This window comes from Rhinoderma darwinii, chromosome 11, assembly GCF_050947455.1.
Source record: "Rhinoderma darwinii isolate aRhiDar2 chromosome 11, aRhiDar2.hap1, whole genome shotgun sequence".
NCBI classification, from domain to species: Eukaryota; Metazoa; Chordata; class Amphibia; order Anura; family Rhinodermatidae; genus Rhinoderma; species Rhinoderma darwinii.
This window is the reverse complement of record NC_134697.1, coordinates 98,536,875-98,608,963: the sequence shown is the minus strand read 5'-3', so window position 1 is coordinate 98,608,963 and position 72,089 is coordinate 98,536,875. Positions and strand designations below refer to the sequence as shown.

The following is a 72,089-nucleotide window of genomic DNA, read 5'->3' as shown; positions in this document are numbered from 1 at the left end:
AGCTAACCCTTTCTGTTGTATGGCAAAGGTAGTAGGTAACCATGACGCACCTATCCTTAATGCAGTAGATGTGTCGTCTCCCACTGAGTTTCATTTGTTCATAACTGTTTCTACCTGTATACCATTCAATACTCCTAATCCCGTTCCTACCCCTCCTCATAGCGGGTCATACCATTCTCTTTTTTGTCTATGACAGCTGGGGGATTCAGGGAAGGAAATATTGAAGTGTACATTCTCTTTCTGCTGTTGGGTTACAGCGCTCTTACAAGTGTGTGGGATTCTTTCCAGACTTTGTACTGTTATATGTGGCTTAAAACTATCTCTTAAAATTGTTATCAAGAATACAAAATATCTTCTATTTCTTATTTGGCTATTATTCATACATAATATCATCCCATCAGTTTCTTTTATTACAATCGTAGAGTTGAGCCTCTCCTTGTTGCATCTTTCATAAGTCTTATTTATCATTTCGTTTCTATTTTTACTGGTTGTATATTTCTGTAGATGCTGTAAATCTGGTTCATAACAACAAAACAACAGCCGTCTCTTCTTGTATGCTAATGCTGGCTGTTTTGTCTATGTGAAGGTACACAGTCCCTCCATGTGGTCCTCTTTTCCAAGTCCCTTCGGTTGTAGTCACATTTGTAGCATAACACGGGTCATTGGCCTTACAGGTGTAGTTACCCTGCTTTCTATCCACTGTGGCATTCTCCCACCCTGTCCTGAACTGTTCCAGTGATTCTGTACTGATTACGTGTACAGGAGTAGCAGTTCTGCCTTTTTGTATAAGAGCACACGCAACAACCGCCGCAACAACCGCAAAGATCTTCATTCTTCTGGCTGAAGAACCTTTTTACAATGACTGGCGTGAATCCAGCTTGCCTTTCCTTCGAGCTTCACTGAGGTGCTTGTAACGAGTAGGACTTGAAAAGGTCCGTCAAATCTTGGGTCTAGACTTTTCCTCACGTGTCTTTTGACAACGACCCAATCTCCTGGTTCTAGCTTATGCGTCCCTTCAACTGAATCGGGATCTAGAATGGAAGCAAAGACTTGTGCATGCACCTTGGTCAATTGTTTGTTCAGCGTTTATACATAATCTGTTAGTCTACCATACTGCATTTGGAGCACCTGTGGAAAATAACATCCTAATCTGGGAGCCGACCCAAATAAGATCTCATATGGGCTGAGACCTGTTCTTTTTGTGGGCGTGTATCTTACTGAGAACAAGGCTAATGGTAGACACTCGGTCAATGGTTTCCCGGTTTCTACCATTACTTTTTGAATTTTCAATTTGAGAGTCCCATTTAGTCTCTCAACCTTCCCACTACTTTGTGGATGGTATGGTGTATGTAGGGCTTGACTTATGCCTAGAGCTGACAACACATAGTTCATGATTTCACCCGTAAAATGAGTTCCTCTGTCGCTCTTGATCACCTCTGGAACTCCATATCTGCACACCACCTCGTTGATCAGTTTCTTGGCTGTGGCTACGGCTGTAGCTTTGGTTACTGGAAAAGCTTCTGGCCATCCTGAAAAGAGATCAATACAAACAAGCACATACTCATAGGCACCAACTTTGGGTAGTTGAATATAGTCTATCTGCAGTCTCTGGAACGGATATATAGGTCTGGGTGTGTGCTTCTGTGGTACTTTTACAGTTCTTCCAATATTATGTGTTGCACAGATCATGCATCCTTGTGTAAAACTGCTGGCCATCACACTAAACCCTGGAGCATACCAGGTTTTGTTAACCAAGTCCATCATTGCCGTTTTTGACTGGTGTGTCTCTCCATGTGTTATCTGGGCCATCATTGGGAACATTGTCTTAGGCAGGCACAGTTTATTCTGGCACTGCCAGAGGCCATCTTTTCGTAGCGTTGCTCCTTGGGCCGTCCACTTGTCTTTTTCTTCTTCTGTTGCTTGTCCTTGAAGTTTTTGCAGTAGTTCCGGGCTTACAGCTGGTCTTGTTTCCTCTGGATCTTTTATCTGATATACTGCTGCTAACACGGGTAGCTTCTGTGCTGCTTGCTTTGCTGCTTCGTCTGCCAGGGCATTTCCCCTTTTGTCTCTGGTGAACTCACCTTAGTGTGAGCTTTAATTTTTACTACTGCTACTTCTGTGGGTAACATCAGGGTCTCCATCAAGTATTTTACAAAGTCTGCATTCTTTACAGGTGTACCTGCAGAGGTCAAAAACTGTCTAGCCTTCCATATGGGGCCATAATCGTGTGCAATCCCAAAAGCATATCGAGAGTCAGTGTATGTATTTGCTGTCTTTCCTTCTGCATGTTGGCATGCTGCTGCCAGGGCCTTAAGCTCCGCTTCTTGTGCTGAGCGGGACGCTGGTAAGGAGGCTGCTTCTAGGACTACATCTTCGGTGGTTACTGCATATCCTGTAAGAAAAGATCCTTCTACACAATACCTTGAACCATCCACAAAGAGTATTAGGTCTGGGTTTTGGAGTGGGGTATCTTTTACATGTGCGAACCCCACTGTTTCCTGGGCCATAAGGGCCATACAATCATGTTCATCAGTTTCAGACAAAAATTGTGACCATACTTTACCTACGTCTTCTCCCCCTTGCTCCAAAGGCAGTAAGGTAGCTGCGTTCAATGTAGCACAGCTATGGAGTGTGACCTGCTCAGGGAGAAGGAGTGCACAGGTTAATCTCAAATGTCTTGCAGTTGACAAATGCTTAGGTTGTACTTGAGTTAGAATAGCAGTAATATACAAGTTTTGTTTTGCCTTCTCCCTCATCTACATCCATAAAGACTCGTGTGAGTGACGTCACATCGCCTCCTGTGTAACTTTGCTGGAGGGGGATGGTCTCTTACACATAAACCAAAATTGTACCTAATCAGTTCCTTCACCCTTCCCCCCTTTGTGGACTCTGCGAGAGTGATGTAGCAGAGTTCACAACTACATCTCAACATAACACTAATTTAACCCCCTGTAATGTACAACAGCCTGAAACAAAAATGACTTTTCCCTGACAAACATTTGATCTTTACAATGACATAATTTCTATGTGAAATCAAAAATAGAACAATTGTAGTTAGTTATTCAATAAAACAGAAAATATTATCTCTGATCACATTAATTACTGCAAACCAATAAACAGTATAACGGTGGGGGCACATACATTTTCAAAACCCCGTGTCTCACAGTATCTGTAGTTTAATACATCTGAATTATCAAAACACATGAAATCTGATCACATCATAACACATAAATATCGTAACTTTTATAACCAACAGCGCTTGCGCAAAAGAGAAGAAATTTATTTCAGTTTGTACACATTACTGATATATATATATCAGCAGTGCATATTGAAATCCCTTGGTCTCATCAGCCCTGCAGACTGCACCCAGTCAGCCCCCCTCCTCCTCCTCCCAAACACAGCACACTTTAGGGGGGAGGGAGGGGGGTCACACACTCAAAGCTTCTCACAACTTCTTCTCTCAACTTCTCACAACTTCTCACAACTTCTCACAACTTAACACTTTCAATGCCGGCAAAACAACATACGTATCTGCAATGATTCATCACACCATTGTATAGGAATTATCTACGTTAATGTTTAACCGTACAATCTGACGGCCACCATCTCTATATTATGATGACGTGTTGCTTCATCAGTGAACTAGACTGGAACTTCTGTAAATAGAAAAAACACTACAAATGACAAAATTAACAAGGTGATTATTTCATACTGATTTGGTTGGGCCGGGCGTGGCCACATCAGGGGCAGGGGGGGCAGCCTCTCCCATTGGAAACACAGTACGCAGGGGGTTTCCCACCAACAATGAGGACACACTCAACATGAGGTACGGACGCCATTACCGGGCGTCGGCTGGTCCTGTTTTCTAATACATACAATATGACACAAAGTCATACAAAATATCTATTTCAGCATTTAATGTTGTGTCCATTCATTTCAAGAACAAGATTACATTTCTTATCTCACCAGCAGCTGTTCTCCACCTCCCCCTTCTCTTATCACACTAGTTGATTCTAAATTATACCATATGGGAATTTACTATAAGGTCATTTGCAACATTAAAACAACTACTTCTTCTATACCTCCCTTTGCTTTAAACTTTACTTTATAAAATATGAATTTCCTCTGACAACCTCCTGCACTTTTACTTCAGTGTATTAACATTACATACATTTGTAGGCTCTTTGTTGCTTTCTAAAAGATGCTACAATCCATCTACTCCAATCTGCTTTGTCATTTGACTCTGTGTGGTTCTGGACTATCCAACTGAGCCAAATTACAACCAACTAAACAATAATCCCACAAAGGATCTGCTCATTATATCATCTATATTTTTCCCGATCTAATCTTCCCGCTTTTCCCATTCCACATGCCTTCATTAACTGATTCGTTCCTTGCGTTGCCTTTTTACCTTCTCTTTCTGCTACTACCTGTTTGGCTGTCAGTCCTTGTGGGTGCTCATCTCGTAATAGGAACACCAAGTTCCCCATTGTTCACTAGTTATAAGTGGTCGCCTATGGGCAGACCCTAAGTTACGTAGGGGGTAATTTTCCTGATAGGTGAATTTCTTTCTCACCTATTTTAGACAGTTACTTATCCCCTCGAAACTTCTTAATAGGAACACCAAGTTCCTCATCTTGTGACTGTAAGTGGTGGCCTTTTTTGGCACACCCTAAGTAATTCAAGGGGTAAGTTTCCTGATAGGCAAATTTCTTTCTTGCCTATTTTCGACAGTTACTTATCCACTTGATACTTCTTATTTTGTTACAGATTTTAGCTACTGACAGATGAATTTCTTTCTCATCTATTTTAGACAGTTCTAGTTTCCGTACTTACTCTACTCTGGCCAGAGGATCTTTCCCTTTCACAGTCCTTTTATAACTATCTTACTTTCTTCGTCTGAGACACCACTCGAGTACGTGCCCTCCGCACCATGACAAATATTCCTAATCCAAATAACAAGGCAAACGTAAAATCAAGCTGTTCTTTTGACATGCCGGATTATCAGATTGCACAAAATTCTGGAATTTTGAGCTGAAAATCAGTGCATGATAATCTCCGCAAGTACCTCAATGCTGTACACACATTTTCGGCATTTTTCCGGATTATCAGATTGCACAAAATTTTCGATTTCCGGGCTTAAATTTAGCCTATCATAATCCCCGTAGTCACCTGAAGCATGTACACATGTTTCTGGTAATTTGCCGGATTATCGGAAGTTTTTTCCAAAAACATTTTCCTTATTCTAAAATGCATTTGTGACACAAAACTGGGTTTCTACAACATTCATAGAAATACTGCCATGGAGATCAGGCACTTTATCCTGAGGGTAGGATTACATATAGACTTGACCAGATTTTTACACTAAAAATACCCTCATGTGGCCCCTCTATTCCTCAGGAGTACTACCGGGAAGGTGACCTACCAGACAGGAAGGTGCAGAGCAGAGTTTGTAAGAATTAAGTCTTCTTACCTTGCTGCAGCAGTGGTCTGCACGTTCCTTCGTCCGGGTGGTCGCCATTCAAGTCCCGGGAGATCCCCTAGGTGGGGTGCCGTCCTTCTGGTCAAGTCCCTGTTCGGGCGCCAATTTCTGTGATCGCAATTTGAGTCACGTTACGCCTTGATCTCCATGCAGGTTCAAATCAGGTGGGGGGGGGCGAGCTCGGAGAAGCAACAGATACACTGAGACGTTTCTCAAAGTAAAAATCCTTCTGACTTTATTTAACTGTAGTGGTCGCTTTTATAGCGTCAGAACAAAGAACAAAGAAGTCATCTGTATATTCAATCCTTACATCCTTTTTTTCCCATAAAGCTCATTGGTGGAACTCAAGGTATTCCCTTAGGCTTCCTTTATGCTTAGGGGGGGGGTTGGTCAATTGATTGTCCACCATCTGTTCGCAATTTCAATGGACATCAAAGCAGCTGTAAACTATTTCCTCTCTTAACCTTTCTAACATACCCATTCTATTGTAACACATGTTCTCCTCTATAACATTTCACTCCTTGGGGCCCCAGATACATTATACATATATTTATACCATAACACTACCATGAAATCATGGATAATTGTCATATCTATTTGTCCAATTCATGGTTAAAAATTGAGGGAGGAAATTTCAATGTCTGCATAATTTACGGATGAATCAGATCAATCATGTGCAAACTCTATAAGGTTGTGGACCAAAGTACTGAAAGCATAGTCAACAAGGGTGAGCGGGCATCGGTAGAAGGGAGAGTGCCAACATGGAAGGAGCTGCGCAGTTTTAAAAAAAATGACAGGCTAGCCAATGGTTATACTGAACGGATGGTGACTCGAGCCAACCATGAACCTCCACATTGGTTAGGCCCCATGTACACGGCCGTGCCCATAATCACAGCCCACGTTTGCGGGCACGCCCGGCTGCTGATGGCCGCCCGCATTTTCGGGCCGTGCTCCCATACAAAGTATAGGAGCACGGCCTGTAAAATACAAAAACTAGGACATGCTCCATAATTCCCGGCACGGTTCTACGGCACGGACACCCATCTGTAGTGCTACGGAAATGTGTCCACAACCAATAGAACCGAATGGGTCCGTAAAACTGCATATCATAGTATGGTCCGCGGTTTTACGGTCGTGTGCATGGGGCCTTAAGGTCTGAAACACACGACCGAAACTGGGAAACAGAAGTTCTTCAGTAGATCTGTATTTTACCACCTATCTCATGAAATATTGCCGCATCATATGTAACTTAACCGTCACGGGCTAGAGATGAGCATGATGAAATGCTCGTGTATGCATCTGAAATTGACAAGCCAGAAGAGTAAGACCTCATGTGCATGGCCGTAGATTACGTGATTACAGCAGGGACAGCTGCAGTGTCAACAGCGGGCCGTCCGCAAATCATGGACCGTGCACACATTGATTTCAATGAGTCCGGAGTGCAAATTTGGCCCGTATAATGACTCGTCCTATTTTTTGCGGTTACAGGCTCCCGGCCTATGCACGGACCATAGAAACCATGGTCGTGTGCATGGGCCCATGGAATAGAATGGATCCACAATTCACCTGCATTTTTGAGCATGAGGCCTGAGTAGCTGCATTGAAAAGCTCAGGAAAAACTTCTACAATGAATATAAAGGATTTATTTAGATGATTCAACTTCTATTCGGAAATAGATTTAATATTGAGGGAAAAAAAATAAAGCTGCACTTGGGAATAACCCTTCAAGTCGGGGCTTCTCCGATCCACCAAAAATGAACGGAAAAAAAGAATCCAATTTGTGTGCGATGTCAACTCTGCGCGCGCGTGGAGAAGACTCAAAAATATCTGCAAGTCCTACTGTGGAGAAACATAAGGGGATGAGATATGTTACAGGATTGTGGGCTGCCCAGGATTCTGTCCTCAAAAAACATCACCGCACCGGTTCATGGCCTGTGTCTGGTATTAGTGAAAGGAGACGAGCTGCAATACTATACGTAACCCATACACAGGTGTGGCACTGTTTTTTGTTTTTTTTAAGAAAACAACCGAGATTTTCTGATCCTGAAAAATGCCTTTAATCAATCCTCCCCCAACACACCGGAAACTAAAGGAACAAAAATAAATATAAAAAATAGAGATAAGTGTAACGACCGACTCTCCTAACCTTCCGTAGCTCCCAAAACTACAACTCTCAGCATGTCCAGCCTGTTATTATGGGATATCAGAGGACAATACAGGAGGAGGTATAAGAGGAGAGAACTACAACTCTCAGCATGTCCAGGCTGTTATTATGGGATATCAGAGAACAATACAGGAGGAGGTATCAGAGGAGAGAACTACAACTCCCAGCATGTCCAGGCTGTTATTATGTGATATCAGAGGACATTACAGGAGGAGGTATAAGAGGAGAGAACTACAACTCCCAGCATGTCCAGGCTGTTATTATGGGATATCAGAGAGGACATTACAGGAGGAGGTATAAGAGGAGAGAACTACAACTCCCAGCATGTCCACGCTGTTATTATGGGATATCAGAGGACAATACAGGAGGGGTATAAGAAGAGAGAACTATAACTTCCAGCATGTCCGGACTGTTATTATGGGATATCAGAGGACATTACAGGAGGAGGTATAAGAGGAGAGAACTACAACTCCCAGCATGTCCTGGTTGTTATTATGGGATATGAGAAAGGACATTACAGGAGGAGGTAAAAGAGAGAACTACAACTCCCAGCATGTCCAGGCTGTTATGGGATATCAGGAGACATTACAGGAGGAGGTATCAGAGGAGAGAACTACAACTCCCAGCATGTCCAGGCTGTTATGGGATATCAGGAGACATAACAGGAGGAGGTATCAGAGGAGAGAACTACAACTCCCAACATGTCCTGGCTGTTATTATGGTATATCAGAGAGGACATTACAGGAGGAGGTATAAGAGAGAACTACAACTCCCAGCATGTCCAGGCTGTTATTATGGGATATCAGAGGACATTACAGGAGGAGGTATAAAAGGAGAGAACTACAACTCCCAGCATGTACAGGCTGTTATTATTGGATATCAGAGGACATTACAGAAGGAGGTATAAGAGGAGAGAACTACAACTCCCAGCATGTCCAGGCTGTTATGGGATATCAGGAGACATTACAGGAGGAGGTATAAGAGGAGAGAACTACAACTCCCAACATGTCCTGGCTGTTATTATGGTATATCAGAGAGGACATTACAGGAGGAGGTATAATAGAGAACTACAACTCCCAGCATGTCCAGGCTGTTATTATGGGATATCAGAGGACATTACAGGAGGAGGTATAAGAGGAGGGAACTACAACTCCCAGCATGTAAAGGCTGTTATTATGGGGTATCAGAGGACAATACAGGAGGGGTATAAGAAGAGAGAACTATAACTCCCAGCATGTCCGGACTGTTATTATGGGATATCAGAGGACATTACAGGAGGAGGTATAAGAGGAGAGAACTACAACTCCCAGCATGTCCTGGTTGTTATTATGGGATATGAGAAAGGACATTACAGGAGGAGGTAAAAGAGAGAACTACAACTCCCAGCATGTCCAGGCTGTTATGGGATATCAGGAGACATTACAGGAGGAGGTATCAGAGGAGAGAACTACAACTCCCAGCATGTCCAGGCTGTTATGGGATATCAGGAGACATAACAGGAGGAGGTATCAGAGGAGAGAACTACAACTCCCAACATGTCCTGGCTGTTATTATGGTATATCAGAGAGGACATTACAGGAGGAGGTATAAGAGAGAACTACAACTCCCAGCATGTCCAGGCTGTTATTATGGGATATCAGAGGACATTACAGGAGGAGGTATAAAAGGAGAGAACTACAACTCCCAGCATGTACAGGCTGTTATTATTGGATATCAGAGGACATTACAGAAGGAGGTATAAGAGGAGAGAACTACAACTCCCAGCATGTCCAGGCTGTTATGGGATATCAGGAGACATTACAGGAGGAGGTATAAGAGGAGAGAACTACAACTCCCAACATGTCCTGGCTGTTATTATGGTATATCAGAGAGGACATTACAGGAGGAGGTATAAGAGAGAACTACAACTCCCAGCATGTCCAGGCTGTTATTATGGGATATCAGAGGACATTACAGGAGGAGGTATAAGAGTAGGGAACTACAACTCCCAGCATGTAAAGGCTGTTATTATGGGATATCAGAGGACATTACAGGAGGAGGTATAAAAGGAGAGAACTACAACTCCCAGCATGTCCAGGTTATTATTATGGGATATCAGAGGACATTATAGGAGGAGATATTAGAAGAGAGAACTAAAACTCCCAGCATGTCCAGGCTGTTATTATGGGATATCAGAAGACATTACAGGAGGAGGTGTAAGAGGAGAGAACTACAACTCTCAGCATGTCTAGTTTGTTATTATGGGATATCAGAGGACCTTACAGGAGGAGGTATAAGAGGAGAGAACTACAACTCTCAGCATGTCCAGTTGGTTATTATGTGATATCAGAGGACATTACCTTAGGAGGTATAAGAGGAGAGAACTACAACTCCCAGCATGTCCAGGCTGTTATTATGGGATATCAGAGGACATTACAGGAGGAGGTATAAGAGGAGAGAACTACAACTCTCAGCATGTCTAGTTTGTTATTATGGGATATCAGAGGACCTTACAGGAGGAGGTATAAGAGGAGAGAACTACAACTCTCAGCATGTCCAGTTGGTTATTATGTGATATCAGAGGACATTACAGGAGGAGGTATAAGAGGAGAGAACTACAACTCTCAGCATGTCCAGGCTGTTATTATGGGATATCTGAGGACATTACAGGAGGAGGTATAAGAGGAGAGAACTACAACTCTCAGCATGTCTAGTTTGTTATTATGGGATATCAGAGGACCTTACAGGAGGAGGTATAAGAGGAGAGAACTACAACTCTCAGCATGTCCAGTTGGTTATTATGTGATATCAGAGGACATTACAGGAGGAGGTATAAGAGGAGAGAACTACAACTCTCAGCATGTCCAGCCGGTTATTATGTGATATTAGAGGACAATACAGGGGGAGATAAAAGAGCAGAGAACTACAACTCCCAGCATGTCCAGGCTGTTATTATGGGATATCAGAGGACATTACAGGAGGAGGTATAAGAGGAGAGAACTACAACTCCCAGCATGTTCAGGCTGTTATTATGGGATATCAGAGGACATTACAGGAGGAGGTATAAGAGGAGAGAACTAAAACTCCCAGCATGTCCAGGCTGTTATTATGGGATATCAGAAGACATTACAGGAGGAGGTGTAAGAGGAGAGAACTACAACTCCCAGCATGTCCAGGCCGTTATTATAAGCTATCAAAGGACATTACAGGAGGAGGTATAAGAGGAGAGAACTACAACTCCCAGCATGTCCAAGCTGTTATTATGGGATATGAGAGGACATTACAGGAGGAGGTATAAGAGGAGAGAACTACAACTCCCATCATGTCCAGGCTGTTATTATGGGATATCAGAGTGCATTACAGGAGGAGGTATAAGAGAGAACTACAACTCCCTGCATGTCCAGGCTGTTATTATGAGATATCAGAGGACATTACAGGAGGAGGTATAAGAGGAGAGAACCACAACACTAAGCATGTCCAGACTGTTATTATGGGATATCAGAGGACATTACCTTAGGAGGTATAAGAGGAGAGAACTACAACTCTCAGCATGTCCAGGCTGTTATTATGGGATATCTGAGGACATTACAGGAGGAGGTATAAGAGGAGAGAACTACAACTCTCAGCATGTCTAGTTTGTTATTATGGGATATCAGAGGACCTTACAGGAGGAGGTATAAGAGGAGAGAACTACAACTCTCAGCATGTCCAGTTGGTTATTATGTGATATCAGAGGACATTACAGGAGGAGGTATAAGAGGAGAGAACTACAACTCTCAGCATGTCCAGCCGGTTATTATGGGATATCAGAGGACATTACAGGAGGAGGTATAAGAGGAGAGGACTACAACTCTCAGAATATCCAGGCTGTTATTATGGGATATCAGAGGACATTATAGGAGGTGGGATAAGAGGAGAGAACTACAACTCCCATCATGTCCAGGCTGTTATTATGGGATATCAGAGGACATAACAGGAGGAGGTATAAGACGAGAGGACTACAACTCCCAGCATGTCCAGGCTGTTATTATGGGATATCAGAGGACATTACAGGAGGGAGTATAAGAGAAGAGAACTACAACTCCCAGCATGTCCGGGCTGATATTATGGGATATCAGAGGACATTACAGGAGGAGGTATGAGAGGAGAGAACTATAACTCCCAGCATGTCCAGGCTGTTATTATGGGATATCAGAGGACATTACAGGAGGAGGTATAAGACGAGAGAACTACTACTCCCAACATGTCCATGCTGTTATTATAGGATATCAGAGGACATTACAGGAGGAGGTATAAGAGGAGAGAACTACAACTCCCAGCATGTCCCGGCTGGTATTATGGGATATCAGAGGACATAACAGGAGGAGGTATAAAAGGAGAGAACTACAACTCTCAGCATGTCCAGGTTGTTATTATGGGATATCAGGGGACATAACAGGAGGAGGTATAAGAGGAGAGAACTACAACTCCCAGCATGTCCAGGCTGTTATTATGTGATATTAGAGGACAATACAGGGGGAGATAAAAGAGCAGAGAACTACAACTCCCAGCATGTCCAGGCTGTTATTATGGGATATCAGAGGACATTACAGGAGGAGGTATAAGAGGAGAGAACTACAACTCCCAGCATGTGCTGGCTGTTATTATGGGATATCAGAGGACAATACAGGAGGAGGTATAAGAGGAGAGAACTACAACTCTCAGCATGTCCAGGCTGTTATTATGGGATATCAGAGGACATTACAGGAGGAGGTATAAGAGGAGAGAACTACAACTCCCAGCATGTCCAGGCTGTTAGCATGTGATATCAGAGGACATTACAGGAGGAGGTATAAGAGGAGAGAACTACAACCCCCAGCATGTCCAGGCTGTTATTATGGGATATCAGAGGACATTACAGGAGGCGGTATAAGAGGAGAGAGCTACAACTCTCAGCATGTCCAGGCTGTTATTATGGAATATCAGAGGACATTACAGGAGGAGTTATAAGAGGAGAGAACTACAACTCCCAGCATGTCCAGGCTGTTATCATGGGATATCAGAGGACATTACAGTAGGAGGTATAAGAGGAGAGAACTACAACTCTCAGCATGTCCAGGCTGTTATTATGGGATATCAGAGGACATTACAGGAGGAGGTATAAGAGGAGGGAACTACAACTCCCAGCATGTAAAGGCTGTTATTATGGGGTATCAGAGGACAATACAGGAGGGGTATAAGAAGAGAGAACTATAACTCCCAGCATGTCCGGACTGTTATTATGGGATATCAGAGGACATTACAGGAGGAGGTATAAGAGGAGAGAACTACAACTCCCAGCATGTCCTGGTTGTTATTATGGGATATGAGAAAGGACATTACAGGAGGAGGTAAAAGAGAGAACTATAACTCCCAGCATGTCCAGGCTGTTATGGGATATCAGGAGACATTACAGGAGGAGGTATCAGAGGAGAGAACTACAACTCCCAGCATGTCCAGGCTGTTATGGGATATCAGGAGACATAACAGGAGGAGGTATCAGAGGAGAGAACTACAACTCCCAACATGTCCTGGCTGTTATTATGGTATATCAGAGAGGACATTACAGGAGGAGGTATAAGAGAGAACTACAACTCCCAGCATGTCCAGGCTGTTATTATGGGATATCAGAGGACATTACAGGAGGAGGTATAAAAGGAGAGAACTACAACTCCCAGCATGTACAGGCTGTTATTATTGGATATCAGAGGACATTACAGAAGGAGGTATAAGAGGAGAGAACTACAACTCCCAGCATGTCCAGGCTGTTATGGGATATCAGGAGACATTACAGGAGGAGGTATAAGAGGAGAGAACTACAACTCCCAACATGTCCTGGCTGTTATTATGGTATATCAGAGAGGACATTACAGGAGGAGGTATAAGAGAGAACTACAACTCCCAGCATGTCCAGGCTGTTATTATGGGATATCAGAGGACATTACAGGAGGAGGTATAAGAGTAGGGAACTACAACTCCCAGCATGTAAAGGCTGTTATTATGGGATATCAGAGGACATTACAGGAGGAGGTATAAAAGGAGAGAACTACAACTCCCAGCATGTCCAGGTTATTATTATGGGATATCAGAGGACATTATAGGAGGAGATATTAGAAGAGAGAACTAAAACTCCCAGCATGTCCAGGCTGTTATTATGGGATATCAGAAGACATTACAGGAGGAGGTGTAAGAGGAGAGAACTACAACTCTCAGCATGTCTAGTTTGTTATTATGGGATATCAGAGGACCTTACAGGAGGAGGTATAAGAGGAGAGAACTACAACTCTCAGCATGTCCAGTTGGTTATTATGTGATATCAGAGGACATTACCTTAGGAGGTATAAGAGGAGAGAACTACAACTCCCAGCATGTCCAGGCTGTTATTATGGGATATCAGAGGACATTACAGGAGGAGGTATAAGAGGAGAGAACTACAACTCTCAGCATGTCTAGTTTGTTATTATGGGATATCAGAGGACCTTACAGGAGGAGGTATAAGAGGAGAGAACTACAACTCTCAGCATGTCCAGTTGGTTATTATGTGATATCAGAGGACATTACAGGAGGAGGTATAAGAGGAGAGAACTACAACTCTCAGCATGTCCAGGCTGTTATTATGGGATATCTGAGGACATTACAGGAGGAGGTATAAGAGGAGAGAACTACAACTCTCAGCATGTCTAGTTTGTTATTATGGGATATCAGAGGACCTTACAGGAGGAGGTATAAGAGGAGAGAACTACAACTCTCAGCATGTCCAGTTGGTTATTATGTGATATCAGAGGACATTACAGGAGGAGGTATAAGAGGAGAGAACTACAACTCTCAGCATGTCCAGCCGGTTATTATGTGATATTAGAGGACAATACAGGGGGAGATAAAATAGCAGAGAACTACAACTCCCAGCATGTCCAGGCTGTTATTATGGGATATCAGAGGACATTACAGGAGGAGGTATAAGAGGAGAGAACTACAACTCCCAGCATGTTCAGGCTGTTATTATGGGATATCAGAGGACATTACAGGAGGAGGTATAAGAGGAGAGAATTACAACTCCCAGCATGTCCAGGCTGTTATTATGGGATATCAGAGGACATTACAGGAGGAGGTATAAGAGGAGAGAACTAAAACTCCCAGCATGTCCAGGCTGTTATTATGGGATATCAGAAGACATTACAGGAGGAGGTGTAAGAGGAGAGAACTACAACTCCCAGCATGTCCAGGCCGTTATTATAAGCTATCAAAGGACATTACAGGAGGAGGTATAAGAGGAGAGAACTACAACTCCCAGCATGTCCAAGCTGTTATTATGGGATATGAGAGGACATTACAGGAGGAGGTATAAGAGGAGAGAACTACAACTCCCATCATGTCCAGGCTGTTATTATGGGATATCAGAGTGCATTACAGGAGGAGGTATAAGAGAGAACTACAACTCCCTGCATGTCCAGGCTGTTATTATGAGATATCAGAGGACATTACAGGAGGAGGTATAAGAGGAGAGAACCACAACACTAAGCATGTCCAGACTGTTATTATGGGATATCAGAGGACATTACCTTAGGAGGTATAAGAGGAGAGAACTACAACTCTCAGCATGTCCAGGCTGTTATTATGGGATATCTGAGGACATTACAGGAGGAGGTATAAGAGGAGAGAACTACAACTCTCAGCATGTCTAGTTTGTTATTATGGGATATCAGAGGACCTTACAGGAGGAGGTATAAGAGGAGAGAACTACAACTCTCAGCATGTCCAGTTGGTTATTATGTGATATCAGAGGACATTACAGGAGGAGGTATAAGAGGAGAGAACTACAACTCTCAGCATGTCCAGCCGGTTATTATGGGATATCAGAGGACATTACAGGAGGAGGTATAAGAGGAGAGGACTACAACTCTCAGAATATCCAGGCTGTTATTATGGGATATCAGAGGACATTATAGGAGGTGGGATAAGAGGAGAGAACTACAACTCCCATCATGTCCAGGCTGTTATTATGGGATATCACAGGACATAACAGGAGGAGGTATAAGACGAGAGGACTACAACTCCCAGCATGTCCAGGCTGTTATTATGGGATATCAGAGGACATTACAGGAGGGAGTATAAGAGAAGAGAACTACAACTCCCAGCATGTCCGGGCTGATATTATGGGATATCAGAGGACATTACAGGAGGAGGTATGAGAGGAGAGAACTATAACTCCCAGCATGTCCAGGCTGTTATTATGGGATATCAGAGGACATTACAGGAGGAGGTATAAGACGAGAGAACTACTACTCCCAACATGTCCATGCTGTTATTATAGGATATCAGAGGACATTACAGGAGGAGGTATAAGAGGAGAGAACTACAACTCCCAGCATGTCCCGGCTGGTATTATGGGATATCAGAGGACATAACAGGAGGAGGTATAAAAGGAGAGAACTACAACTCTCAGCATGTCCAGGTTGTTATTATGGGATATCAGGGGACATAACAGGAGGAGGTATAAGAGGAGAGAACTACAACTCCCAGCATGTCCAGGCTGTTATTATGTGATATTAGAGGACAATACAGGGGGAGATAAAAGAGCAGAGAACTACAACTCCCAGCATGTCCAGGCTGTTATTATGGGATATCAGAGGACATTACAGGAGGAGGTATAAGAGGAGAGAACTACAACTCCCAGCATGTGCTGGCTGTTATTATGGGATATCAGAGGACAATACAGGAGGAGGTATAAGAGGAGAGAACTACAACTCTCAGCATGTCCAGGCTGTTATTATGGGATATCAGAGGACATTACAGGAGGAGGTATAAGAGGAGAGAACTACAACTCCCAGCATGTCCAGGCTGTTAGTATGTGATATCAGAGGACATTACAGGAGGAGGTATAAGAGGAGAGAACTACAACCCCCAGCATGTCCAGGCTGTTATTATGGGATATCAGAGGACATTACAGGAGGAGTTATAAGAGGAGAGAACTACAACTCCCAGCATGTCCAGGCTGTTATCATGGGATATCAGAGGACATTACAGTAGGAGGTATAAGAGGAGAGAACTACAACTCTCAGCATGTCCAGACGGTTATTATGTGATATCAGAGGACATTACAGGAGGATGTATAAGAGGAGAGAACTACAACTCTCAGCATGCCCAGCCGGTTATTATGTGATATCAGAGGACATTAGAGGAGGAGGTATAAGAGGAGAGAACTACAACTCTCAGCATGTCCAGGCTGTTATTATGGGATATCAGAGGACATTACAGGAGGAGGTATAAGAGGAGAGAACTACAACTCTCAGCATGTCCAGGCCGTTATTATGGGATATCAGAGGACATTACAGGGGGAGGTATAAGAGGAGAGAATTACAACTCTCAGCATGTCCAGCCGGTTATTATGTGATATCAGAGGACATTACAGGAGGAGGTATAAGAGGAGAGAACTACAACTCTCAGCATGTCCAGCCAGTTATTATGGGATATCAGAGGACATTACAGGAGGAGGTATAAGAGGAGAGGACTACAACTCTCAGCATGTCCAGGCTGTTATTATGGGATATCAGAGGACATTACAGGAGGAGGTATAAGAGGAGAGAACTACAACTCTCAGCATGTCCAGGCTGTTATTATGGGATATCAGAGGACATTACAGGAGGAGGTATAAGAGGAGAGAACTACAACTCTCAGCATGACCAGGCGGGTATTATGGGATATCAGAGGACATAACAGGAGGAGGTATAAGAGGAGAGAACTACAACTCCCAGCATGTCCAGGCTGTTATGGGATATCAGGAGACATTACAGGAGAAGGTATATGAGGAGAGAACTACAATTCTCAGCATGTCCAGACTGTTATTATGGGATATCAGAGGACATTACAGGAGGAGGTATAAGAGAGAACTACAACTCCCAGCATGTCCAGGCTGTTAGTATGTGATATCAGAGGTCATTACAGGAGGAGGTATAAGAGGAGAGGACTACAACTCCCAGCTTGTCCAGGCTGTTAGTATGTGATATCAGAGGACATTACAGGAGGACATATAAGAGGAGAGAACTACAACCCCCAGCATGTCCAGGCTGTTATTATGGGATATTAGAGGACATTACAGGAGGCGGTATAAGAGGAGAGAGCTACAACTCTCAGCATGTCCAGGCTGTTATTATGGGATATCAGAGGACATTACAGGAGGAGGTATAACAGGAGAGAACTACAACTCCCAGCATGTCCAGGCTGTTATTATGGAATATCAGAGGAAATTACAGTAGGAGGTATAAGAGGAAAGAACTACAACTCCAATGCATTTCCAGGCTGTTATTATGGGATATCAGAGGACATTACAGGAGGAGGTACAAGAGGAGAGAACTACAACTCCCAGCATTTCCAGGATGTTATTATGGGATATCAGAGGACATTACAGGAGGAGGTATAAGAGGAGAGAACTACAACTCCCAGCATGTCCAGCCTGTTATGATGGGATATCAGAGGGCATTACAGGAGGAGGTATAAGAGGAGAGAACTACAACTCCCAGCATGACCAGGCTGTTATTATGGGATATCAGAGTACATTACAGTAGGAGGTATAAGAGGAGAGGACTACAACTCCCAGCAAGTCCAGGCTGTTATTATGGGATATCAGAGGACATTACAGGAGGAGGTATAAGAGGAGAGAACTACAACTCTCAGCATGTCCAGCCAGTTATTATGGGATATCAGAGGACATTACAGGAGGAGGTATAAGAGGAGAGAACTACAACTCTCAGCATGTCCAGGCTGTTATTATGGGATATCAGAGGACATTACAGGAGGAGGTATAAGAGGAGAGAACTACAACTCTCAGCATGTCCAGGCTGTTATTATGGGATATCAGAGGACATTACAGGAGGAGGTATAAGAGGAGAGAACTACAACTCTCAGCATGACCAGGCGGGTATTATGGGATATCAGAGGACATAACAGGAGGAGGTATAAGAGGAGAGAACTACAACTCCCAGCATGTCCAGGCTGTTATGGGATATCAGGAGACATTACAGGAGAAGGTATATGAGGAGAGAACTACAATTCTCAGCATGTCCAGACTGTTATTATGGGATATCAGAGGACATTACAGGAGGAGGTATAAGAGAGAACTACAACTCCCAGCATGTCCAGGCTGTTAGTATGTGATATCAGAGGACATTACAGGAGGAGGTATAAGAGGAGAGGACTACAACTCCCAGCATGTCCAGGCTGTTAGTATGTGATATCAGAGGACATTACAGGAGGACATATAAGAGGAGAGAACTACAACCCCCAGCATGTCCAGGCTGTTATTATGGGATATTAGAGGACATTACAGGAGGCGGTATAAGAGGAGAGAGCTACAACTCTCAGCATGTCCAGGCTGTTATTATGGGATATCAGAGGACATTACAGGAGGAGGTATAACAGGAGAGAACTACAACTCCCAGCATGTCCAGGCTGTTATTATGGAATATCAGAGGAAATTACAGTAGGAGGTATAAGAGGAAAGAACTACAACTCCAATGCATTTCCAGGCTGTTATTATGGGATATCAGAGGACATTACAGGAGGAGGTACAAGAGGAGAGAACTACAACTCCCAGCATTTCCAGGATGTTATTATGGGATATCAGAGGACATTACAGGAGGAGGTATAAGAGGAGAGAACTACAACTCCCAGCATGTCCAGCCTGTTATGATGGGATATCAGAGGGCATTACAGGAGGAGGTATAAGAGGAGAGAACTACAACTCCCAGCATGACCAGGCTGTTATTATGGGATATCAGAGTACATTACAGTAGGAGGTATAAGAGGAGAGGACTACAACTCCCAGCAAGTCCAGGCTGTTATTATGGGATATCAGAGGACATAACAGGAGGAGGTATAAGAGGAGAGGACTACAACTCTCAGCATGTCCAGGCTGTTATTATGGGATATCAGAGGACATTACAGGGGGAGGTATAAGAGGAGAGAACTAAAACTCCCAGCATGTCCAGGCTGTTATTATAGGATATCAGAGGACATAACAGGAGGAGGTATGAGGAGAGAACTACAACTCCCAGCATGTCCAGCCTGTTATTATGAGATATCAGAGGACATTACAGGAGGAGGTATAAGAGGAGAGGACTACAACTCTCAGCATGCCCAGGTTGTTATTATGGGATATCAGAGGACATAACAGGAGGAGGTATAAAAGGAGAGAACTACAACTCTCAGCATGTCCAGGCTGTTGTTATGGGATATCAGAGGACATTACAGGAGGGAGTATAAGAGAAGAGAACTACAACTCCCAGCATGTCCGGGCTGTTATTATGGGATATCAGAGGACATTACAGGAGGAGGTATAAGAGGAGAGAACTACAACCCCCAGCATGTCCAGGCTGTTATTATGGGATATCAGAGGACATTACAGGAGGAGGTATAAGAGGAGAGAACTACAACTCCCAGCATGTCCAGGCTGCTATTATGGGATATCAGAGGACATTACAGGAGGAGGTATAAGAGGAGAGAACTACAACTCTCAGCATATCCAGGCTGTTATTATGGGATATCAGAAGACATTACAGGAGGAGGTATAAGAGGAGAGAATTACAACTCCCAGCATGCCCAGGCTGTTATTATGGGATATCAGAGGACATTACAGGAGGGGGTATAAGAGGAGAGAACTACAACTCCTAGCATGTGCAGGCTGTTATTATGGGATATCAGAGGACATTACAGGAGGAGGTATAAGAGGAGAGAACTACAACTACCAGCATGTCCAGGCTGTTATTATGGGATATCAGAGGACATTACAGGAGGAGGTATAAGAGGAGAGAACTCCAACTCCCAGCATGTCCAGGCTGTTAATATGTGATATCAGAGGACATTACAGGAGGAGGTATAAGAGGAGAGAACTACAACTCCCAGCATGTCCAGGCTGTTATTATGGGATATCAGAGGACATTACAGGAGGAGGTATAAGAGGAGAGAACTACAACTCCCAGCATTTCCAGGCTGTTATTATGGGATATCAGAAGACATTACAGGAGGAGGTATAAGAGGAGAGAACTACAACTCCCAGCAAGTCCAGGCTGTTATTATGGGATATCAGAGGACTTTACAGGAGGAAGTATAAGAGGAGAGGACTACAACTCCCAGCATGTTCAGACTGTTTTTATGGGATATCAGAGGACATTACAGGAGGAGGTATAAGAGGAGAGAATTACAACTCCCAGCATGCCCAGGCTGTTATTATGGGATATCAGAGTACATTACAGTAGGAGGTATAAGAGGAGAGGACTACAACTCCCAGCAAGTCCAGGCTGTTATTATGGGATATCAGAGGACATTACAGGAGGAGGTATAAGAGGAGAGAACTACAACTCTCAGCATGTCCAGCCAGTTATTATGGGATATCAGAGGACATTACAGGAGGAGGTATAAGAGGAGAGAACTACAACTCTCAGCATGCCCAGGCTGTTATTATGGGATATCAGAGGACATTACAGGAGGAGGTATAAGAGGAGAGAACTACAACTCTCAGCATGTCCAGGCTGTTATTATGGGATATCAGAGGACATTACAGGAGGAGGTATAAGAGGAGAGAACTACAACTCTCAGCATGACCAGGCGGGTATTATGGGATATCAGAGGACATAACAGGAGGAGGTATAAGAGGAGAGAACTACAACTCCCAGCATGTCCAGGCTGTTATGGGATATCAGGAGACATTACAGGAGAAGGTATATGAGGAGAGAACTACAATTCTCAGCATGTCCAGACTGTTATTATGGGATATCAGAGGACATTACAGGAGGAGGTATAAGAGAGAACTACAACTCCCAGCATGTCCAGGCTGTTAGTATGTGATATCAGAGGACATTACAGGAGGAGGTATAAGAGGAGAGGACTACAACTCCCAGCATGTCCAGGCTGTTAGTATGTGATATCAGAGGACATTACAGGAGGACATATAAGAGGAGAGAACTACAACCCCCAGCATGTCCAGGCTGTTATTATGGGATATTAGAGGACATTACAGGAGGCGGTATAAGAGGAGAGAGCTACAACTCTCAGCATGTCCAGGCTGTTATTATGGGATATCAGAGGACATTACAGGAGGAGGTATAACAGGAGAGAACTACAACTCCCAGCATGTCCAGGCTGTTATTATGGAATATCAGAGGAAATTACAGTAGGAGGTATAAGAGGAAAGAACTACAACTCCAATGCATTTCCAGGCTGTTATTATGGGATATCAGAGGACATTACAGGAGGAGGTACAAGAGGAGAGAACTACAACTCCCAGCATTTCCAGGATGTTATTATGGGATATCAGAGGACATTACAGGAGGAGGTATAAGAGGAGAGAACTACAACTCCCAGCATGTCCAGCCTGTTATGATGGGATATCAGAGGGCATTACAGGAGGAGGTATAAGAGGAGAGAACTACAACTCCCAGCATGACCAGGCTGTTATTATGGGATATCAGAGTACATTACAGTAGGAGGTATAAGAGGAGAGGACTACAACTCCCAGCAAGTCCAGGCTGTTATTATGGGATATCAGAGGACATAACAGGAGGAGGTATAAGAGGAGAGGACTACAACTCTCAGCATGTCCAGGCTGTTATTATGGGATATCAGAGGACATTACAGGGGGAGGTATAAGAGGAGAGAACTAAAACTCCCAGCATGTCCAGGCTGTTATTACAGGATATCAGAGGACATAACAGGAGGAGGTATGAGGAGAGAACTACAACTCCCAGCATGTCCAGCCTGTTATTATGAGATATCAGAGGACATTACAGGAGGAGGTATAAGAGGAGAGGACTACAACTCTCAGCATGCCCAGGTTGTTATTATGGGATATCAGAGGACATAACAGGAGGAGGTATAAAAGGAGAGAACTACAACTCTCAGCATGTCCAGGCTGTTGTTATGGGATATCAGAGGACATTACAGGAGGGAGTATAAGAGAAGAGAACTACAACTCCCAGCATGTCCGGGCTGTTATTATGGGATATCAGAGGACATTACAGGAGGAGGTATAAGAGGAGAGAACTACAACCCCCAGCATGTCCAGGCTGTTATTATGGGATATCAGAGGACATTACAGGAGGAGGTATAAGAGGAGAGAACTACAACTCCCAGCATGTCCAGGCTGCTATTATGGGATATCAGAGGACATTACAGGAGGAGGTATAAGAGGAGAGAACTACAACTCTCAGCATATCCAGGCTAATATTATGGGATATCAGAAGACATTACAGGAGGAGGTATAAGAGGAGAGAATTACAACTCCCAGCATGCCCAGGCTGTTATTATGGGATATCAGAGGACATTACAGGAGGGGGTATAAGAGGAGAGAACTACAACTCCCAGCATGTGCAGGCTGTTATTATGGGATATCAGAGGACATTACAGGAGGGGGTATAAGAGGAGAGAACTACAACTACCAGCATGTCCAGGCTGTTATTATGGGATATCAGAGGACATTACAGGAGGAGGTATAAGAGGAGAGAACTCCAACTCCCAGCATGTCCAGGCTGTTAATATGTGATATCAGAGGACATTACAGGAGGAGGTATAAGAGGAGAGAACTACAACTCCCAGCATGTCCAGGCTGTTATTATGGGATATCAGAGGACATTACAGGAGGAGGTATAAGAGGAGAGAACTACAACTCCCAGCATGTCCAGGCTGTTATTATGGGATATCAGAGGACATTACAGGAGGAGGTACAAGAGGAGAGAACTACAACTCCCAGCATTTCCAGGCTGTTATTATGGGATATCAGAGGACATTACAGGAGGAGGTATAAGAGGAGAGAACTACAACTCTCAGCATGTCCAGTCTGTTATTATGGGATATCAGAGGATATAACAGGAGGAGGTATAAGAGGAGAGAACTACAACTCTCAGAATGTCCAGACTGTTATTATGAGATATCAGAGGACATTACAGGAGGAGGTATAAGAGGAGAGGACTACAACTCTCAGCATGTCCAGACTGTTGTTATGGGATATCAGAGGACGTTACAGGAGGAGGTATAAGAGGAGAGAACTACAACTTCCAGCATGTCCAGGCTGTTATTATGGGATATCAGAGGACATTACAGGAGGAGGTATAAGAGGAGAGGACTACAACTCTCAGCATGTCCAGACTGTTGTTATGGGATATCAGAGGACGTTACAGGAGGAGGTATAAGAGAGAACTACAACCCCCAGCATGTCCAGGCTGTTATCGTGTGATATCAGAGGACATTACAGGAGGAGGTATAAGAGGAGAGAACTACAACTCCCAGCATTTCCAGGCTGTTATTATGGGATATCAGAAGACATTACAGGAGGAGGTATAAGAGGAGAGAACTACAACTCCCAGCAAGTCCAGGCTGTTATTATGGGATATCAGAGGACTTTACAGGAGGAAGTATAAGAGGAGAGGACTACAACTCCCAGCATGTTCAGACTGTTTTTATGGGATATCAGAGGACATTACAGGAGGAGGTATAAGAGGAGAGAATTACAACTCCCAGCATGCCCAGGCTGTTATTATGGGATATCAGAGGACATTACAGGAGGAGGTATAAGAGAGAACTACAACTCCCAGCATGTCCAGGCTGTTAGTATGTGATATCAGAGGACATTACAGGAGGAGGTATAAGAGGAGAGGACTACAACTCCCAGCATGTCCAGGCTGTTATTATGGGATATCAGAGGACATTACAGGAGGAGGTATAAGAGATAACTACAACTCCCAGCATGTCCAGGCTGTTAGTATGTGATATCAGAGGACATTACAGGAGGAGGTATAAGAGGAGAGGACTACAACTCCCAGCATGTCCAGGATGTTATTATGGGATATTAGAGGACATTACAGGAGGAGGTATAAGAGGAGAGGACTACAACTCCCAGCATGTCCAGGCTGTTATTATGGGATATCAGAGGACATTACAGGAGGAGGTATAAGAGGAGAGGACTACAACTCCCAGCATGTCCAGGCTGTTATGGGATATCAGGAGACATTACAGGAGAAGGTATATGAGGAGAGAACTACAATTCTCAGCATGTCCAGACTGTTATTATGGGATATCAGAGGACATTACAGGAGGAGGTATAAGAGAGAACTACAACTCCCAGCATGTCCAGGCTGTTAGTATGTGATATCAGAGGACATTACAGGAGGAGGTATAAGAGGAGAGGACTACAACTCCCAGCATGTCCAGGCTGTTAGTATGTGATATCAGAGGACATTACAGGAGGACATATAAGAGGAGAGAACTACAACCCCCAGCATGTCCAGGCTGTTATTATGGGATATTAGAGGACATTACAGGAGGCGGTATAAGAGGAGAGAGCTACAACTCTCAGCATGTCCAGGCTGTTATTATGGGATATCAGAGGACATTACAGGGGGAGGTATAAGAGGAGAGAACTAAAACTCCCAGCATGTCCAGGCTGTTATTATGGAATATCAGAGGAAATTACAGTAGGAGGTATAAGAGGAAAGAACTACAACTCCAATGCATTTCCAGGCTGTTATTATGGGATATCAGAGGACATTACAGGAGGAGGTACAAGAGGAGAGAACTACAACTCCCAGCATTTCCAGGATGTTATTATGGGATATCAGAGGACATTACAGGAGGAGGTATAAGAGGAGAGAACTACAACTCCCAGCATGTCCAGCCTGTTATGATGGGATATCAGAGGGCATTACAGGAGGAGGTATAAGAGGAGAGAACTACAACTCCCAGCATGACCAGGCTGTTATTATGGGATATCAGAGTACATTACAGTAGGAGGTATAAGAGGAGAGGACTACAACTCCCAGCAAGTCCAGGCTGTTATTATGGGATATCAGAGGACATAACAGGAGGAGGTATAAGAGGAGAGGACTACAACTCTCAGCATGTCCAGGCTGTTATTATGGGATATCAGAGGACATTACAGGGGGAGGTATAAGAGGAGAGAACTAAAACTCCCAGCATGTCCAGGCTGTTATTATAGGATATCAGAGGACATAACAGGAGGAGGTATGAGGAGAGAACTACAACTCCCAGCATGTCCAGCCTGTTATTATGAGATATCAGAGGACATTACAGGAGGAGGTATAAGAGGAGAGGACTACAACTCTCAGCATGCCCAGGTTGTTATTATGGGATATCAGAGGACATAACAGGAGGAGGTATAAAAGGAGAGAACTACAACTCTCAGCATGTCCAGGCTGTTGTTATGGGATATCAGAGGACATTACAGGAGGGAGTATAAGAGAAGAGAACTACAACTCCCAGCATGTCCGGGCTGTTATTATGGGATATCAGAGGACATTACAGGAGGAGGTATAAGAGGAGAGAACTACAACCCCCAGCATGTCCAGGCTGTTATTATGGGATATCAGAGGACATTACAGGAGGAGGTATAAGAGGAGAGAACTACAACTCCCAGCATGTCCAGGCTGCTATTATGGGATATCAGAGGACATTACAGGAGGAGGTATAAGAGGAGAGAACTACAACTCTCAGCATATCCAGGCTGTTATTATGGGATATCAGAAGACATTACAGGAGGAGGTATAAGAGGAGAGAATTACAACTCCCAGCATGCCCAGGCTGTTATTATGGGATATCAGAGGACATTACAGGAGGGGGTATAAGAGGAGAGAACTACAACTCCTAGCATGTGCAGGCTGTTATTATGGGATATCAGAGGACATTACAGGAGGAGGTATAAGAGGAGAGAACTACAACTACCAGCATGTCCAGGCTGTTATTATGGGATATCAGAGGACATTACAGGAGGAGGTATAAGAGGAGAGAACTCCAACTCCCAGCATGTCCAGGCTGTTAATATGTGATATCAGAGGACATTACAGGAGGAGGTATAAGAGGAGAGAACTACAACTCCCAGCATGTCCAGGCTGTTATTATGGGATATCAGAGGACATTACAGGAGGAGGTATAAGAGGAGAGAACTACAACTCCCAGCATTTCCAGGCTGTTATTATGGGATATCAGAAGACATTACAGGAGGAGGTATAAGAGGAGAGAACTACAACTCCCAGCAAGTCCAGGCTGTTATTATGGGATATCAGAGGACTTTACAGGAGGAAGTATAAGAGGAGAGGACTACAACTCCCAGCATGTTCAGACTGTTTTTATGGGATATCAGAGGACATTACAGGAGGAGGTATAAGAGGAGAGAATTACAACTCCCAGCATGCCCAGGCTGTTATTATGGGATATCAGAGTACATTACAGTAGGAGGTATAAGAGGAGAGGACTACAACTCCCAGCAAGTCCAGGCTGTTATTATGGGATATCAGAGGACATTACAGGAGGAGGTATAAGAGGAGAGAACTACAACTCTCAGCATGTCCAGCCAGTTATTATGGGATATCAGAGGACATTACAGGAGGAGGTATAAGAGGAGAGAACTACAACTCTCAGCATGCCCAGGCTGTTATTATGGGATATCAGAGGACATTACAGGAGGAGGTATAAGAGGAGAGAACTACAACTCTCAGCATGTCCAGGCTGTTATTATGGGATATCAGAGGACATTACAGGAGGAGGTATAAGAGGAGAGAACTACAACTCTCAGCATGACCAGGCGGGTATTATGGGATATCAGAGGACATAACAGGAGGAGGTATAAGAGGAGAGAACTACAACTCCCAGCATGTCCAGGCTGTTATGGGATATCAGGAGACATTACAGGAGAAGGTATATGAGGAGAGAACTACAATTCTCAGCATGTCCAGACTGTTATTATGGGATATCAGAGGACATTACAGGAGGAGGTATAAGAGAGAACTACAACTCCCAGCATGTCCAGGCTGTTAGTATGTGATATCAGAGGACATTACAGGAGGAGGTATAAGAGGAGAGGACTACAACTCCCAGCATGTCCAGGCTGTTAGTATGTGATATCAGAGGACATTACAGGAGGACATATAAGAGGAGAGAACTACAACCCCCAGCATGTCCAGGCTGTTATTATGGGATATTAGAGGACATTACAGGAGGCGGTATAAGAGGAGAGAGCTACAACTCTCAGCATGTCCAGGCTGTTATTATGGGATATCAGAGGACATTACAGGAGGAGGTATAACAGGAGAGAACTACAACTCCCAGCATGTCCAGGCTGTTATTATGGAATATCAGAGGAAATTACAGTAGGAGGTATAAGAGGAAAGAACTACAACTCCAATGCATTTCCAGGCTGTTATTATGGGATATCAGAGGACATTACAGGAGGAGGTACAAGAGGAGAGAACTACAACTCCCAGCATTTCCAGGATGTTATTATGGGATATCAGAGGACATTACAGGAGGAGGTATAAGAGGAGAGAACTACAACTCCCAGCATGTCCAGCCTGTTATGATGGGATATCAGAGGGCATTACAGGAGGAGGTATAAGAGGAGAGAACTACAACTCCCAGCATGACCAGGCTGTTATTATGGGATATCAGAGTACATTACAGTAGGAGGTATAAGAGGAGAGGACTACAACTCCCAGCAAGTCCAGGCTGTTATTATGGGATATCAGAGGACATAACAGGAGGAGGTATAAGAGGAGAGGACTACAACTCTCAGCATGTCCAGGCTGTTATTATGGGATATCAGAGGACATTACAGGGGGAGGTATAAGAGGAGAGAACTAAAACTCCCAGCATGTCCAGGCTGTTATTACAGGATATCAGAGGACATAACAGGAGGAGGTATGAGGAGAGAACTACAACTCCCAGCATGTCCAGCCTGTTATTATGAGATATCAGAGGACATTACAGGAGGAGGTATAAGAGGAGAGGACTACAACTCTCAGCATGCCCAGGTTGTTATTATGGGATATCAGAGGACATAACAGGAGGAGGTATAAAAGGAGAGAACTACAACTCTCAGCATGTCCAGGCTGTTGTTATGGGATATCAGAGGACATTACAGGAGGGAGTATAAGAGAAGAGAACTACAACTCCCAGCATGTCCGGGCTGTTATTATGGGATATCAGAGGACATTACAGGAGGAGGTATAAGAGGAGAGAACTACAACCCCCAGCATGTCCAGGCTGTTATTATGGGATATCAGAGGACATTACAGGAGGAGGTATAAGAGGAGAGAACTACAACTCCCAGCATGTCCAGGCTGCTATTATGGGATATCAGAGGACATTACAGGAGGAGGTATAAGAGGAGAGAACTACAACTCTCAGCATATCCAGGCTAATATTATGGGATATCAGAAGACATTACAGGAGGAGGTATAAGAGGAGAGAATTACAACTCCCAGCATGCCCAGGCTGTTATTATGGGATATCAGAGGACATTACAGGAGGGGGTATAAGAGGAGAGAACTACAACTCCCAGCATGTGCAGGCTGTTATTATGGGATATCAGAGGACATTACAGGAGGGGGTATAAGAGGAGAGAACTACAACTACCAGCATGTCCAGGCTGTTATTATGGGATATCAGAGGACATTACAGGAGGAGGTATAAGAGGAGAGAACTCCAACTCCCAGCATGTCCAGGCTGTTAATATGTGATATCAGAGGACATTACAGGAGGAGGTATAAGAGGAGAGAACTACAACTCCCAGCATGTCCAGGCTGTTATTATGGGATATCAGAGGACATTACAGGAGGAGGTATAAGAGGAGAGAACTACAACTCCCAGCATGTCCAGGCTGTTATTATGGGATATCAGAGGACATTACAGGAGGAGGTACAAGAGGAGAGAACTACAACTCCCAGCATTTCCAGGCTGTTATTATGGGATATCAGAGGACATTACAGGAGGAGGTATAAGAGGAGAGAACTACAACTCTCAGCATGTCCAGTCTGTTATTATGGGATATCAGAGGATATAACAGGAGGAGGTATAAGAGGAGAGAACTACAACTCTCAGAATGTCCAGACTGTTATTATGAGATATCAGAGGACATTACAGGAGGAGGTATAAGAGGAGAGGACTACAACTCTCAGCATGTCCAGACTGTTGTTATGGGATATCAGAGGACGTTACAGGAGGAGGTATAAGAGGAGAGAACTACAACTTCCAGCATGTCCAGGCTGTTATTATGGGATATCAGAGGACATTACAGGAGGAGGTATAAGAGGAGAGGACTACAACTCTCAGCATGTCCAGACTGTTGTTATGGGATATCAGAGGACGTTACAGGAGGAGGTATAAGAGAGAACTACAACCCCCAGCATGTCCAGGCTGTTATCGTGTGATATCAGAGGACATTACAGGAGGAGGTATAAGAGGAGAGAACTACAACTCCCAGCATTTCCAGGCTGTTATTATGGGATATCAGAAGACATTACAGGAGGAGGTATAAGAGGAGAGAACTACAACTCCCAGCAAGTCCAGGCTGTTATTATGGGATATCAGAGGACTTTACAGGAGGAAGTATAAGAGGAGAGGACTACAACTCCCAGCATGTTCAGACTGTTTTTATGGGATATCAGAGGACATTACAGGAGGAGGTATAAGAGGAGAGAATTACAACTCCCAGCATGCCCAGGCTGTTATTATGGGATATCAGAGGACATTACAGGAGGAGGTATAAGAGAGAACTACAACTCCCAGCATGTCCAGGCTGTTAGTATGTGATATCAGAGGACATTACAGGAGGAGGTATAAGAGGAGAGGACTACAACTCCCAGCATGTCCAGGCTGTTATTATGGGATATCAGAGGACATTACAGGAGGAGGTATAAGAGATAACTACAACTCCCAGCATGTCCAGGCTGTTAGTATGTGATATCAGAGGACATTACAGGAGGAGGTATAAGAGGAGAGGACTACAACTCCCAGCATGTCCAGGATGTTATTATGGGATATTAGAGGACATTACAGGAGGAGGTATAAGAGGAGAGGACTACAACTCCCAGCATGTCCAGGCTGTTATTATGGGATATCAGAGGACATTACAGGAGGAGGTATAAGAGGAGAGGACTACAACTCCCAGCATGTCCAGGCTGTTATGGGATATCAGGAGACATTACAGGAGAAGGTATATGAGGAGAGAACTACAATTCTCAGCATGTCCAGACTGTTATTATGGGATATCAGAGGACATTACAGGAGGAGGTATAAGAGAGAACTACAACTCCCAGCATGTCCAGGCTGTTAGTATGTGATATCAGAGGACATTACAGGAGGAGGTATAAGAGGAGAGGACTACAACTCCCAGCATGTCCAGGCTGTTAGTATGTGATATCAGAGGACATTACAGGAGGACATATAAGAGGAGAGAACTACAACCCCCAGCATGTCCAGGCTGTTATTATGGGATATTAGAGGACATTACAGGAGGCGGTATAAGAGGAGAGAGCTACAACTCTCAGCATGTCCAGGCTGTTATTATGGGATATCAGAGGACATTACAGGGGGAGGTATAAGAGGAGAGAACTAAAACTCCCAGCATGTCCAGGCTGTTATTATAGGATATCAGAGGACATAACAGGAGGAGGTATGGGGAGAGAACTACAACTCCCAGCATGTCCAGCCTGTTATTATGGGATATTAGAGGACATTACAGGAGGCGGTATAAGAGGAGAGAGCTACAACTCTCAGCATGTCCAGGCTGTTATTATGGGATATCAGAGGACATTACAGGAGGAGGTATAACAGGAGAGAACTACAACTCCCAGCATGTCCAGGCTGTTATTATGGAATATCAGAGGAAATTACAGTAGGAGGTATAAGAGGAAAGAACTACAACTCCAATGCATTTCCAGGCTGTTATTATGGGATATCAGAGGACATTACAGGAGGAGGTACAAGAGGAGAGAACTACAACTCCCAGCATGTCCAGCCTGTTATGATGGGATATCAGAGGGCATTACAGGAGGAGGTATAAGAGGAGAGAACTACAACTCCCAGCATGACCAGGCTGTTATTATGGGATATCAGAGTACATTACAGTAGGAGGTATAAGAGGAGAGGACTACAACTCCCAGCATGTCCAGACTATTATTATGTGATATCAGAGGACATTACAGGGAGGGGGTATAAGAGGAGAGGACTACAACTCCCAGCAAGTCCAGGCTGTTATTATGGGATATCAGAGGATATAACAGGAGGAGGTATAAGAGGAGAGGACTACAACTCTCAGCATGTCCAGGCTGTTATTATGGGATATCAGAGGACATTACAGGGGGAGGTATAAGAGGAGAGAACTAAAACTCCCAGCATGTCCAGGCTGTTATTATAGGATATCAGAGGACATAACAGGAGGAGGTATGGGGAGAGAACTACAACTCCCAGCATGTCCAGCCTGTTATTATGAGATATCAGAGGACATTACAGGAGGAGGTATAAGAGGAGAGGACTACAACTCTCAGCATGTCCAGGTTGTTATTATGGGATATCAGAGGACATAACAGGAGGAGGTATAAAAGGAGAGAACTACAACTCTCAGCATGTCCAGGCTGTTATTATAGGATATCAGAGGACATAACAGGAGGAGGTATGAGGAGAGAACTACAACTCCCAGCATGTCCAGCCTGTTATTATGAGATATCAGAGGACATTACAGGAGGGAGTATAAGAGAAGAGAACTACAACTCCCAGCATGTCCGGGCTGTTATTATGGGATATCAGAGGACATTACAGGAGGAGGTATAAGAGGAGAGAACTACAACCCCCAGCATGTCCAGGCTGTTATTATGGGATATCAGAGGACATTACAGGAGGAGGTATAAGAGGAGAGAACTACAACTCCCAGCATGTCCAGGCTGCTATTATGGGATATCAGAGGACATTACAGGAGGAGGTATAAGAGGAGAGAACTACAACTCTCAGCATATCCAGGCTGTTATTATGGGATATCAGAAGACATTACAGGAGGAGGTATAAGAGGAGAGAATTACAACTCCCAGCATGCCCAGGCTGTTATTATGGGATATCAGAGGACATTACAGGAGGGGGTATAAGAGGAGAGAACTACAACTCCCAGCATGTGCAGGCTGTTATTATGGGATATCAGAGGACATTACAGGAGGGGGTATAAGAGGAGAGAACTACAACTACCAGCATGTCCAGGCTGTTATTATGGGATATCAGAGGACATTACAGGAGGAGGTATAAGAGGAGAGATCTACAACTCTCAGCATGCCCAGGTTGTTATTATGGGATATCAGAGGACATAACAGGAGGAGGTATAAAAGGAGAGAACTACAACTCTCAGCATGTCAAGGCTGTTGTTATGGGATATCAGAGGACATTACAGGAGGGAGTATAAGAGAAGAGAACTACAACTCCCAGCATGTCCGGGCTGTTATTATGGGATATCAGAGGACATTACAGGAGGAGGTATAAGAGGAGAGAACTACAACCCCCAGCATGTCCAGGCTGTTATTATGGGATATCAGAGGACATTACAGGAGGAGGTATAAGAGGAGAGAACTACAACTCCCAGCATGTCCAGGCTGCTATTATGGGATATCAGAGGACATTACTGGAGGAGGTATAAGAGGAGAGAACTACAACTCTCAGCATATCCAGGCTGTTATTATGGGATATCAGAAGACATTACAGGAGGAGGTATAAGAGGAGAGAATTACAACTCCCAGCATGCCCAGGCTGTTATTATGGGATATCAGAGGACATTACAGGAGGGGGTATAAGAGGAGAGAACTACAACTCCCAGCATGTGCAGGCTGTTATTATGGGATATCAGAGGACATTACAGGAGGGGGTATAAGAGGAGAGAACTACAACTACCAGCATGTCCAGGCAGTTATTATGGGATATCAGAGGACATTACAGGAAGAGGTATAAGAGGAGAGATCTACAACTCCCAGCATGTCCAGGCTGTTAATATGTGATATCAGAGGACATTACAGGAGGAGGTATAAGAGGAGAGAACTACAACTCCCAGCATGTCCAGGCAGTTATTATGGGATATCAGAGGACATTACAGGAAGAGGTATAAGAGGAGAGATCTACAACTCCCAGCATGTCCAGGCTGTTAATATGTGATATCAGAGGACATTACAGGAGGAGGTACAAGAGGAGAGGACTACAACTCCCAGCATTTCCAGGCTGTTATTATGGGATATCAGAGGACATTACAGGAGGAGGTATAAGAGGAGAGAACTACAACTCTCAGCATGTCCAGGCTGTTATTATGGGATATCAGAGGATATAACAGGAGGAGGTATAAGAGGAGAGAACTACAACTCTCAGCATGTCCAGACTGTTATTATGAGATATCAGAGGACATTACAGGAGGAGGTATAAGAGGAGCTGACTACAACTCTCAGCATGTCCAGACTGTTGTTATGGGATATCAGAGGACGTTACAGGAGGAGGTATAAGAGGAGAGAACTACAACTTCCAGCATGTCCAGGCTGTTACTATGGGATATCAGAGGACATTACAGGAGGAGGTATAAGAGGAGAGGACTACAACTCTCAGCATGTCCAGACTGTTGTTATGGGATATCAGAGGACGTTACAGGAGGAGGTATAAGAGAGAACTACAACCCCCAGCATGTCCAGGCTGTTATCGTGTGATATCAGAGGACATTACAGGAGGAGATATAAGAGGAGAGAACTACAACTCCCAGCATTTCCAGGCTGTTATTATGGGATATCAGAAGACATTACAGGAGGAGGTATAAGAGGAGAGAACTACAACTCCCAGCAAGTCCAGGCTGTTATTATGGGATATCAGAGGACATTACAGGAGGAAGTATAAGAGGAGAGGACTACAACTCCCAGCATGTTCAGACTGTTTTTATGGGGTATCAGAGGACATTACAGGAGGAGGTATAAGAGGAGAGAATTACAACTCCCAGCATGCCCAGGCTGTTATTATGGGATATCAGAGGACATTACAGGAGGAGGTATAAGAGAGAACTACAACTCCCAGCATGTCCAGGCTGTTAGTATGTGATATCAGAGGACATTACAGGAGGAGGTATAAGAGGAGAGGACTACAACTCCCAGCATGTCCAGGCTGTTATTATGGGATATCAGAGGACATTACAGGAGGAGGTATAAGAGGAGAGGACTACAACTCCCAGCATGTCCAGGATGTTATTATGGGATATTAGAGGACATTACAGGAGGAGGTATAAGAGGAGAGAACTACAACTCTCAGCATGTCCAGGCTGTTATTATGGGATATCAGAGGACATTACAGGAGGAGGTATAAGAGGAGAGAACTACAACTCTCAGCATGTCCAGGCTGTTATTATGGGATATCAGAGGACATTACAGGAGGGGGTATAAGAGGAGAAAACTACAACTCTCAGCATGTCCAGACTGTTGTTATGGGATATCAGAGGACGTTACTAGAGGAGGCATAAGAGGAGACAACTACAACTCCCAGCATGCCCAGGCTGTTATTATGAGATATCAGAGGACATTACAGGAGGAGGTATAAGAGGAGAGAACTACAACTCCCAGCATGTCCAGGCTGTTATTATGAGATATCAGAGGACATTACAGGAGGAGGAATAAGAGGAGAGAACTACAACCCCCAGCATGCCCAGGCTGTTATTGTGTGATATCAGAGGACGTTACAAGAGGAGGTATAAGAGAGAACTACAACCCCCAGCATGTCCAGGCTGTTATCGTGTGATATCAGAGGACATTACAGGAGGAGGTATAAGAGAAGAGAACTACAACTCCCAGCATGTCCAGGCTGTTATTATGGGATATCAGAGGACATTACAGGAGGAGGTATAAGAGGAGAGAACTACAACTCCCAGCATGTCCAGGCTGTTATTATAGGATATCAGAGGACATAACAGGAGGAGGTATAAGAGGGGAGAACTACAACTCCCAGCATGTCCAGACTGTTATTATGGGACATCAGAGGACATTACAGGAGGAGGTATAAGAGGAGAGAACTACAACTCCCAGCACGTCCAGGCTGTTATTATGGGATATCAGAGGACATTACAGGAGGAGGTATAAGAGGAGAGAACTACAACTCCCAGCATGTCCAGGCTTTTATTATGAGATATCAGAGGACATTACAGGAGGAGGTATAAGAGAAGAGAACTACAACTCCCAGCATGTCCAGGCTGTTATTATGGGATATCAGAGGACGTTACAAGAGGAGGTATAAGAGGAGAGAACTACAACTCCCAGCATGTCCAGGCTGTTATTATGAGATATAAGAGGATATTACAGGAGGAGGAATAAGAGGAGAGGACTACAACTCTCAGCATGTCCAGACTGTTGTTATGGGATATCAGAGGACGTTACTAGAGGAGGCATAAGAGGAGAGAACTACAACTCCCAGCATGCCCAGCCTGTTATTATGAGACATTAGAGGACATTAGAGGAGGAGGAATAAGAGGAGAGAACTACAACTCTCAGCATGTCCAGGCTGTTATTATGGGATATCAGAGGACATTACAGGAGGTATAAGAGGAGAGAACTACAACTCCCAGCATGTCCAGGCTGTTATTATGGGATATCAGAGGACATTACAGGAGGAGGTATAAGAGGAGAGAACTACAACTCTCAGCATGACCAGGCTGTTATTATGGGATATCAGAGGACATTACAGGAGGAGGTATAAGAGAGAACTACAACTCCCAGCATGTCCCGGCTGTTATTATGGGATATCAGAGGACATTACAGGAGGAGGTATAAGAGGAGAGAACTACAACTCCCAGCATGTCCAGGCTGTTATTATGGGATATCAGAGGACATTACAGGGAGGGGTATAAGAGGAGAGGACTACAACTCTCAGCATGTCCAGACTGTTATTATGTGCTATCAGAGGACATTACAGGAGGAGGTATAAGAGGAGAGAACTACAACTCTCAGCATGACCAGGCTGTTATTATGGGATATCAGAGGACATTACAGGAGGAGGTATAAGAGGAGAGAACTACAACTCTCAGCATGTCCAGACCGTTATTATGGGATATCAGAGGACATTACAGGAGGAGGTATAAGAGAGAACTACAACTCCCAGCATGTCCAGACTGTTATTATGGGATATCAGAGGACATTACAGGAGGAGGTACAAGAGGAGAGAACTACAACTCCCAGCATGTCCAGGCTGTTATTATGGGATATCAGAGGACATTACAGGAGGAGGTATAAGAGAGAACTACAACTCCCAGCATGTCCCGGCTGTTATTATGGGATATCAGAGGACATTACAGGAGGAGGTATAAGAGGAGAGAACTACAACTCCCAGCATGTCCAGGCTGTTATTATGGGATATCAGAGGACATTACAGGGAGGGGTATAAGAGGAGAGGACTACAACTCTCAGCATGTCCAGACTGTTATTATGTGCTATCAGAGGACATTACAGGAGGAGGTATAAGAGGAGAGAACTACAACTCTCAGCATGACCAGGCTATTATTATGGGATATCAGAGGACATTACAGGAGGAGGTATAAGAGGAGAGAACTACAACTCCCAGCATGTCCAGACTGTTATTATGGGATATCAGAGGACATTACAGGGAGGGGCATAAGAGGAGAGAACTACAACTCCCAGCATGTCCAGACTGTTATTATGGGATATCAGAGGACATTACAGGAGGAGGTATAAGAGGAGAGAACTACAACTCTCAGCATGTCCAGGCTGTTATTATGGGATATCAGAGGACATTACAGGAGGAGGTATAAGAGGAGAGAACTACAACTCCCAGCATGTCCAGGCTGTTATCATGGGATATCAGAGGACATTTCAGGAGGAGGTATAAGAGGAGAGAACTACAACTCTCAGCATGTCCAGGCTGTTATTATGGGATATCAGAGGACATTACAGGAGGAGGTATAAGAGGAGAGAACTACAACTCCCAGCATGTCCAGGCTGTTATCATGGGATATCAGAGGACATTACAGGAGGAGGTATAAGAGGAGAGAACTACAACTCTCAGCATGTCCAGGCTTTTATGGGATATCAGAGGACATTACAGGAGGTATAAGAGGAGAGAACTACAACTCCCAGCATGTCCAGGCTGTTATTATGGGATATCAGAGGACATTACAGGGAGGGGTATAAGAGGAGAGAACTACAACTCTCAGCATGTCCAGGCTGTTATTATGGGATATCAGAGGGCATTACAGGAGGAGGTATAAGAGGAGAGGACTACAACTCCGAGCATGTCCAGGCTGTTATTATGGGATATCAGAGGACATTACAGGGAGGAGGTATAAGAGGAGAGAACTACAACTCTCAGCATGTCCAGGCTGCTATTATGGGATATCAGAGGACATTACAGGAGGAGGTATAAGAGGAGAGAACTACAACTCCCAGCATGTCCAGGCTGTTATTATGGGATATCAGAGGACATTACAGGGAGGGATATAAGAGGAGAGGACTACAACTCTCAGCATGTCCAGACTGTTATTATGTGCTATCAGAGGACATTACAGGAGGAGGTATAAGAGGAGAGAATTACAACTCTCAGCATGACCAGGCTGTTATTATGGGATATCAGAGGACATAATATTAGGAGGTATAAGAGAAGTACAACTCCCAGCATGTCCAGGCCTCCCAGCTCTCATACAACCGATGATTATAGTAAGGGTATGTTCACACGGCGGGGGTCCGTAACGGCTGAAATTACGGGGATGTTTCAGCCTGAAAACATCCCCGTAAATTCAGCCGTACCGGCATGTGCAGGCGCTTGAACGCCGCGTCAATTACGGCCGTAATTAGCGCTGCTATTCATTGGAGTCAATGAATAACGGCTCCAATTACGCCCCAAGAAGTGACAGGTCACTTCTTCTACGCGGGCGTCTATTTACGCGCCGTCATTTGACAGCGGCGCGTAAATATACGCCTCGTGTGAACAGACAAACGTCTGCCCATTGCTTTCAATGGGCAGATGTTTGTCAGCGCTATTGAGGCGCTATTTTCAGACGTAATTCGGGGCAAAAACGCCCGATTTACGTCCGTAAATAGGCCGTGTGAACATACCCTAAGATAAAACGCTGACCACCATTTCTCCTCCATATAAAGCGGACAGTACAGGAGCCCCGCCCCCCACGTGACTGATCTCAGGACGTCACCACAGGTCCTGCAGTCAGTAGTATAAAGCGGTGAGGTGTATGGGACCTTTGTTACACTGCTAAATTCCGCCCTGTCATGTGACTGATCACATGACGGTGAGTGACGTCATCACAGGTCCTGTAACGGGTCGGCTCGGGGTCGGGTGTGTTTGCCTTGTAGTTGCTGATGTTGTGTACGTTGTATATGATGAGTTCTGTCACGTGACAGCCACGTAGAGCGGCCGCCTGAACATTATAGCAGCTGCTGCCGGTGACTTTGTTATAGCACGTACCGGTAATGTAGTTTAATAAGACGGTGTGCGGATTGCATGCGTCTCTGTTACGGTAACCCATAGACTATAATGCTGCGTGTTTATCGGATACGTGATTAACCCTCGTGACCCCAGGCTTCGGATTTTTTTATGTATATTCGGGCGATTTGCATCTTAACGTTGTCCTGTGTATTCTGGGTGGCGGGTGATGATCCTGGATCCGCCTCTCAGGGGCCGTTGCATAGCAACAGTCCAGATTGGGCTTTGTTGACAGGATTTCTCTACTTGAATCATTAGGGTTAATTCTGTGTCACTCAAACAGGCATCGAAACTTCCTGTATGATGTCATCTCGTGGACTGTTCCACAGGTGGGGGGGGGGGACGCCAACCGTTACTGCTGACCAGTAGACCGGCTCCTGTCACACACTTCTATAATGGAGATTTCTGGATCTAAACTTCTCCTCTTCGCTTATGTGGGATGATATTGGGGGAAAGTTAACCACACTGTCCTGCCTAGCAGGCAGAGGTGGTACCAGGTCTATCTGCTCCAGGTTTGGTATATATTATTACGGTGAATAGTCAGGGACCGTGCCTCCGAAGCTCCCGGTCATCTCTACAGCGAGTGATCGCGCTCTTCGGGTGGCAACATTTGTTGCCCCCCCCTTCTTTTTGGTGACGGTGGACGTCCCAGAGGTCTCTCCTCCACCTATTTTACTTTTGTAAAGGCCTTGGCACAATGTTCAGGGAGCGGTACTTGTTGAGTTAGGCCTGGTTTACACCTCCTCTTTTTTTTCTTTCCTTCCATCGGAGGTCTGCGTCTGGAGTAGTCCTGACCTCCGACATACGGTAGCAACGTATCCCACCACATAGGTATATAGTGGGATTGTTGCCTGAGCCCCCCGGGCACATCACTACTGGAAGCGCTGTCCCCGGGGAATCTCCTGACATCACTGTACGTATATGGACAGTGATGTCAGGAACTTTAATGCCGGAGTCCCCGGCCAGAGCATCGCAAGCCCTCAACGCCACTGTCCATATATTGACGGTGACGTTAGGAGCTTTAGGTTGCCGAGAATTCTTGCCAGAGCATCGGCATCTTTCTGGCTAGGAATTCTGCTCCCGGCGGAGCGCTTAAGTCACTGTCTTAATATGGACCGTGATGTCAGGGGCTTTAAACTGTGGGGTCCCCGGCCAGAGCATCTGGCCGGGGACTACGGGACTGGACGAGCCCCTGACGTCACTGTCCATATACGTTATTCAATCCTCCAGGACTCTTTTGGCCTCTGTTGGGCTAATGGAGCCCTATGGACACGTTCAGCATGTAGGTCGGGAGGTTTCTCGATGTACGTGCTAAACCCAAAGTGAATCGGGCCTAAGGGAGAGCAGGAAAAACAATCTCCTCCTGTTACGGTCATGTCTCCCCCTGTGTAGTCTTCCAGTGACCCCATGAGGGTGATACATGAACTTTTTTTTCATGCTTTTATGTTGCCGGTGCGTATCCAACCCCAGGGACTCCCAACGATCTCCTGTTACTGCGTTCAGTTAGAGGGGTTGTCCGAGCTTTTTTTATTGATGGACTATCCTTAGGATAGGTCATCAATATGAGACCGGTGGGGGTCAGACGACCTGGCACCCCCGCCTATCTGCTGCCTGAAGGGTCTTCAGTGTTAACCAGGCACAGCGCCGCACACTTCCGTAGTGGCTGCAGCTCAGTCCCTTTCACCTGAATGGGACCGGAACTACAATCCCAGGCGCAGCAGCTCCGGATGTGTATAACCCTTTGGCGGGCAAACCCTGCCTATAAACTAGGAAAAGGCCACGGCGATGAGCGCTGTGACCCCTTCAGTCAGCTGATCGGTGAGGGTCCCGAGCATCGAATCTGCACCAATCTGATATTGATGACCTCTCCTAAGGATAGGCCATCAATAAAAAATGACCGGACAATCCTTTTAAATGAGGCTAAGGTGCAGTACCAGACATGAACACCGTGATGCTCCAACGACCGCGGGGTTCTATCTGGTCAGGCCCATGGCGATCACATTTAGATGGCTTATCCTACGGAAAGGCCTTGAATGTTGTATCCGTGAAACTCTTGGCCCTTTTACACGGGCCAATAATTGGCCAAGCGAGCTGTCTCGTTGATCAGCACTCGTTTTCTTGGGCCGTGTAATAAGACCTTTAAGGGAAGAGACAGCAATCCAAGGTCCCTACTCCCTCCAATCTCACAACCTTATAAAGCAAACAAGCAAGAGCTCCACCCTCCAGTGTGGGCACCACCTATCCCACCCAAACCAGGTGTGCTAGTGATTATAGGAACACCACCACCAGCCCTTCTACTGAATGTGAGCAACATCCTGAGATCTACACCACAGCATGGGATACCGCTGTTTCACCCACTCTCAAACGTGGGGACAATCCCTTCCAATATGGAAGGTCCCCTGACGTTGAGCCCTACTAGGGGGTTTCCGCCATTTGGAAGGTCCACTCTATGGTGCTACTTGGGCGATCCATGTAACTCACAATGGAGATGGGTTTTTTAGAAGAGCTGCTCTGACTAAAGTCCTTAGCTAGGGACCCCCTTCTTTTACTTGCATATATATGGAAAGTAGTCTGTATATCGCATGCAGTCCTATATACTTATCACACACCGGAATACCTTACAATATTCAGAGATATAGAATATTTAATATTATTATTTTATAGTTTCGACTGACCCCGACTCTATTAGTCCGACTCCACAGTCATGTCGGGACTGCATTAATCCTTATGAGAACTAAAGAGCGGTGTTAGCAGTGAGTTGAGGGATCAGTGTTTCTTTTCATACACCGTAGTGAAGAAGACACCCTGTCGAGTGTGGAGCCGGACCTCCATCACTGAAGCCACCACCTCACTTACTGAATCCTGAGCTGCCGACTCGAGAGGTGAGCACTGCTGGGACATTGTACCGTAACCCCAGGGGGTAATGTGTCTGGATAATCTCTAAATCATTGTGTGTGTGTATACTGAAAAGGACACCAGGATCTGTACAAGGACGTCATGATGGAGGACCATCGGGACCGCACATCACCGGGTAAGAGGGATCTGTACAAGGACGTCATGATGGAGAACCACACACCACCGGGTAAGAGGAGACTTTATAATGTTTTAATTGGGTAACATTGACTTCATAACGGATTTGGGCGCTTGGGGTAAAGTGAGATACTGTGGAGAACCTGTTTGGTACAGTCCGTAGATCTGATCGGGTCAGAGTGACGTCACATGACCCAACTAAAGAAAAGAATACGGTAATACTCAATTAAAATATATATTGGGGGTGGGGGGATAGGTATCTAATGATAGGAAAAAAAACTAGGTGTTTCTATTTCATGTGATCGTCACATATAAGGAATGTATTTTGTCACGTCGTGTGTTTTTCCTACAGACGGATCCAGTAAAACATGTCCATCAGGTTATCCAGAGGAAAACGGCAGAGTCCCCCAGCACCATCAGGTAGACGGAGATGAATTCCCGAAACATATTATTTCATGAAGTCCTTAGACCGCAGTTCCCATCTAACCATTTTCTTGCTTTGTATGTTTAGATCGAAGGTCTGCTTGATATTAAAGTTGAAGCCATAGATGAAGAAGAGGAGAAGTATATGCGGGTCGATCAGCAGTGTAAGGAGGGGGGCTTATGGTGGTTTTAAGGGAGAACTTTTAGAGGTTTTCGTAAATTGCACCCGTCATCTGGTTATCACTTTAGTCACTGCGTACTTTCTACAGATGGACTCCGTAAGGAAAATCCACCGGATAAATGTCCCGCTCCTCTGTATTCCCAGGAAAATGATAATGTCCTACAAGATCATGGGGTAAGAGCGGAGCCCTCTTCCATATCTGAATAGAGTTTGACTAGAGCTCTTTGACCACTCCGTTATAGACGTGCTCATGTTTTGTTTTTTTTTGGTGGTTTCTTACGTTTCGTTAGACTTTTCCAACTGTCTCGTAAATTGTTTGTATGTCAAATCAGGGGGAAGATCTCACTAATGTTAAACTGGAAGTTAAATCGGAAGAAGACGAGGCCTATGTGAGGGGTGATCAGCCGTGTAAGGAGGAGGAAATCCCAAGGGACATTGGCACAGGTGAGTGAGTGTTTTCTTAAACGGAAGCACCATCTTCGAGCCACATTATATCTGTAGGCAGTTTCTCATACAATATTTAATGTTATTAGCTTAGGTCTAAGTTTGGCGATTCCCACCGCCTCTGCTCCTGGTAAAAGATCCTCTTTAACCTTTGACTGGCAAGGACGTATGTAGAACAGTTAGTCTTCCAGATAGCACTCCTCATCTGATTATCACTTCCGTTACTGTGTGTTTCCTACAGATGGATCCAGTCAGAGAAATCCACCAGAGAGATTTGCCGGTCCTCTGTATTCCCAGGATTGTCCCGAAGAAAATGATGATGTCCCACAGGATCATCAGGTAGATAGAGCTGAGCGCGCTAACGCATCTGTATTGAGGTTGAGTGGACCACTTTCGCAACTCTGTTGTCACGATGGGTGTGTGGACCCTATTGACTTTGCCTTGGTATCCTGTTTGGTCTGCTGCCGTAGCAGGATAGCAGCAGACCAAACAGGATACCAAGGCAAAGTCAATAGTTCTAATAAGGGGACCTGTGGCAATACAGACAGTAGCGATGGCAGGTTCAGATGGGACCTTGGCAGCAGGCGTGGTGAAATGCAGCAGGCGTAGTATATGACAACACGACTCCAACTCTCTACGGCACAGGAGCAAGGTAGCACGGGATACAGGTAGGATCGGGAACACTGGGAACTGGAAAACACTAAGACCATTTACAAAGACAGACCAGGGTAACACAACAAAGATCAGTCAATGAGGGAAAGGGCAGGGCCCTTCTTATAGTCCAGGGTGATCATGGGAGCAATCAGTCAATCTAAAACATTTGTGTGCTCTGGCCCATTAAGGCCCGGAATGAGCTTGAGCACGCACCCTAGTGGTCACTGCAGGACAGGACGTCCGCATGTGCTGACATCTCTGCGGAGGAAGACGTCTGCAAGATGATGAGTCTGCCAACGCGGACGCTACATCGGTCATAGATGTTTCTTTTGTTTCTTATGTGATCCGTTAGTCTACGTTCACACGTAGCGGAAATGCTCCAAATTTTCCAAACAGAATTGTGGACGGAAAATACAGAACGGAAGACCGTAGCAGAAAAGTGGAATAGATTTGAACAAATCTCACCAATGCTGCTTTTTAAAATCCGCAGGATGTCCATTCCTGTTGTGGAATGAGCACAAATTTATTGCGAATTTTCCCCATTTCCAACATAAATTAATCGTTGCAAATTTTGCTGTGGTTTACTCTCGGAGCAGCAGCAATATCCACAAGTCAAGATAGTTTCAAAAACAAAACAAAAAAAAACGATACTTCCCTCCGTCTCTGCGCACCCCGCCTCCAGCGATGGCTTGTTGACACGTGTCCGCTGCAGTGTATCTTGTCACGTGACGACACGTCATTTTTGGAGGCATATACCAAGGGAAGCGTTACCAGGGGAGTGCCAGGGGAGCGGAGTATGCTGAGTTTATATTAATAAAAGAGACACCGTGCCGAAAAATCCGCACTAAAGTCTGCACGATTTGGTGCGGATTTCCCTGTGGCTGTTACCGGAAATTCTCTACTGCGAATTCGATGTGTGGATGTTTCCTTAGACTTCTACAACTGTGTTGTAAATTTTACATATGTCAAATCAGGGTGAAGATCTCACAACTGTTAAACTGGAAGTTAAATCGGAAGACGAGACCTGTATATGGAGTGATCAGCCGTGTAAGGAGGAGGAAATCCCGAAAGATGTTGGCACAGGTGAGTGAGAACCAGGTGAACGGCGTTTTCCTAAACCGAAGCTCCACCTTCGCGCCATATTAAACATTGTGTTCGAGAACTTCATAAATCTGTTTTATGATATAGAAACTTATTATGTTACATTTTTACCAATACACAAAAATAAATATTTTCCAGAATGAGCCGTAATTCCGGTACTACCCACACTTTCCGCGATGACCCATCCTGAGGACAGGCCATCAATATTATAGTACTGGAAAACACCTTTCATTTTGCATTTCGGAAGTAAATGAACAACAACAAAAAATAATTCTTATAGTTCGGATAATTTTCTGCTCTGCCATAGTATTATATTGTAACTGCATCCTGAGGACGCAGATACAATTGAATGTCAGTCGCCGGAACAAGTCCGGGACAGTAATTTGCTGGGATTGTCTCTGTAAAATTGTTTAGGATTGATACCTAATTCCAGCACTTCCCCAGAATCCTGTTCAATCGTCAGTTTGTCAACTCCCTTTTAATTTTAAGCCAATTTCTCAGACCTTCGTAAAAACAAAAATGTTCCTTTTCGCATTACTCCATTCCTTAAAGGGGTTGTCTAGGCACGGAGAGGTTTTTCATACCGATGACTTATCCAGGGGATCCGTTAGTCCAACACTCGGAACCCGCACGGATCAGCAGTTCTGGCCGCCTCCGGCACCGTAAGTTATGCTGTGGTCAGTGCCGGAAGCTGAAGGTTTCGACTACTGTATAACGGCTGTGCTGAAGTACTGCAGTTCTGCTCCTATTCAGGTGAATAGACATGGGGCTGCAGTAACCCAGCACAACCGCTATACAGTGTACGGACCCATCTACTGAACACTGCATAACTCTCGGTGCTGGAGGCAGCCAAAGCAGCTGATCGGTGCGGGGTCCGGCTGTATGAAAAGCCGCCCGTGGGGTTTCCCCACTCTTAGAAGTAATGGTATATTGCTAGGATGTTCCATCACTTGTTGAGCGGTGGGGATCCTGGCAGTCCGATCCTTGCACAGCAGCGCTCTTCGCCACCTGCACAGTAAATAGCTGGTAGTGCCGAAGTGCAGGGAAACTGGATCGGACCTCTACTGATCAGAATGTTATGGTATTTCCTAGCGATATGACATGCTATGATGGGAACACCCTTTAAGTAGAAGTAATTTCAGCAGATATCCAAAAAAAGGGTATTTACCCTTTCACCTATAACCGCACCCCTGGAGAGACATCCCATCCGCTGGACAGGAAACCGGAGGATATAAAAAGGGACGCACCTCTCCACACACCCAGTCAGTTTTCCTGTCCTCCGGATGGAAGGATTGTCCTGAGGAAAAACTCTTCTCCCGGGATTGCAGACCCCCTAGCAAGGTGTTACCTTATTTTCACTAGGGGAGCTCTGGAAGGTGTAAGTCTCCTTTGGATGGAGCAACCTTGAGCCTGGTACAGGCTCCTCTCCCGGTCCATCACCTCCCTCCTTGGAGGTGGTTTAAGGTCCACACGGTGGTCCTTTCTGGCGGGGAGCGGTTTGCCGGGGTCATGTCCAGCTCTCTGGCTGGACGATGCCCAGCGTTGGCAGCTTCCGGCGCATTCACTGGAGACTTCCGGTTGCCACGACGCGTCACTTCCGGCGGGGTGATGCGTCCAACACTCCAGGAGGCGGTGGTTCTGGTGACGCATGTGGAGAGGAGGCGCTCCAGTGTCCAGAGCTGAGGGCCTCCCAGCCAATCCAAGGCCTATTTAGGTCTGAACAGCAGGAGCTTCAGTCTCCAGTCATCTTCCTCCATTATGGAAACGGCAGTAAAAGCATCAGGGCGCACTGACCGCTCGGACACCACCAAATCCTCCAGTCCGGTACTTGAGGAAGGCAGCAGTGACGAGACTATGGGGTAAGATAAAAAAAACCCTCTTCCTTACTAAATACTGTTCTCCTTTCCTTTGTACATATGTTTAGGCCACGGATTGTCCTAGGTAAGAACAGGATAAGGCCCACAACAAGGAATGTGCTGTGTGTAAAAATAAACTAGCATCATCCTATAATAAAAGGCTCTGTCAGAAATGTTTAGATAACATTATCTCGTAGGAGTCTACAAACTTAGCCACAATTATCAAAGATATTGTGAGGGCTGAAGTTAGAAACTCCCTAAAGTCCCTTAAAAGGAAGAAAGATTTACCTTTTGCCTCTTGTAGCCGGATAGATTCTGATTCCTCAGCTGAGGAGGATTCTCAACTAGGAGAAGAAGTGGAGTACAGCTCCTTAGATTTCTCAGGTGAAGACGAGGGAGGGAGGAAATTGTTCCCAACAGAAGACATCAACCTACTCCTCAAGACGTTAAGGGCTACTATGAACATTGATGATCCTAAGGAACCTCGGTCTGTCCAGGACCTAATGTTCCAAGGCCTAGGAACTAAAAAGAATAAAACCTTTCCCTTCCATAGGAACATAACCAGCCTCATTTAAAGAGAATGGAAAAATACTGATAGGAAAGCAGGTATTCCCAAATTCCTCAAAAGGAAGTATCCCTTTGAGGACGAGGTATGTAAAGACTGGGATAACACCCCTAGACTCGATGCCCCAGTGGCTAAAATTTCAAGGAAACACTCCCTTCCCTTTGAAGATCTAGGCTCCTTGTCTGACCCTATGGATAGAAAGGCTGACTTCTATCTAAAAAGGACCTGGGAAGCTTCTACAGGGGCCTTTAAACCCGGCATTGCAGCCACCTGCATGGCCAGATCTCAGAAAATTTGGCTCACACAATTAGAGCTTCATCTGAAAGACAAGACCTCTAGGGATCAAATCTTATCCTCCCTTCCAACACTTTCCAAGGCCGCAGATTTCTTGGCAGACACCTCAGTAGACTCTGTACGCCTTTCCGCCAGATCAGCAGCCCTGTCAAATTCCGCTAGACGAGTTATCTGGCTGAAAACCTGGAAAGGAGACACTGGATCCAAAGGGAAGCTGTGCGCTATTCCCTGCTCTAGAGGTTATCTTTTTGGGCCCCCGCTTGACGACCTACTAGAAAAAGCGTCAGATAGCAAGAAGGGGTTCCCTACACAGGCAAGGCCAACAAAAGATTCCTTTCGTCCTAAAAGGCCTAATAACAAAAGACCTAACCCTAGGGGACAGGACTTTAGATCCTCAAGATTTACAAGGAAGAATAAGGCCTTTCTCTTCAGGCCCCAGAACGACCCTAAAAATAGAGACCGAAAATGACGCCAAAGGGTCGATGGTGTGGGCGGTGTCGTCTTTCCCTTTTTTTTCAAGGCTTGGCAGAAAATATCAGCGAATCATAAAGACAGGGTACGTGCTAGAGTTCAGGTCTCTTCCCCAGACAGATTTTTTCCCACAAGGTTTTTAAGGGACCCAGAGCAGCAGAAAGTCCTAGAATTAGAAGTCCTGTCACTCATAAAAAAAGGAGTCCTAATTCAGGTTCCAAGCATAGAGACAGGTCAGGGCTTTTATTCCCCTCTCTTCCTCGTGAGCAAACCAGGAGGAAAACACAGGGTCATTATAAACCAACAAAGATTAAATCTTTATCTGACCTACAAAAAATTCTGCATGGAGAACATCGCATCAACTATAAATCTCCTCTCCAGGGATTGTGTGATGGCCTCCATAGACCTGGAGGGCGCCTACTATCACGTACCCATATGTCTTCATCATCAAAGATACCTAATGGTAGCAGTGACCCTCAATGCGTCTTTACTTCACCTACAATAGAGCCCTCCCCTTCGGCATCTCACAAGCTCCAAGGGTATTCTTGAAACTGATAGTGGAAATGACCTCTTACATCAGGACGAACGACATCCTCCTGATCCTGTACCTGGACGATTTTCTGTTGGTCGCAAAAACATCTCAAACCTTGACCCTACAAATACAAATAGTTTGTGCTATACTAACAAGGTTAGGGTGGAGCATAAATGTTAAAAACTCAAATTTAATCCCATCCAACAGATGTGTATGCCTAGGAATTCTGCTACTCTCCTCCAAGCAGATGTCCTTCCTTCCAGAAGACAAAATCAGTCCCCTGATAGACAGGATATCAGAGATCTACCTAGGCCATAGGACCTCTTTCAGGAAAGCTATGTCAGCCCTGGGCCTCATGACGTCATGCATCCCAGCTGTACTATGGGCTCACTTCAGATCCAGGGCCCTAGAGTGGAACATTTTAAATCAGTGGGACAGGAGCGGTCTCTCCCTGGACCAACCCCTACACATCTCATCCGCAGCCAGGCTGTTTCTCAGATGGTGGTGGAACAGGGAGAACCTCATGCAGAATATTCCATGGAAGATTATCCTCAAATGGGGGACCCCATGAATAGATCTATTTGCATCCAGGGAAAACAGAAAGACCCAAAGATTCTTCTCCCTAGACCCCTCAGAACACCCAACCGCAATAGATGCATTCTCCCAGTGTTGGAGTCGAGAGGGGCTATACGCCCCCCCCCCCCCCCACTGGACCTTAACCCAAGAGTAATAATAAAGGTCAGAGAAGACAGGCCCAGTATGATACTAATAGCCCCCTTCTGGCCAAAGAGACCATGGCTCACGTGGTTGAGGAAAATGTCTTCAGACCAACCATGGGTTCTCCCGAACATGTCAGGACCCAGTAATACACCCCGACATTCAGAAACTCCATCTGACAGCCTGGAAACTGAGAGGATAATCCTTAAGCAAAGAGGATTCTCAGAATCTGTAATCTCCACCCTACTAGACAGTAGGAAACCGGTTACCTCAAAAATATATCTGAGGGCCTGGGAAGCATTCTTGAATTTTGCAGTCATAGATGGTAATCCTTTAACCAGACCAGATATTCCCTTTAATATTGTATTTTCTCCAGGCAGGATTAAATAAAAACCTTAGGCCTAGTACATTAAAGGTTCAGATTTCTGCTTTTTAAGTTCCTTTTTTAATTCCAAATTAGCAGAACACCCCTGGATTAAGAGATTCCTAACCGCCGCCTGCAGACTTAAACCCCAGATAAGATCCCCAGTTCCTCCCTGGGACTTAAACATCGTTCTCCAGGCCATGATAAATCCACCATTTGAACCAATAGACTCTATCTCCACAAAAATGCTAACACTCAAAATGACGTTCTTGTTAGCCATTACATCAGCCCGTAGAGTGAGTGAGATTCAGGCCCTTTCTGCCTTTCCTCCACATACCCTACTGCTGGATGATAGTCATCCTAAAAACCTTACCAGGATTTCTTCCTAAAGTGGTCTCTCCCTTTCATTTAGACCAAGAGATTGTTCTTCCCTCCTTTTTGCGATTTTCCCCAAAAAATCAGAGGGAACAACAGTTTAACTGCCTAGACGAAGGCCCCATGCACACGAACGTAAAAACGGCCGTAACAGGCTCATAGACTTCTATTGGCCATTGGAACCTTCCCGTTTGCTTACGGGAAAAATATGGAACATGTCCTATTTCAGGCCGTAATTACGGCACGGGCAGGACCATAGAAGTCTATGGGGCCCCCGTAATTACGGGTGGCTACGTGTGCGCACCCGTAATTACGGAAGCGTTGCTAGGTGACGTCAGGAGATTGCCCTGTCTGCAGGCCACAGCCTCCATTTCTTAGCAGAGAGGCTGAAGAGAATCAGATCAAAAAATGGCACTCACGAAACTGCAGGTGGAGAGCCTCATTTTATTTGTTGAAGACTACCCAGTGATATGGGACAAACGCCTGGAGGAGTACAGACACTGTGGCTAAGGAACAAGCCTGGAACGAGGTGGTTAAGTCCCCCCACCCGGAGGAATGGGAGGCGGCGACGGTGAGAGAGCGCTGCAAACTAGGTAAGTTGCCACCCCCTCCCCCCCAAATGTTATTGCAATCACCCTTTTTGTTTTAAAATTAAAATGTATACTAAAATCCTGGTGTGTTTTTTTTCCTCACACAGTGGCCAATGCTAAGTCGCGATGGAGCACCTGCCCCGACCAGTTCCAGCGTGAGATGGTGTCCAAAGGCCACAGCGGGGAAGGACAGATGAAGAAAAGGCCATACATCTACACCCAGCAACTGCCGTTCTTGAAAGCGGTGATGGACATTGTGCCGTAAGTTTACAATTATGTCACCTGCTAGTGTGTTTAATTTAAACGCATGGGGATATGTTGTGTGACGTCGCATAGCTCTATCCGTTTTTTTTTTTTATCTCCTTTAAAAAAGCTTTAATAATTTTTTAGCTACCTATATTACACTGATTCAATACTTTTATTTTAAACCTAGAACTAGCGATAATCTTCGGGAAGTTAACTCTGACGCTACGTTGGTGGAGTCTCCGTCAGGGACCAAGAATCCCCCCTTAGAGGAAAGTACGCCTGTGCTGGAGGATAGGACATCGCCCCCACCACCACGTCGTCGTCGTAACAGAAAACGACAAGAAGGGTATAGACTTTCGTCCATAGATGCTCATGTGCTGGCCCATCTCCAGCAAAGAGCGGAGGACAGTTTGGAGAACGTGTTTGGGAAAACAGTGGCTCAACATCTGAAACGGATGCCGTCTGAAAGGCAACTTCGATGCCAATCGGCAATCCTTGGAGTCCTGGACACATTCATGAACAATCCTGCTCCGATGGAACTCTGCAATGCAATAGAGTTTCATCGGAACAGGCATGTCATGCCATTATCCCCTATCACCACTCCAACCCCACCGCCGCCGTGTGCCTCCGCCTATCGTGGATATGTGCCCTCACAGCCTCAATTAAGCCAGGATCGGCCCACGTTCAGTGCCCCCGGCCAATTTCCTGGTGGCCAATACACGTATCAGCAAGTGCAGGGAGGGGAACTGCAAGTTGCTAATGTGGCGGGGCCTTCTACTGAGGACTTTGTCAGTTTGTAGTTTTTATTTTTTGGTTATCGGACGGTTTTTGTTTTTCTTAAATTTGTGGATTTTTTTTACTAAAAATTTTTTGCACCAAAATACTTTGCGTTTGTTTTTTTTTTTGCTTATGAGGTGCAGTACTTTTCACATGTATGGTAACGAACGTTGTAGATTTCCACATTACACTTCATATTGGTCTGGATTTTCTTTTTAACCAACAACCTAAATTATCATTTTCATTGTGTTCACTTTTTCAATAAATAAAAATGCGAACATATCATAATTGTAATAAGGTATTGGTATGTATTTCTGTACACAATACCTTTTACCATTAACATACAATGATATTGTGGCAGAAATACACAAGCTCGCAACCCACGTCAAGGGTCCTCATTGGCTTGCAAGTCCCTAACTAATAACTCCAACCAGGATCAACTAACTAAAATAAACAGTCCTGAACCAATTAAAAAATGAAAACTTTCCATATCCAACTATTTTCTGCTGTGGATTACATCTATCTGCCAAGGGACCGCCCCAGCAGAGGACACACAGTAGTCCGCATAGAATTTCCACGTCAACAGTCCTGCTGCTCCAGGTCTTCCATGCAGGGTGTTGTCCACAGGGACGAAAGAATTTGCAGGTACATCGTCCAGGTCAATGTCTAGCGCTGACTTGTGAATCCTGCAAAAATTGTGCAGAATGACGCTGGCTTGGATAACCAGCATCACATTCTGGGGATCCAATTGAAGGGGGCTCTGGAATAAACGCCAATTGTTGCTCAGGATCCCAAAGGCACATTCCACATACTGTCTCGCACGGGTGAGCCGGTAATTAAAAATTGTGCCTCCGGTCATAAAGATCACGGCGGAGGAATGGCCGCAACACATGGGGTGATAGGCCAAAACCTTCATCTGCCACGAAGACGAATGGCGCTGGTGGTCCTGAAGATCCAGGTAGTTGGCTTGGTTCAGGAAGGGCAAGCTGGTTGGAGAGAAGACGTTCACCCATTCGGGAAGCCCTGAAGATGCCAGCATCCATAGGCCCCTATATCAACAATCACAAACCGGTAGTCGCTGTCAGCCAAGGCCAACAGCACCACCAAGAAAAACTGTTTGTAATTGTAATATAGGGACCCAGAGTGAGGCGGCTTCTTCACATGAATGTGTTTCCCATCCAATGCTCCCACACAGTTGGGAAACTGTGCAGATTGGTAGAAGCCCTCAGCAATCCGTAGCCAATCTTCTGCCTTGGGCTGTGGCATCACCGACGCTCTTAGACGCTGACAGATGACTTCGCAGGTCAGACGGACGATCTGTGAAATTGTTGAGCAACCCAGCGAAAACTCAAAATGCAGGGATGCAAATGAGTTACCGATTGCCAGGAATCTGAAGAAAACCCCCAAAAAATGAGTACTGCTGGAACAGGGTGACAGGACATCCGTTTCACACAGGGGACAACTACGGTTATGGAGGACATGACGGGAATGGGCACAGGGGACAAGTACGGTTCTGCTAACTGTCGCAGGGCATGGCAGGAATGGGCACAGGGGACATTATGCGTTTTACCTGAGGGTGGCGATGAGCCTTTCCTCCGGAGAGATGCACCGTCGCATGTTGGTGTCCAGTAAGGTGATTCCAGGACGGAGGTCCGACAACAGACGGTCAAAGCTGGAGATGGACATGCGGCAGAAGTTGTGAAACTTCTCCGGGTTCTTCCACAGGTCATCGTATAGGGTATGGAAATGGCCCTTCCTGGGCCTTTGGGAGACAATGGGGTGAACCCAATACCTCTTCTTCCTCAACGGTTCCTCGTCCAGCATAGATCGCTGTCCAAATTGCAGCGAGACAAGCCAGTTCAGCAGAGCATCATCCACACGAGTGTCTGACATCCTTGCTGTGAAATAAACGCCAAGATCCCAAACTATCTCAGCACAGGAATCGCACACAGCACTCACAATGCACAAATGGCACATAAAATGGCGTTTTAGCGATCATTTGACTCTCTTACGGTGATTGGACATGATTGTGACATTTCCAGCTCCCACCTTTTTTTTTACGGGTCAGTAAATATGGGTGGAATACGTGTGACAATGGACCCGTATTTACAGGAGGAAAAAAATAAGTTTGTGTGCATGGGGCCTAAGGGTATGTGCACACACGCTAATTACGTCCGTAGATGACGGACGTATTTCGGCCGCAAGTACCGGACCGAACACAGTGCAGGGAGCCGGGCTCCTAGCATCATACTTATGTACGATGCTAGGAGTCCCTGCCTCTCCGTGGAACTGCTGTCCCGTACTGAAAACATTATTACAGTATGGGACAGTTGTCCTGCAAAGAGGCAGGGACTCCTAGCATCGTACATAACAATGATGCTAGGAGCCCGGCTCCCTGCAGTGTGTTCGGTCCGGTTCTTGCGGCCGAAATACGTCCGTCAATTACGGACGTAATTAGTGTGTGTGCACATACCCTAAGACTAGAATTCTGGGAAATAGAATATTGTGTATTTAAGTCCCCCCAGAGGAGGGTGGGACAGGTTAAGTTCAGAGCATATGAGATGAGGATTGGGGTGCTGCTCGATATGAAGGCAGCTGCAATTCAACCCCTAATGTACCTGCTTTTTGTTGTTTTATTTTGTATTTGCTCAAAATAAATACGAGCGTTGTTTGCCAAATCCTGAGTGAGGACTGTGCATGACGGCAAGAACACCCGCACCCCAACAGGGTAATAAGGGTTCGGCAGCCAGTAAAGCCACTATAGCGAGGGGGATTAAGCAGGCCATACGATTAGCCTACATACATCAGAAGCTCAACACCCCCAGAGTTTTTCAGAGCTCACTCCACCAGCGGAGGCATCTCTAGACCAGAAATACAAGGCTACTACATGGAGTTCTCCTCCTCAAGCATTACCGGTTACAACTGCATACAGCCTCTGACTTGGCCTTTGGTAGGAAGGTGCTACAAGCTGTTGTCCCACCCTAAAAATATTTCTATTTTACATCTCCAGGGGTGCTGTCATAGGTGAAAAGGTAAAAGATTGATTACTTACCGGTAATCGGTTTTTCAAGAACCTATGACAGCACCCCACTGTTTACCCTCCCTATTGTTTGTAGCAGATAGAGCCCTCATAAGGTAGATCGCTAACATAAATACAAGGGGATTCCTTGTAAATACTGTTTGTGTTTGTGTGTGTGTGTGTGTGTGTGTGTGTGTGTGTGTATATATAAATATATATATATATATATATAAAGGTGTGAGGGAATTTCACTTGGGTGGTGCAAAGAAAAAAAAAAAAGAAGATATATAAACTAAACTATTTCTCATCCGGAGTTCTTTCTAAAGACTGGGTCTGTGGAGAGGTGGTCCCTTTTTATATCCTCAGGTTTCCTGTACAGCGGATGGGACGTCTCTCCAGGGGTGCTGTCATACACTACCGTTCAAAAGTTTGGGGTCACCCAGACAATTTTGTGTTTTCCATGAAAACTCACAATTATATTTATCAAATGAGTTGCAAAATGACTAGAAAATATAGTCAAGACATTGACAAGGTTAGAAATAATGATTTTTATTTGAAATAATAATTTTCTCCTTCAGACTTTGCTTTGGTCTTGGAATGCTCCATTTGCAGCAATTACAGCATTGCAGACCTTTGGCATTCTAGCTGTTAATTTGCTGAGGTAATCGGGAGAAATTTCACCCCATGCTTCCAGAAGCCCCTCCCACAAGTTGGATTGGCTTGATGGGCACTTCTTGCGTACCATACGGTCAAGCTGCTCCCACAACAGCTCTATGGGGTTGAGATCTGGTGACTGCGCTGGCCACTCCATTACAGATAGAATACCAGCTGCCGACTTCTTCCCTAAATAGTTCTTGCATAATTTGGAGGTGTGCTTTGGGTCATTGTCCTGTTGTAGGATGAAATTGGCTCCAAGCGCTGTCCACAGGGTATGTCATGGCGTTGCAAAATGGAGTGATAGCCTTCCTCATTCAAAATCCCTTTTACCTTGTACAAATCTCCCACTTTACCAGCACCAAAGCAACCCCAGACCATCACATGACCTCCACCATGCTTGACAGATGGCGTCAGGCACTCTTCCAGCATCTTTTCAGTTGTTCTGCGTCTTCTGTGTGATCCAAACACCTCAAACTTCGATTCGTCTGTCCATAACACTTTTTTTCCAATCTTCCCCTGTGTGCTTTTGACCATATTAATCTTTTCCTTTTATTAGCCAGTCTCAGATATGGCTTTTTCTTTGCCACTCTGCCCTGAAGGCCAGCATCCCGGAGGCGCCTCTTCACTGTAGACGTTGACACTGGCGTTTTGCGGGTACTATTTAATGAAGCTGCCAGTTGAGGACCTGTGAGGCGTCTATTTCTCAAACTAGAGACTCTAATGTGCTTGTCTTGTTGCTCAGGTGTGCAGCGGCGCCTCCCACTTCTCTTTCTACTCTGGTTAGAGCCTGTGTGTGCTGTCCTCTGAAGGGAGTAGTACACACCGTTGTAGGAAATCTTCATTTTCTTGGCAATTTCTCGCAAGGAATAGCCTTAATTTCTAAGAACAAGAATAGACTGTCGAGTTTCACATGAAAGCTCTCTTTTTCTAGCCATTTTGAGAGTGTAATCGAACCCACAAATGTAATGCACCAGATTCTCAACTAGCTCAAAGGAAGGTCAGTTTTATAGCTCCTCTAAACAGCAAAACTGTTTACAGCGGTGCTAACATAATTGCACAAGGGTTTTCAAGTATTTTCTAATCTTCCATTAGCCTTCTAACACAGTTAGCAAACACTATGTACCATTAGAATACTGGAGTTATGGTTGCTGGAAATGGGCCTCTATACACCTATGTAGATATTGCATTAAAAAACAGAAGTTTGCCGCTAGAATAGTCATTTACCACATTAACAATGTATAGAGTGTATTTCTGATTAATTTAATGTTATCTTCATTGAAAAAAACTGTGCTTTTCTTTCAAAAATAAGGAAATTTCTAAGTGACCCTAAACTTTTGAACGGTAGTGTATATGTATGAACAACTGTGTGCATTTTCTAGAAATTCATATCATCCTGCATATTCTGTCTTTAACATAGTTCCATTTAATTCAAGATCTTCGATGTTCGCTTTTTACAAAGATCCAATCACTTGACACTAGCAACAAATAAAAACAGCATTAGTCTTAAACTAAATTATTACAAAAAGGATGCAAAACTTTGTGATTCGTTCAAACCCTTTGGGGACAATGTGTCTAACGTAACAATACATTTCATTTCCTTTCTTAAAAGGTTTTTCAAAATATCCCCCCCACGGTTTCCAGCATAGATACGATCAATTCCCTTTACTTTCAGCAGTCTCCAATTGCTGCCATGAAACTCCTTGAAATGCCTTGCAAGAGGTTTACTCCTATCACCAAAGAGGATATCATTATCCCCAATTTGTTGATGCTGAATACCCTTGATATCCCTGATATGTTCCATTATACATATTTTGAGATCACGCGAGGTCATTCCGATATAGATCTTATTACAAGGACAACGTGCATGGTAAATAACATTCCTTGTATTACAGTTTACAAAATGCACAATTTTATATATGTTGGTACAATCCGAGCCAGAGAACGAATCCGTTTTCTCCATTGTTTGAAATGCTCCGCACCTTCCACATGACACGTTGCCCCATTTTGGCCCTCTTGATCCAAATAAATATTTGTTGGATACAGAGGGAACATAGTGACTCCTAACAAGGATATCACGGAGATTGGGGCTCCGACGCGGTGTCATAGCAGGGAAAGGAGTAATAATTCTAGATAAGCGTTTGTCTGTTTTCAAAATCGACCAATGCCTATTAAAAATCCCACGCATGATGTTCCACTGCTTATTGTACCCTGATATGTATCTTACCACGTTATCATCAGGCCCTTTTCTTCCCTTTTCTTGGGGTTTAAGTAGATCAACTCTGGTCTTTGTTTTAGCATGTTCATATTCACGTATCACATCCGATTCTTCATAACCTCTATTGAGAAATCTATTCAAAAGATCATTGGATCGATGCTCAAATCCATCCTCCGTAGAGCAAATCCTTCGGGCTCGGAGGAATTGCCACCTTGGGATGGCCCTAATGATGTGTATAGGGTGGGAGGAGTCAGCCGTTAGGTAAGAGTTCACAGAAGTGTTTTTTCTAAAAATATCGGTATTAAGCTTACCATCAGCCTCAACCTTTATCTTTAGGTCCAGAAAATCAATTTCGGTTTTGCTATACTTGCTTACTAATTTAATACCCATTTCATTAGTATTCAGATGGTTCAGAAATAGGTTGAGCTCATCCTCCGTGCCCTGCCAAATAAACAAGACATCATCAATAAAACGCCTCCATGACAAAACATGCCACTCATCACAATAATTACCATTTGTTATCAAGGATCTTTCCCAAAATCCCATAAATTAATTTGCATAGGATGGGGCACAAGTTGCCCCCATCGCAGTGCCACGGTTTTGTAAATAGTATTTATCCTTAAAAACAAAAAAGTTATGTCTCAACACATATTCCAGTAGTTCCAGGATGAGCTCAACCATCTCTAATGCCATATTACCTGTCTGCAGAAAAAATCTACACGTACGTAGACCTAGATCATGATGTATTGATGTATACAAGGATTCTACATCACTTGTGACCAGATACATATCAGGTTCCAATCTCAGACCTTCAGGAGATACAAGAATATCAGTGGAATCGCGTATATAAGATGGAAGAGTTTCCACATGAGGTCTGAGATAGAAATCAATGAATCTGCATGTCCGTTCACAAATCCCACCAATTCCCGAAATAATCGGTCTGCCAGGAGGGCATTTAACATCTCTATGCACCTTAGGTAAAAGGTATAACGTTGGTACTCTAGGCTCTCTAACAATGAGACTCTCATGAACCTCCCGTGTGATGATGCCCTTCTCAACTGCTGTCCGCAAAATGGTATCTAATTTGGAGCTAAACAGCCTCATGGTAAACCTATAGGGTCTTAGAGCAAAATCCCATGAGGCTGTTTAGCTCCAAATTAGACTTAAATTAGACTTAAATTAGATTTAATGATAGGAGTAAACCTCTTGCAAGGCATTTCAAGGAGTTTCATGGCAGCAATTGGAGACTGCTGAAAGTAAAGGGAATTGATCGTATCTATGCTGGAAACCGTGGGGGGGGATATTGTGAAAAACCTTTTAAGAAAGGAAATGAAATGTATTGTTACGTTAGACACATTGTCCCCAAAGGGTTTGAACGAATCACAAAGTTTTGCATCCTTTTTGTAATAATTTAGTTTAAGACTAATGCTGTTTTTATTTGTTGCTAGTGTCAAGTGATTGGATCTTTGTAAAAAGCGAACATCGAAGATCTTGAACTAAATGGAACTATGTTAAAGACAGAATATGCAGGATGATATGAATTTCTAGCAAATGCACACAGTTGTTCATACATATACACTACCGTTCAAAAGTTTAGGGTCACTTAGAAATTTCCTTATTTTTGAAAGAAAAGCACAGTTTTTTTCAATGAAGATAACATTAAATTAATCAGAAATACACTCTATACATTGCTAATGTGGTAAATGACTATTCTAGCGGCAAACTTCTGTTTTTTAATGCAATATCTACATAGGTGTATAGAGGCCCATTTCCAGCAACCATCACTCCAGTATTCTAATGGTACATTGTGTTTGCTGACTGTGTTAGAAGGCTAATGGAAGATTAGAAAACACTTGAAAACCCTTGTGCAATTATGTTAGCACCGCTGTAAACAGTTTTGCTGTTTAGAGGAGCTATAAAACTGACCTTCCTTTGAGCTAGTTGAGAATCTGGAGCATTACATTTGTGGGTTCGATTAAACTCTCAAAATGGCTAGAAAAAGAGAGCTTTCATGTGAAACTCGACAGTCTATTCTTGTTCTTAGAAATGAAGGCTATTCCTTGCGAGAAATTGCCAAGAAAATGAAGATTTCCTACAACGGTGTGTACTACTCCCTTCAGAGGACAGCACACACAGGCTCAAACCAGAGTAGAAAGAGAAGTGGGAGGCCCGGCTGCACAACTGAGCAACAAGACAAGTACATTAGAGTCTCTAGTTTGAGAAAGACGCCTCACAGGTCCACAACTGGCAGCTTCATTAAATAGTACCCGCAAAACGCCAGTGTCAACGTCTACAGTGAAGAGGCGACCTTACGGGATGCTGGCCTTCAGGGCAGAGTGGCAAAGAAAAAGCCATATCTGAGACTGGCTAATAAAAGGAAAAGATTAATATGGGCAAAAGCTCACAGACATTGGGCAGAGGAAGATTGGAATAAAAGTGTTATGGACAAACGAATCGAAGTTTGAGGTGTTTGGATCACACAGAAGAACATTTGTGAGACACAGAACAACTGAAAAGATGCTGGAAGAGTACCTAACGCCATCTGTCAAGCATGGTGGAGGTCATGTGATGGTCTGGGGTTGCTTTGGTGCTGGTAAAGTGGAAGATTTGTACAAGGTAAAAGGGATTTTGAATAAGGAAGGCTATCACTCCATTTTGCAACGCCATTCCATACCCTGTGGACAGCACTTGATTGGAGCCAATTTCATCCTACAACAGGACAATGACCCAAAGCACACCTCCAAATGATGCAAGAACTATTTAGGGAAGAAGCAGGCAGCTGCTATTCTATCTGTAATGGAGTGGCCAGCGCAGTCACCAGATCTCAACCCCATAGAGCTGTTGTGGGAGCAGCTTGACCGTATGGTACGCAAGAAGTGCCCATCAAGCCAATCCAACTTGTGGGAGGGGCTTCTGGAAGCATGGGGTGAAATTTCTCCCGATTACCTCAGCAAATTAACAGCTAGAATGCCAAAGGTCTGCAATGCTGGAATTGCTGCAAATGGAGCATTCTTTGACGAAAGCAAAGTTTGAAGGAGAAAATTATTATTTGAAATAAAAATCATTATTTCTAACCTTGTCAATGTCTTGACTATATTTTCTAGTCATTTTGCAACTCATTTGATAAATATAATTGTGAGTTTTCATGGAAAACACAAAATTGTCTGGGTGACCCCAAACTTTTGAACGGTAGTGTATATGTATGTATTTTATAAATATGTCTCTCTGTGTATATGTAGTGATATGGGTAGCGTATATATGTTTATATACAGATATATCTCTTATATTGCCAGTTTATGATATAATAGGGAGACTGTGGAATATTTATATATGTTTAGTGCTGATAGAATTGGGTCAATATATATATATATATATATATATATATATATATTTATAATTACTTTGGTTGTATGTTAATAATGAGTTTGTCTGACCCTATTTATTTTAGGTTTGGGTTTTTGTATTAATGCAGAATGTAATTTTACTGTATATTATTGTATATTTGTACAGAGTTTCTATATCATGTATAATTTAATATAATTTATGTATACACGGTGTGTTTAACTTTTTTACATAGTAGTGTTCTGATATATGTATTTAATTATTTAATACATATATTTATATATTTTTATATTGTATGAACTGTAATATTGTTCTAATTTCACTATATAATTACACATATATTTTTATGTCAATTTTATGTTATGTGTATAATAACATATTCACTTTATCAATGGACCCGGGATGCTAATCTTGATCGGAGACCATAATTCCTGTCGGTAGGGTGGTTCTCTGATCGGGATTATCACCCACTAATCCATTGACTTACACTTGTGCACTTTATATTTATTATTATGATTGTGGGTCTGTCCTGGTTTTTTGATGATCCTCTTTTTATTATTTTTGGTTTTTATATATACACGTTATGTTTAATATTGGTATATTTATGGTAAATTATTCATATTTCATGGAACAATAGGTGATGTAGTGTTTAATAATGGTTTTAGTCATGTATATAAAAATTTGGATATATTATTTATTTGTACGTGAATTGGATATTTATTTATTTATTTCCTTATTTATGTTTTTTTCTATAGCACTTTTTAGTATCCCTATACTATGGGTAGATGTATTTAGTATTTCTGCATATGTTTGTTTTTTTTGCGCTTTACAAATTGAGATTACAATTGACATTTTCCCTCTATTTATAATACGCTTCTTGTTCTACTCACTGGGTACTTGATGGGACCGCGTGCGGGTCGCGTGATCTCTTATGCGCCGGACCGGAAGTTGTCAACAGGTTTGAGAACGAGTCCTGGTTTCCAGGTACAACTTCCGGCCATGACGCGGATGGTCTGACGCATGGAGATGGGCGTGATCTGTCATGCGCCGATTAACATCAGCTCATTTGAGCTTGTACTTATAGAGGGGAAATAACTAGCATGTTTCATCTCCTGACGAAGGAAGCGAAACGCGCGTCGAGGTGGTCCTCGGATCGGGTAGTTTCATCATGCCCACCCCAGGTAAATAAATAGCCAATTCAGATTTTGACGTGGTTTTATATATCCACAATTGTGAAATATTCATGCCATAGGTAGTTGATCATTCTAGACTTCTGATCTTCAGGCAATATCTTATAGCTTCACACATTGTAATATTTAAGGCTATTATTATGGGATATGTCGGACATTCCAATCCGGGGTGTTTTTAATAAATTTTTTGTGTTTTAAATGTATGTATTTTGAGGGTAATTTTTCCCTTATGGGATAATAAAGATATCTATATTTGTCATTTTTGCTGTTTATTGACTTTATTTTTATATCAGTTATAATTTTGATATTCTGATGAATTGATAGCTATACCTGATGGTATAATGCATGCTTAAGATAAATTTTTGTTGAAGAGAAAACCATATATCCAGACATTACGTATGAGAAAGTCCCCTCACAGAAAACAGGAGTAGGAGATCTGTTCATTCAGACCGGAAGGATTTGTGGCCTCCTTCTGAGTAGAGTCATTTACAGAGGGTGCTTGGGATTTAATATTCCTATGCATTTCATGGGATACTATTGATCTGTGGGATCAATATGTAATGTGTTTACGTTCCAATCGGTTGTCTTTATCCTAATGTATGGGATGACGAAAGTGCGTTTTCATATTTTCCTCCTTGTAAAACTTACCTGCTGTGTTGATTCTGACGGTGTTATATAATCCGTTTCGGGATCCCCAGCGTTACTATGAACGCTTTGCCTATTGGCTGTACAACTGAGGCTCGCGGCCATCCGAGACGTCAGAGGTGACGTGTCAAATTCGGATTGGCGGTTGGCCTTGATGACGTCAATAGAGTGGGAGGGCCGGGAGGTTGTTCTAGCACGAAAACAGTGCTAACCGGCATGTAACAAAATTCAATCTATAATCCCTCATGACGTATCACTAAAATATGTGATACTGAAACGCGTAGGATTACTTTGCAGCAGATGGTCCAGTGTATCAGTTATTTATAAGGAGAGATCGCGGTCTATGAGTGGGTTCACTATCTATCACCCATAGACTTCTCTCACACGTTCTGACCAATTGCTTATGCCTACATTTAGATACTTAGGGCTTTAAGGGCCAATTTTAGGAATTATACTATTAAAATAATTTTAATCGTTCTCTTCAGGCAGTGACTTTAGAATTCAATTGAACGGAATATATTATCAGTGTGTACAGTGACCTAGACGCAGGATTAAGTATCATTCTTTGAAATGAGGATGTCCATTCATTAGGGGAAATTCTACCCATGACTAAGCTCGTGTAACTCTGCGCCTGCAAATAGTTAAAAAAAGGAAGGGACACATTTGTGAATTTAATTTGTAGCTCTGAAAGTAACAGTAATGTATGTTGTGTAGGATGCAACAAGTCAGATATTGAGGTAATGCCCTCATTATGCCAAGTGACAAATGTATGGTTGGAATAGCCCCTTGAAAGTTTGTTTTCTTTTTTACCAAAATAAGGCCCCATGCACACGAACGTGCTTTTGGGGCCGCAACTCCCCCGAAAATCCACTGGAGAATTGCGGCCCCATTCATTCCTATGGGGCCATGCACACGACGGTTTCGACGGTTCGTGCATGGCCCCAGAGCCCGGACCGCAGAAAGAACGGGCAAGCCTTATTACGGCTGTGTTCTGCGGTCCGGGTCATTGAAAATAATTGCTGCGGTCATGTGCACAGCCCGGGATTTGCGGGCCGCTCGCAGCTGACACTCCGTGGCCGGCTGACCCGAAAATCACGGCCGTGCACATGGCTATGGTCGTGCGCATAAGGAATAAGGGCCGGCAAAAACTGTGGTTCCAGGTGCAGTATCATACGAATTTTATGCCAAGTTTTCCATATTGCAAGTAATAGTGGGTTCGTTTTGGACACCTGAGGTAATTGCTCATAAGGCAGATGCAAGAAGTTCATAAGTTCCACCAGAATCTGTGACAGTCTAGTTTTGGGATTCTCAATCACGAGTGGTAGATCATCAGCATATGCTGCAACCTTTTAGCTCTCTGTTCCCGATATGTATACCTCTAAATAAGGATGAAGACGATATATGATAAAGTAAGGGATCTAATGACAAATGAAATAAAATGGGCAAAAGAGGACAGCCTTGTTTCGTACCTCGAAATATATCTAATGTTTGAGAAAGATGACCGTTTATATGTATCCTTGTACTGACCTGAGATTGCAGCGAGTGCAGATACCCCAGAAAGGTATGTCCAAAATTTAGTCTACACAACGTTTCCTCAAGAAAAGACCAGGAGACTTTATAGAACGCATTTTCTGCGTCCAAACTCAGCAGCATGGTCGGGGGGTGTCCCTCCTCCTGCCCAACCACCGTCGCCGCAATCACAGCTCGAATACTTTTGGAAGTATATCTGCCCGCAACAAAGCCCATGTGTAAAGGGTGTGCCACAGTAGGGAGAAAAGTCTGTATTCTAGTTGCCAGTATTTTGGACAAGAGTTTGTAGTCCTGGTTAAGCAGTGATATGGGTCTATATGATTGGGGCAATGTTGGGTCTTTATTTGGCTTCTGGAGTAGTATCATTCTGGCATCAGTAAATGTGTTGAGATTAAGGCCTTCAAGATAAATCTTGTTAAATAAACTTGTAAGATTGGGACAATGTCTGGAGACTACATCTTATAGTGTTCTATGGGAAAGCCGTCAGGCCCAGGGGATTTTTGATTATGTGTAGAAGAGATAGCCAATCTCACTTCATCTTCTGAAATAGCGGTCTCCAACAGGGCCCTATTTTCCTCTGACAACTTAGGTAACGCAAGCAAATCCAGAAACGTGTTAATAGCGGTCATGTCCGTTGGCTCCGCCCTATACAAATCCTCATAGTAATTAGTAAAGATAGATTCTATTTTCCCAGCGTCAGAGCTTGTCAAACCCGTGTCCGGATCCTTTGCCAACAAAATTTGATCCTTTCCACGCGGAGGGGGTGTTATATGTGCTAAAAGAGATCCCACCCTGTTACCCCACCTATAATATGTATTTTGTGTGGATTTTACTTGCCACGTGGCAATTCCCTGAAGAAAAGTATTTAGCAAACTCTGCGCTTCCAAAAATTCTCCTTTTGAGTGTTTGGGTTCTTAGCAAATTTGCCTGTAATTCAAGCAGTTGTGTCTTCGCCTTTTTGCGTTTCAGCGCTATTTAACTAATTATGTCTCCCCTCATCACCGCCTTGGACGTGAGCCATATCAAGGCCACCTCATCTAGTTGGTTCTGATGATCATGAATGTAATTATGCCAGTGTGTTGTCAAGTAAGTTTTAAAGTCTTCCGACTCATATTGTAAATGCAAGTTTAAGTTCTGCAGCACCAAAAATGCTGGATCATTCATCAGAACCACAAAGGTATTTGTTATATTTTTGCTTAGGCTAAGAACAAATATGCTTTAATTGTGCTGCAATGAGATATAACACTATATATGATACTGCAAGGCTTCCCCTGTTTGCTGGCAGCTCAAGATATTCTAGGATTAAAAAGGTATTCCTAGAATCGACATTTACCACCTATCCAACGCTGGACCCCCACCATTTACTAGAACATGGGGATCCTGAGCTCCCCATTCCTCCTCACTGCACCCCCCATAGTGAGGAGGAGCTTGAGTGGAGCTGAGGACATACATGCGACCTGTTGCTCCATTCAATGTCTATGGGACTAACGGAAACAGCCCAACACTTGACTGTCTCTGTCAGTCCCATAGACTTTGAGCGACACTACTCATTCTCGTCCGCTGCTCCATTTAAAGTTCTCACTGCGCTCGTGCAGTGAGGAGAAAGGGGGAGCTCAGGACCCCCGCTCTAGTGATCAGTGGGGGTCCCACCTTATCCTGTGAATAGATTTTAAATGTCGATTCTTTGAATACCCCTTCAACTTCTTTAGAAAAACAGACCTTTTCTTTGAATATCCTTTCTAAAATCCAGGAACATTATCTTTTCAATGTACATAAATTCACTTTTGCCTTCCTATGACTCCTCTTAATCAGCAGAGTAAATACGTTGCTCTTGGTTTGCTTCCTGCGAGTAAGTAACGCCCGATCAATAAAGTTCGGTTTTGTAAAGTTGGTTGAAGGCGCTATGGTATAATAGGATTCTTTTTTTTATATTCTATTTTTTTATTCAGGTTTTATGTGTGTATGACAAAAGTGTGAAAATTGTTCTGAGAAAGGGTTAAAGGTAATCTTTCACCGGACAAAGCCCTTTAATAAAGAGCATCTATAAGATACTGGCTAAACTGTGTCCTGGAGTAAAAAGACCGCATTATCATGTTTGTAGAACTAGCTTGAGATAATGTGCTTTGCGACAGATCATGTTATACTGCTGGAACTCCCCATTGGAAGGTAGCCAGACAGCGGCCATGAAATATGTCTACTTTGTGGCTTGTAAAAACTGAAAATAATCAAATCCCATTTTATTCCTTGTAGATATTCACAGCCAGAACCTTGAGGAAAACTTTGTTTCATCTCCAAATTATAAAGCAGAAGAAATCGTGCAACATCCTTCAGGTTCTTCAGGAAAAGCGTTCATCATCCTAAATATACTCCCGATAATTCACAGTACAGATCCGTCATCTAATGCTCCTAATCCCAAAGAGCCTTCTCCTGGTCAATCACAGATTGTTACCCCAAGTGCAGTTCTTTCTAACCATAAACTAATTCACACAGCGGAGAAACCATTTCCGTGTTCTGAATGTGGGAAACAGTTTAACAAGAAATCAGCTCTTGTTGAACATCAGAGAATTCATACAGGGGAGAGGCCGTTTGCTTGTTCTGAATGTGCGAAATGTTTTGTTACTAAAGCCAAACTCCGGGAGCATCTGCGAATTCACACAGGAGAGAAACCATATTCCTGTTCGGAATGTGAGAAATGTTTTAACCAGAAGTCTTCTCTTGTTGAACATCAGAGGAGTCACACAGGGGAGAGACCATTTTTATGTTCAGAATGTGGGAAACGTTTCATGCATAGAACTTACCTTATTACTCATCAGAGAATTCACACAGGGGTGAAACCATATCCATGTTTAGAATGCGGCAAATGTTTTCCCCAGAAATCATACCTTGTTAAACATCAGAGATTTCACTCGGGGGAGAAGCCCTATCCATGTTCAGAATGTGGGAAACGTTTCACCCAGAAATCTGATCTTCTTGAACATCAGAAAATTCATACAGGGGAAAAGCCATATCCATGTTTAGTTTGTGGAAAATGTTTTAGGAACAAGACAGGACTTATAAGACATCAAGTTCTTCATTCACGTTAAACAGTTTTTTTTGGGTAGAATTAACCTGCATCTGCCACACTCCAAATTATATTTACCTGAAATCAACTGTGATTGGGATCCAAGGAGGGAAAAGCAGAGCCTTGTTATCTTTCAAAGTAATAAAGCGGAAAGGTCATAAATACTGTTTTCTCTCACTGGATTTATAAATTTATACGCTGTACCCCACGCTGCAGTAAAAACGAGAGCGATATAGTGGAAATCTTGTACTTGGGAACAGGAACTGCACTATATGGAAAAAAAAGTATTGGGACACCTCCACATTACATCTACATGATTGGGGGAGCGGGCCGGGCTCGTAATCTCCATTCTAGTTCACCCTAAATGTGTTGGATGGGGTTGATGTGAGGGCTCTGTATGGGTCAGTCAAGTCCTACACCAAACTCACCCAACCATGCTTTTATGGACCTTGGGCACTGGGGCAGAGTTATGCTGGAACAGAAAAGGGCCTTCTCTAAACTGTTCTTACAAAGTTGATAACTACAATTGTCCAAAATGTTGTGGTATGCTGAAGCATTAAGATTTCCCTTCACTGAAACTGGGGGTCTAGGCCAATCCCTGGAAAACCACCCGTATTACCCCTCCTCCACCAAACTTTACAGCTGGCACAATGCAGTCAGGCAGGTGACGTTCTCCTGGCATTTGCCAAACCCAGACTCATCCTTCAGACCCCCAGATAGAGAAGCGTCACTCCGCAGAACACTGCGCCAGAGTCCAGTGGCGGCGGCTTTACACCACTCCATCCGACGCTTGGCATTGTGCTTGGTGATGTAAGGCTGGCATGCAGCTGCTCAGCCCCCATGCCGTGTAGCTCCCGGCACAGTTTTTATGCAGATGTTAATACCTAAGGAGGTCTGTACTCTGCAGTTATGGAGTCAGTGGAGTGTTAGTGACTTTTCTGCACTTGCTCCTCAGCACCCGGCCCCCCGCTCTGTTACATTATGTGGTCTGCACTTTGTGGCTGAGTTGCTGCGGTTCCTTCCACTTTACAATAAAATCACTCACAAGTCATGGTGGAATATCGAGGAGGGGAGACATTTCCAGAACGGACTTACGATGGTGGCGTCCTATTACAGGACCGTTCTGGAATTCAGTGATCTCTTTACGACGACCCGTTCTATCAGAAATGTTTGTAAGGGTGGCTGCATGGCGAGGACGGGATGTTATACACCTGTGGCAATAGGACTGAAGGAAACACCTGAATTTAATAATAAAGAGGCGTATCGTATCCCGCTACTTTTGTCCGGACAGTGCACCTTTACTTTTCTGGTTTGGGCTCTGCACTGATTTCCCCTCATCCTCCTTTGTAAAATGAGGACATTCCGTGAAACATTGCTCTGTTATATACAGTGAAACATTCTGTGAAACATTAAACAGGGTGACTGAGCTTTGAAATTACAATATAAGCGTGACTGAAATTGTTCATTTTCCTGATCATTTTGACAATTTTTGTATTTTATTTTTTTATTCCTGAGGTGATCTACACTACCGTTCAAAAGTTTGGGGTCACCCAGACAATTTTGTGTTTTCCATGAAAACTCACAATTATATTTATCAAATGAGTTGCAAAATGACTAGAAAATATAGTCAAGACATTGACAAGGTTAGAAATAATAATTTTTATTTGAAATAATAATTTTCTCCTTCAAACTTTGCTTTCGTCAAAGAATGCACCATTTGCAGCAATTACAGCATTGCAGACCTTTGACATTCTAGCTGTTAATTTGCTGAGGTAATCGGGAGAAATTTCACCCCATGCTTCCAGAAGACCCTCCCACAAGTTGGATTGGCTTGATGGGCACTTCTTGCGTACCATACGGTCAAGCTGCTCCCACAACAGCTCTATGGGGTTGAGATCTGGTGACTGCGCTGGCCATTCCATTACAGATAGAATACCATCTGCCGGCTTCTTCCCTAAATAGTTCTTGCATAATTTGGAGGAGGTGTTCTTTGGGTCATTGTCCTGTTGTAGGATGAAATTGGCTCCAATCAAGCGCTGTCCACAGGGTATGGCATGGCGTTGCAAAATGGAGTGATAGCCTTCCTTATTCAAAATCCCTTTTACCTTGTACAAATCCCCCACTTTACCAGCACCAAAGCAACCCCAGACCATCACATTACCTCCACCATGCTTGACAGATGGCATCAGGCACTCTTCCAGCATCTTTTCAGTTGTTCTGTGTCTCACAAATGTTCTTCTGTGTGATCCAAACACCTCAAACTTCGATTCGTCTGTCCATAACACTTTTATTCCAATCTTCCTCTGCCCAATGTCTGTGAGCTTTTGCCCATATTAATCTTTTCCTTTTATTAGCCAGTCTCAGATATGGCTTTTTCTTTGCCACTCTGCCCTGAAGGCCAGCATCCCGGAGTCGCCTCTTCACTGTAGACGTTGACACTGGCGTTTTGCGGGTACTATTTAATGAAGCTGCCAGTTGTGGACCTGTGAGGAGTAGTACACACCGTTGTAGGAAATCTTCAGTTTCTTGGCAATTTCTCGCATGGAATAGCCTTCATTTCTAAGAACAAGAATAGACTGTCGAGTTTTCACATGAAAGCTCTCTTTTCTAGCCATTTTGAGAGTTTAATCGAACCCACAAATGTAATGCTCCAGATTCTCAACTAGCTCAAAGGAAGGTCAGTTTTATAGCTACCCTAAACAGCAAAACTGTTTACAGCGGTGCTAACATAATTGCACAAGGGTTTTCAAGTGTTAGCAAAACACAAAGTTAGCAAACACAGTGTACCATTAGAACACTGGAGTGATGGTTGCTGGAAATGGGCCTCTATACACCTATATAGATATTGCATTAAAAACCAGACGTTTGCAGCTAGAATAGTCATTTAGCACATTAACAATGTATAGAGTGTATTTATGATTAATTTAAATGTTATCTTCATTGAAAAAAACTGCATTTCTTTCAAAAATAAGGAAATTTCTAAGTGACCCAAAACTTTTGAACGGTAGTGTACATATGCTCATGTGGTCATTTTATGAGCTGTAGATGATTATGTAGACAGGACAAGTGCAGGCTGTGTCTTTTATACCATGCTTGCTCAAACTACATTTCCTAAATGCTGCAGATGGGAAGAAAACTCAACCACATGCTGTGGAAAACTTTCCACACATATATCAGAGCATGCTCCAGATTTTCCAAACTTCCAGACTGTGTCTGGTTACAGTCCGGCATGCATGTGGGTACCCTTATAGAAAAGTGTACTTGCTCTCCTCTGCCCCTCTCAATGTACTGTCACAAGTATGTTATATCTACATTGACATCCAATCAGGTTGGTTATCATTTGAAATACATTTAAATGTCCGGCTCAGGTCAGTTGGGAGGTCAAACCGTGCAGCTGTGCAAGCTCAATACATATAGTGGTATCAGCATCCCGGGCTTATCAAAGCTGGCCCCGCGATATGGATTTTAGATGGCCATTTTCTGAACGACTGGTCTTTCATGGTTAGTCTGTGAAGGTTGTCGTTCTGGACATCAACTCCATAAGTAAAATGACAAACCACTAATCAATATCTGCCTTGATCTGTGGCCTGGTCTGGATTTCTGTTGATAAGATGCAAATCTGTCTTTTAGCGTTACTTTACAGGACAGCACCTGACAACGACCAAAATAAATCCAACACGGCAGATCAACTTTTCCATAGATATCAGTCTTCTGTCCTTCTCAGCCAACCAAAATCTGTAGTGTATGGCCAGCTCAGGATATGGTGGACTTGCTCCCAAGTCATCACCCGTCTTTAAAGGTTAGGCCAGCTAGTTTTATAAACAGACAGCACCGTCACCAGGAACAACAAAACTCGCCACCAAAAAATAACAAGACCCACCACCAAAAGTGGCATCTGAGCAAATTCTATTAATGCAACTATTTTAGTAAGTACAATATGAATATATCAATATTTCATCTTCATTCAAACAGTATAAAAAGGTGAAAATTTAAAAAAGCAAGAAAGGAGGCCATGACAAAGCGTGGGCACACGCGAAACGGGTGTAGGCTTGTGCTCCACATTCATGCTGTCCTTCATAAAGAACAGTATTTTACTGATTGTTGAGTGCCGTGGAATCCCTTCTACGTTGTATGTAAAGGTGATGCGATTGAACAAGAAAACACTAACAAATTGACATACAGTGAAGGAAATAAGTATTTGATCCCTTGCTGATTTTGTAAGTTTGCCCACTGTCAAAGACATGAACAGTCTAGAATTTTTAGGCTAGGTTAATTTTACCAGTGAGAGATAGATTATATAAAAAAAAAAACAGAAAAATCACATTGTCAAAATTTATATATATTTATTTGCATTGTGCACAGAGAAATAAGTATTTGATCCCTTTGGCAAACAAGACTTAATACTTGGTGGCAAAACCCTTATTGGCAAGCACAGCAGTCAGACGTTTCTTGTAGTTGATGATGAGATTTGCACACATGTTAGATGGAATTTTGGCCCACTCCTCTTTGCAGATCATCTGTAAATCATTAAGATTTCGAGGCTGTCGCTTGGCAACTCGGATCTTCAGCTCCCTCCATAAATTTTCGATGGGATTAAGGTCTGGAGACTGGCTAGGCCACTCCATGACCTTAATGTGCTTCTTTTTGAGCCACTCCTTTGTTGCCTTGGCTGTATGTTTCGGGTCATTGTCGTGCTGGAAGACCCAGCCATGAGCCATTTTTAATGTCCTGGTGGAGGGAAGGAGGTTGTCACTCAGGATTTGACAGTACATGGCTCCATCCATTCTCCCATTGATGCGGTGAAGTAGTCCTGTGCCCTTAGCAGAGAAACACCCCCAAAACATGTTTCCACCTCCATGCTTGACAGTGGGGACGGTGTTCTTTGGGTCATAGGC

The 72,089-nt window shown here is 44.0% G+C and overlaps 1 protein-coding gene across 7 annotated transcripts; it reads left to right on the top strand.

Moving 5' to 3' along the window:
- The first annotated feature begins 38,647 nt into the window (after positions 1–38,647).
- Positions 38,648–67,359, top strand: LOC142663513 (uncharacterized). 7 transcript variants are annotated; one of them, XM_075842235.1, is made up of 11 exons: positions 38,728–38,798; positions 41,708–41,797; positions 41,887–41,997; positions 42,298–42,365; positions 42,457–42,532; positions 42,638–42,723; positions 42,882–42,993; positions 43,235–43,332; positions 44,622–44,730; positions 50,620–50,773; positions 50,946–51,728. In XM_075842235.1, exons 3-11 carry the CDS (start codon positions 41,913–41,915, stop codon positions 51,556–51,558), a joined length of 1,401 nt encoding a protein of 466 aa, XP_075698350.1. In that variant the 5' UTR covers positions 38,728–38,798; positions 41,708–41,797; positions 41,887–41,912; the 3' UTR covers positions 51,559–51,728. The 7 variants fall into 7 exon arrangements, with proteins under 7 accessions (XP_075698348.1, XP_075698345.1, XP_075698350.1 ...); XM_075842233.1 differs by lacking the exons at positions 38,728–38,798; positions 50,620–50,773; positions 50,946–51,728 and adding exons at positions 38,648–38,721; positions 66,384–67,359; XM_075842230.1 differs by lacking the exons at positions 50,620–50,773; positions 50,946–51,728 and adding an exon at positions 66,384–67,359 and having other exon boundaries at positions 38,724–38,768.
- The last annotated feature ends 4,730 nt before the right edge of the window (positions 67,360–72,089 follow it).

Bases quoted from the DNA above. Each gene is read 5' to 3' on its own strand.
- LOC142663513 (XM_075842233.1), top strand. From the start codon at position 41,913: ATGATGGAGGACCATCGGGACCGCACATCACCGGGTAAGAGGGATCTG. The intron at 42,366-42,456 runs GTAGACGGAGAT...TTGTATGTTTAG, and splicing joins GAGTCCCCCAGCACCATCAG to ATCGAAGGTCTGCTTGATAT. The intron at 44,731-66,383 runs GTGAGTGAGAAC...TATTCCTTGTAG, and splicing joins CCCGAAAGATGTTGGCACAG to ATATTCACAGCCAGAACCTT.